Genomic DNA, 72,089 nt, shown 5'->3' on the forward strand with positions numbered 1-72,089 from the left:
AGACATTCTAAGGCAGGGGTTCTCAAACTACAGCCCACGGGCCAGATGCAGCTGCTGAGGACTTTTATGCGGCCCTCCGGGTTATGGCAAATGGGCTGAGGGGCAGAAACCAAGTGTGAATTTTTGTTTTTACTATAGTCCGGCCTTCCCACAGTCTGAAGAACAATGAACTGGCCCCAAATTTTAAAAAGTTTGAGGACCACTGTTAAGGGATCTGTAAATTGGGCAATCTCTATTTGTTGAGGAAGCCTGAGGTAAACCAAGCCTCCTTGGTTATGCTAATTTAATGAATTACTTACCTCTAAACAAATCTCTTTATGAGGGGATTATATGATTTCTTATAAAATCATTAACTAAAGTAGATTGAAATTTAATTTATCTGGGGAAGTAAAATAGGGTAAACAGTAATAAGCAGTTCCAAAACTGACCACCATAAAACTCAGGTCAAAATTTAACAAGTTCATGTTACTTCCAAGTATTATTCTTATGGTCATAACTACATAACTCATTTCAATCTCTGTGGAAATTAACCTCTGTAGACTGGTGTAGAATCTAGTCTAGAGATGTTTGCTTCTTGCAAGATTCTAAGAATAAATATTTCTATTCCTCATTTGAAATATCTCTGAGTATTTGTAAATTGGATTTGCCATATGACCAAGTAGAAGAAAGGAGAAAAATACTTTGCCTTAAGTTGTCCCTAATGTACTTACTGAAACATCTCATAGCTTACTTGAAACACCTCCCTGAAAAAAAAAGGACAAATACTGAATCAAATGGAGTTGGTTGTGTCAACTCTCAATAAATCACTTTTTATTCTTTAAAAAAAATCATTTTTTAAACAACAGAAGCAACAGCAATCTTGTGTTTAAACAATACAAATAGTACAATAAAAGACATGAATTTAAATCATGGAAACAGTAACCAATGACTTTTTTTGTATCAATGTGCAATTATTAATTATACATATAGTAGCATTCAGACTTTTAAGAAGTATACTGTACCAATAAATTTAGCAATTGCATAGCAGTAAGATAAAATCAAACCAGTTTAGATAAACTTGTTACACCTCAAAAAAAAAATAAATAAAACAGAAAATTACATTTTAAAATTTTTCTAGTATACCATATCAGGAAGAAACAAACTTATCTGTGACTTTAAAGAAAAAAAAATCTACTTCCTATAAAGAAAAAATACAAAGAAAAAATTTGCTTCTGAAACAGAAACTGGCCCAAAGAAAACTGCCAGAAACTTTCTAATTCAAAAAGTTCCCCAGACTCAGACTACTTGCCCAAGACAACACCCATTCAAATACAAAGTATTGAGTTTTTTTAAAAAAGGAACAAAAGAGAGAAACTCAGGATTCTCTGTCATCTGGAAGAAAAAACTGGAAGAAATACTACAAAGCTTCTCCCCACTTTTCCCCCCAAAAAAATTGTTGAGTCCAAACTACATATCAATTTATAGGAACAAATACAAATAATGAATCTAATTCAAAACTTGAGGATATTTGAGTTTTAAAAGTAGACTCAAGGACTTCCATTAAGAAATAATGAGCTACTGAAGAAGCTCGGGAAAACAAAAAGAAAATTGTACCACCTTTTAAGAAAAACTACAAACTCCACATTTTTTGGCAAAAAAAAAAATCAACCAAAAATTATATTCCTATGGACAGAAAACTCCTACATGTAACAAGAGTGCTCCTCACATATAGTATGTCCTCCCCACAAATGTATGTTTTTTCTCCCATAGTGGAATAGAGGTAAAGAAAATAAATGCTTGTTAATTGTGGAGGGGGAGGGGAGAAGATTTAATTTTTTTTTCAGAAGTTCTCTTTATATTCTTTTCTCTCTGTATTTCACTCAATCTCCCTTTAGTTATAAAAGAGGTTATTTTCCAGAATGACAATTTACCTCTCTATTCCTGCTAGACTCCTATAGAATGATGGTTAAAGGGGAGGTGACCACGATTCCATTGCCCCTAAAAGATATAGAATGATATACTAGATCAATGATCCTATGCTTTTATGAATATCTATGTTCTCCATGGAAGAGGCTATTGGAACTGGCTATAAGTAAACAAGGTAAATATATTGTAGTTAAAGAGGTAGGATACCAGTAGTTGAGAGATCAGGAAAGGCACAGGGTAGAAGGTAACATTAGAAATTCATCTTGAGAGAAATAAAGGATTTTGTAAACTGGAAGTGAGAAGTACATTCTAATTATGGGGACAACAACTGGAAAGGAACAAATTGGGCTGGATTGGTGGGGGCAAAGGGGAAAAATATTAATCATGAAGCTGAAAAGAGAGGTTGGGACTAATTTAATAAATGAAATATATATATATGTATATATACATATATATGACAAGTTACATGACAAACTAAGGGCTATATATGTTATCCTAGTGTGGAGATTCAGAAAGAGACCCCAAAAGATTGGGCTAAGCAGACAGATTGGTAGGGTATCTTATGTGAAGGCTTGAACCCATCTCTAAGTCAAGGGTCAAAGTTTATTGTAATTGTAATGCCAATTGAAGCAGGCTAAGTTCTAAAAGAATTTAGCAAAGAACCAGGAACAAGAAGATAAATTTAGAGGGAAAAGACAGAGAGATCAGCAATTTTCATTAATCAAAGTTTCAGATGAATCTAGCTCTCAAGGATCACAGTATGAGATTCATTCTCGAAAATTCACTGCTTATCTTTCATATCTAAATAGAAGGTTCTAAGTTCAACATTATACAGCTCATTTTGCTTTTAAAATAGTGAATACATAGAAAAATTCTAAATTGCACATTGCCCATAACAGAAACATTTTCAAAGGGACAAAGGAAAAAAAACTGATATTCTCAAAGTCCTTTTAAATAATGGTACAACTATAAGATGATTCAATACAACTAATTAAAACTCATATAGAATATCCTATTTCCACATAAAAGACTTTTAAGAATTAAGATTAATAATCTCTTCATTCTAAAAAAAAATAAACTTTTAGAAATAACCCTATCAAATTATCAGATCATGTTAAAATTCTGCTCTAGGTTTTTTAATCATCATATTCCTTAAACAAGGAGACTGTTATGCACTTAAAAACATTAAATAATTTGCTGAAGACGGATGGGATACCTTAGTAGAAATAAATCGCTTTCGGAAAACTTGCAGTTCCAATAAATCTCTAAGAGCAGCTATAAACTTGAAAAATAAAAATTAAACATTCAATTGTTAACACCATGTAAATGTAGCCTGCTCCTATAAGCAATTAATGTTTTAACTAGCAAGGGAGAAGGGAGCTCCAAAGAGCTGCAGTTTGTTAATGATAATAATAATAATAATAAAATTTTTAAAATGACTGTACCACACTTAATGGAGAGAGAGAGGGAAGGGGAATTGTCACCTGACAAGGTCCTTTCCATGTGGCCGCTCTTCCCCCCCACTCCACATGACATTTCTCCCAATTCCATCATGCTTCCAGACTCCCACTTCTCATAGCTAACCTTTTTAGGATGCCAAGTCCCCCAGGATCCAACCTGCCAGCCAAAGACATGCCTCACTAGGAGCTTGTTCCTTTTCTGTCCCCTATTTCCAGCAAGCCATTTTCTTTTCTCTTTCTTCCTACTTCTGTCACACCATCTCTTCCCCCCTGTCCCATCTTTATCTCTTCCTGATACCTACATGACCCATTCTTCTCTAACATATTTTAAGCACATTCCTAAACCAAAAACCCTTCTAACTAGATGCTCCATTTAAATTATTAATTGGTTTTGAATATCAATCTTTCTTGTCCCTTGTCTTTAAATATTCTTTTTTTTAACTTTAAACTTTAAGATTCACAATTAAATAACTTTGAAACAAATTTCATAAAATGTATACATATATCCAGCAGAGCTGACAAAATTTTTAAGGCACAACTCATAATTTACAAATTACCCAATACTTCTAGAAAGCAGCACCCCATCTAAGTAGGGAGATACAAATACAACCTCCCCTAAGGTAAGCTACCAGAACTTTGTTTTAACAACCTATATCTTAACTTAAAATCCAATCAAATACAGTTTTAAATTCCCAATAATATAAAACTGCTTTATCTCAAATAATGAATTTCACTTAAGTGATTAAACATAGTTTCTTTCTCTCCCTCTGGCCCCACATGGCTTGCTGCAGTCAGGGAATGAGGAACAAAAAGAAAAAAAAAACTATCTTCACTCTTCACTCTCTGCACAATCCTCCCCAATTCAATTAATTGAATTGCTTTGGAATTTTGAAATGACCAGTTGCCAAATTCTTCAACCATTATTCCCAATGGACTTTTCCTAAAGTTCCAATTTTGGCCAGAATTGGAGCCTACTAGAAAGTAAGACCTTTCTCTTTCTCTTTTTTCTCCCAACAAATAGCTTACAGAACAAACATAACAAAGACAGTCTGCACAAAGACAAACATAGACAAAAATTACATGGAAGATACCATCCCTTCCCCATTTTCCCACATCCAATAGAAATACCCAAGTGTACTTTTTTCTCCTTTTGCTCCAAAGATTTGAGTTGGACTGCCCCCTCTCAGAGCATCCAATCTCATCACAACCTGATCTCCAGCAAATGCACAGTCAACCCCCCCAAGGCTGATTTGGCAGACCAGGGTCAGAATGAGTTGCCTATCTTCCTAGCCAACCACAGAGCACCCCCATCCTGTGCTATTAGCAGAACCCCTTGATCTGGATCATCCAAGGCTTGATGATCCCAAGGCCCACAAGGATAGTTCAAGGGCACATTAACAGATAGTGCCTCTATGGATTAAGCTGTGTGAGTTATCTGACTCTCTCTTACCTGGGCTTCATCTTCAAAGATTTGTGTGCTTCTGTTTGTATCTGAGTGTCTTTCCTATGTCAATTCCTCACAGAGAGGAAAGGTAAGAGTCTGATTTCAAGAATCCAACCTTGAATCAGGATACCAGCCATCTCTCTGGGAAGTCATAGATCCCAGATGAGCCCCCCTAAACTATGTGAGATGGGTGCTGTACCCCCTTTCCCAAATTAACTAATCAGAAACATCTTCAGGTACAAAGAGAAAGCATTAATTTAATCCCTGCAGGAAGAGGCCCAGAGACACCTGGGAGCCATCCCAACTCCATCATATGTTCCTGGAATCTGGCCAGCTTCCAACTTGTCCAGAACTTAAAAATCCATGACTGAAAACAAAAACTGAACTGAATAACAGAATACAAAACCAAGACTGTAAGTACCTACATGAATAGAGATGAATTGAGATGATTGGAGTACTTCAAAAGAAATGAGTCCAAGAAGGCGAGGTACAAATTTTGAATGACTATAAGGAAACTTTAGAACTGCAGACACATAAGAGATTTGGCCCCTCATTATGCCCCTGTACTTCTAAGCTAATAACTCTAAAAAATGCTAAGACCTGACTTCCCTTTAGGGAGATTGCTCCTTTTCCTGATCTGAGCTGGAATATTAATTATCTCATTCCCAGCTTAAAAATCCATTTACTGTTATGTATTCTTTGATCTATTTAATATGTAAAACTTTCCCATCTGTTTACTGTTTGCTCAAATAAAATGTGCTTACCCACTATTCATAGCATTAAATGGATTCCCAAAATATTGTTTGTTTATATAATCTTTCCAGTTATTTGTAAAAACAATTTTTTACATTTGTTTTTAAAACTTTGAGTTCCAGATTCTTCCTTCCTTTCCACCCCACCCCAGCCCTATTGAGAAGGCATATGTGAAATTATGCTCAATAGCCAAAATATTGTTTGAATAGAAGCCATATCTCCCCACTGTCTTGTGTTTTGGAATCTCTGAAGCTGGAGAGACCAAACAAATTCACAATCACACATCTCTCAGTAAGAGAGAAGACAAAGGAAGTTTGTCATGCCGTAATAAACTAAACACTAAATAAACAAGTTATATGGATGCCAGGATACCAGCCATCTCTCTGGGAAGTCATAGATCCCAGATGAGCCCCCCTAAACTATGTGAGATGGGTGCTGTACCCCCTTTCCCAAATTAACTAATCAGAAACATCTTCAGGTACAAAGAGAAAACATTAATTTAATCCCTGCAGGAAGAGGCCCAGAGACACCTGGGAGCCATCCCAACTCACACACAAGTTTGCTATCAAGACCTTCAACAAGATGACAGAGTACAGCTGAGAAATCTTGATTTTTGTGGCATGTACAACTTAGTATGTTGATGGAAAGTAACTCCATATTTAATAGTGAAAAAAACTAGGCATTGTGCTTGTGAAGTAAATAGTCCCAGAGGCTAGTTGGCATTGGACTCTGCAAACTCTAAACTCCACAATTATTTATCAATAATACCTGAGTTAAATTCCCTAATGAGCAAACTGAATTTAAAGGACATTCTCCTTATTGGATTCTAAAACAAATCCACCAGTTACCAGTCATACAAAGTCAGTCTGACTTATACAACAGCTTAGAAATAGACATTTCAAAGGAAGAAGACTTTGCAGACTATAGCTTAAGAAATAATAATACTTCTGCTGACTTGAGCCCTCAATAAACTCAGGTTTAGAAAGGCAGGATTTTAGTTCCAAAGAGAAATATGGTGAGTCAAGGTCATTTTTAAAGATAGTTTAAAGAGCAGACAGATCTCAGAAGAAAAAGACTATTTGGCAGGTGTCCAGAATAATTTATGATGTCCCAAGTGAGACTAGAGAAGCAATTTATACATGTAGTCAGACAATAATATAGTGTGTACCCAGGCAATGTGTATCTTACAAGAAAATATAATTATTGACTGATACACATATTGATAATTGTTCCTGTTTAATTATTTTTCTCTTTTGTACATATATTTGTTTTGTATTAACATCATGCATGTGTTTTATAGTTTGATATCATGCTTAATTTGTTGTTGGTACATTGATCAGTATATTTTACATAACTTACAAATGTGATTATCACAAGAATATGGCAGTTCTGGTGAGTCTTGGACTGGATGCCTAAGAGACTTAGTAAACTGAAGATCCTGGTATTTGTATTTCTTCTTAGCTAAGAAAAGTTTTCTGAGGATTGGAGCTAGAAGATGGAGCTACCCTTCCTATCCCCTACTGGAGTTCAAATCTTCTGGAGAGGCAGAATGTTAATTTTTTGATTGGGTGGCAAACTGCCACAAAGAAACATCTTCAAATTAAATAATGCAAAACACTAAAGAATTATACCAGAAGTGAACTTCATCTAACAAATTCTAGTAGATTTGCTAAGAACAATAAATATTAAAATTGAAAGAAGAATGTACAAATCGAAATGAAATAATCCTAACTAGAATTGAATATGAGCAAGATCTATATACTTCCTCAATCAATCAAAGCTAAAGTGTGAAAGACTAGGTCAACACCCCCAAGCTATATGTATAAAAGAAAGAATCTATCTTAGAAGAAAGAGATTCTGAGTGTCTGGAGCAATTCCTGTCTTTCAGTCTTTTTCTTACCAGTGTTGAGGTTTAATGATCATCTCTGGAGGATCTGTGGAAGAATGCCATTTCTCTGTTATTGAGTTGCAAGCTTTGAGCTTATGACCTTCTATGCAAGCCTGCATCTGAGATGGATCTGCTTTTTGTTTGCATCTTCTCTCTATTGGAACAAGGCTTTGGGAAGCCAGCCACTTTCTCTTTTTCTAAATACCCAAATAACCAGGTATCTATCACCTGCCAGAGAGTTGAAGAGACAATAAAAGCAGGGGTAGACCAGTCAACAGAGAAAAAGTCACTTACAGAGAAAGAAATCATTTTGAAGAATTCATTTGGAGTTGAACAGACCACACTCAGTGGAGGTGTGTAAAATGGCTAACAGCTATTGCAAATGTCCTCATGAGACTTGCCTAAAAGTTTTTCAATAGATTGTAATTTTTCTATGACATTATCGATGATTATTTGGTCTTGGGTAAATTGTGTCCCCTTTAACCTTTGGGAGGACCCTGAAACTGTGTCCCCTTTAATCTGTGGGAGAAGGATGATTTGGGGTTTCAAGCTCTCCCCTAGGAAAAGCACACCTCTCCTAGATAACATCCTTAAGTTAAGTGGTCTCATTCAATTGGAGATCTTGGCCAGGGGCATAATAACCACTCCTTGTTGAATTGGAGATTAGTCCCTAGAACTGCTCCCAGCTCAGAAGCCTGAGAAAACCCTGAAAAAAGTCTCAGAAGGCTGAATAAAAGGCAACTCTGAACCCCAAATCTTTGCATAAGTCCTAACAGGATCTTACCCATTGCTGAAAATATTTTCTTCTCAGTGTTAACCCAACTTTGCTATATTCCCACAGGACCTTGCCCACTAAGAAGGCTGTCTTCCTAGCAAGCTGTCTTCTCAGTGTAAATAAATCCCATTCTTTGCCTGTAGTCATTAGAGTTTGTGAATTCTTTTGCAAAGCCTGCCACTGGCCAAGAAGATCCCATTGCTGTTAGAGGATCTCTTACCCTCCATTCATACCTCATCAGTCTAAGCCATATTTTCTTTCTTTTTTTATTCTTTGTTATAAAGGATAGCAACTGGTTTTGAGAAAGGGAAGGGATAAATCAGGAAATATCCCTAAATTGTCCTGCCTCAGTTTCCCTAAATTTTCCTGCCTCAGTTTCCTTAAATTGTTCTGCCTCAGTTCCTTGAATTGTTCTGCCTCTACCCCCCTGGTTGCAACTCCTCTTTCCTGTTCATTAGGACTGAGATAATTAGGGTTGTGGAGAGCTGGCCACTCTGGCATTCCAAAAGAGTCCATAAGAGTCATAAAACTCCAGATATCCTATCTCAGGTACCTAATTGGCATCTTCTACTTCTATATCTCCAGACTTCCTGTCTCTAATTTGACTACCCCATCACTCCCAATTTATCAGAATTTATGGTCCTACCCCAACCTGTCAGAACCGAATTGATAGTCCCTTCTAAAAAATTCCTGGCTCACCAGTGTTATATTCCACCCCTTGCCTTTGTTATCACAGGATCACTTGGAGCCTTATAAAAATCATTGGAATCTCACATTGGATGCTGAATTCTTTGAGACAAAAGTCCAATTCAGCCCTGAGGGGAATAATGGATTCTGATATGCCCCCCAGAAAATCTCTCCCTCTCAGAAACTCAAATAAAATATTAAAAACTCTCTAATCTCTGTCTTGCCTCAGTTTCTCTGTCACTACGGAAGGAAGGGACATCTGATAATTGGGACCCTCCTATATATGTCTATTAGTCCTAAAGGTGGCTTTAATTTAAATACAAGAATTTAATTTAATACACCTTCCTTCTCATGCTGTTTCTCTAGATTTCAAATGTAAAGAAACATAGGCATAATAATTTTGTCTTTGGGTATATCTAATTTTATATGGTCTCCATGTAGATATGACAAGTTTTAATGGCAGAGAAACTGATGCAAGACAGAGATTGGTTTTTAATCCTTAATGTGGAGAGTTTAGACTAGCCAACTGAATGGAACTCATATTCAAAATCATTCAGCCCAGAGGAACTTATATAGGTTTTTGCTAACTCGGTTTAACAAAGGCAGATGGGGAAGGGCGGGACGAGGACACTGGAAGGATGAATAAGTCATAATTCCAGGAAAGGATCAAAACTTAATTCTGACAGGATGGGGGTCAAGATAGGAAGGTTGAGGACAGGAGACAGAAAGGTGAGGGGCAATATCCAAAAGGAGAAGGGAATTATTCCAACAATGATTGAGATAAAGCTCCTGAAATTTATGACTCAATGGTATGTCAAGGTTTTTCCTAATTCAATTCTCCCAATCCTAATGGCAAGGAAGAAGGGTGGCCATAATAATTTTATTCAGGGCATAACAAGGTAATCGTATTACAAAGAATTTAGGTAAGTCAACATACAACCAATTTCACCATACTCTGTGTTTTCCCTATGACCTCTATAATATGTGCAGGCCCATATTTACTTGAGCTTTGGTCAGCTATAAATATATTTCCTTAACTTGAGCTGATGCCATTTATCAGTCTTTGACATTTATCAATATTTAGTATATTAGCTTGACCACTATGTGCTTGATTAAGGCTGAAGGCCTGATTTTCTATTTCCTAGAAATCAGGTGATTTTGGGAAACAGAAACCTTCCATTCCAATCTCTCCGAATAGTAACAACCAATTAAATGCCTCCCCTTTCCCTTCTCAATGCTCTCTTACTTGTGATGTAATCTCTTGTATAAAAGCTGTGTATCTTTACTACTTCTTTAGCCCTCCTACCATGAGCTTTCTCTTTCTTATCTCATGATGGAACAGTTTATCCTCCAGAGGTTTCAATAAACAACTTTTCTGTTTTCTATTTTGAGTGATCTCTGAATAGTCATTTTGGGTAAGGGTCTTCTACATCCCTCATGGAAGGAAGGAAGGAAGGAAGGAAGGAAGGAAGGAAGGAAGGAAGGAAGGAAGGAAGGAAGGAAGGAAGGAAGGAAGGAAGGAAGGAAGGAAGGAAGGAAAAGACAGAGAAAGAGAAAAGGAGGGAGGGAGGGAGAAGAGATCAGTCCTTTGGGATTGTCTTGGATCACTGTATTATTGAAAATAGCTAAGTCATTCACAGTTGTTTATTATGTAATATCGCTGTTACCATGAACAATGTTCTCCTGGTTCTGCTCATTTCACTCTGCATCAATTCATATAAGTCTTTCCAGATTATTCTGAAAGCATCTTGCTCATCATTTCTTAGAACAGGATAGTATTCCATCACAATTAAATATCACAATTTGTTCAACCATTCTCCAGTTGATGAGTATCCCCTCAATTTTCAAATAGTGCCACTATAAATATCTGTGCACAAATAGTTGTTTGTTTGTTTTGTTTTGTTTTGTTTTGCTTTTTAAAAAATCTCTATAGGATACAGAACTAGTAGGGACACATACTATTTTACAAAAACAAATTTTCTTAATATTAGTATGGGAAGGATAGTCAGCAAAAATGAAGCATTGATTCAATTGGACTTTCTCTCATGTCCAGTCAAATGTGTTGATTCAAATGACAATCAAGAGTCCCTACTATGCTTGAGAAAACCAATGGTTTCCAAATCTTTTGGATTGTGAAATCCATCAGTCAAAAAAAAGTTAAGTACGTACCCTCTAAAATATGTATTTTAATTATTTATAAATTATACATGTACTATTTTACTAATAATTCTATATAATATAAAACTTAAAGAAAAATGGAAATTAAAGAAAGATGAAATAATAATTGATCCTTTGATTAAAAAGAAGCAACCAAGTTTATTGAGGAGGGAAATGACATGGTCAGATATCTGCTTTGGGAAAATAATTTTAGCAACTATGTGGAGAATAGTAATGTGAGGAGAAACTTGAAACAGGGAGAACAATTGGCTATTGGAATAGCCAAATCAAGAGGTTTTAAAAGCCTGAAACAGAGTGAGTAAATAAGATTTATATAAGAGATATTGTGTAGACAGAAATTATAAGATTTGGCAACTGACTGGTTACATCAAGTGAGAAAGGCTGAGTAATCAAAGCCTTGGTAATTGAAAAGATGATGATATCCTCAGCAGAAATAGGGAAGTTTGGAAGATGGAAGTTTTTGGAGATAGATAATGTAATTAGATCAAGGAATGCATACTACAAAACATCCATGTTTGCTCATTCTGTACAATTCATTCTATTTTACTCAAAATGAAAAGGGAGGAGGTAGGACTCTTCCTGGGATAATAGTTAGGATGATCTACATCTGCCTTGTGAACCAATCAGCCAACAAACTTTTGCACCTATTATGCACAAACCTTAAGTATCTACTATGTGGCAGGCACAGTACCAGACTATGGGGTTACAAAGAAGCTGTTTCAGCCATAGACCCATCTGTAAGATAAGACAACATGTGCATAAATAAATATCTAAAAAATAAATACAATATCAAAATTTAGTGGGGTTGGGCAAGGGGAAATTAGCCACAGGATGAGAAGGAAAGACTTTACACAAAAGTGGTTAAGTAGAATTTTGAAAGAAATGGGGATTTCTAGGAGGAAGAAATAAGAAGGGAAAGCATTCCAGACACAGGAAACAAAGCCACAAAAGCAGGAGATTGTATGTTACAGGTGAGTCAAAAAAAGAAGATTGGTTGTATTGCAGAGGCCAAGAAAGGGAGTAACATAAAAATGGGAAATGAATGGTAAATTGAGAAAAAGTTGTAAAGGGCTTCAACAACCAAATTGGAGAGATATTTTATACTGAGACAACTAAGAATCTTTGGAATTTGTGGCGAGACTTGTCCTTTAGAAAAATCACTTTGACATTTATGTGGAGAACAAATTACAAAAGTGAGAGATTCCTCTGGATTGGACTGCTTGGTTTGTAGTAACTGAGAAGACAGAGCCCATTCAGGTAATTCTGGTAAGATATAATATAGTTTTGAACCAGAGGGATAGTTATCTAAGTAGGATGGAGATGGATGTAAGAGATGTCATATAGATAAAAGTAAAATGCATTTGGGCTTACCTATAACAAATTGGGAAATATATAAATATTCCATGTTGGCATCAACATCAGATAATTACCAAACTCAAACATCCCTAAAATGTAGACATGGAATTAGAGGTAAAAGATAGTACCTTCCTCCCCACTTGTCATTATCATGGAATCCCCCAAAACAGGATAAAGCATCTCTAACATATGGAAGGAATGAAACTTTTCCTTACTCTAAAAGGAAAAACTAGGTAGTCATTTGGATAGCAACATTTCCCTAATATGGATATAAACTTAGAAAATTATTGCATCCTACTCCCATCTTCAGTTGACTGTAAATATCTTTTGACAGAGAAATCTTGTTCATGGGCTTCTTGCGTTTTCCTTTTCCTCTTGTAGATTCTGAGTGATAAAATAATCATTTATTTGGAGATGCTTTTGCCCCTAATGTCAAAACTCACAAAGAAGGCTACAGTAGTAATTTAAAGAACTAGAATTTAAATCCAAGATTTCTTGATTCCAAGCCTTCATTTGAACCATCACAATACAGGCCATTTTGGCTGGGGAAGGTCAAAGAAATCTTCATTAAGAAGATGACAACTGATTTGGATCTTAAAGGAAAAGAAAGATTAAATGGAAATTTAAAGTAATTTTAATTCACTTTTTAAACTGTGTGTTTAAAATTTGAAGCAAGGAACAAAGAACAAAACTACAAAAGTTAGGAATCACTGCTGCTTCTATATGTCATATGTTTCAGAGGGACTCTTACCTCCATATCCTAACCTAATATTTACTAAGTGCTCACACCATGTCCCATCACTATATTAGATGTGTTGACAGGTTATAAAATTTTGATTAGACATAATCCCTGCTGTCAAAGAATATTACAATCTGGTCTCCTTCGGGCCATTCAATAAACAAACCATATGTTCAAAAGGGGCTTGATAATGATGATGCTACAACTAGCTTATAACAGCGACCACAACGCTTACCTTTTGCCAGATGGCCAACACTTTTCATAACCTAGCACTTCAGTCAGAGAAATGGGAGTGGGGGGTTGCTGTTTCTTTAAAAAGTGACTTTGGCCTCTCTAGCTGGTTTCCCAATGATTACATCTCTCTTGAGTTCCACACATTTTGCCTTGCCAGGAACACATCTATCTTCAGAATAGAACCAATATTCTTCTATTGAATTTGAAGTTTGCAAGAAGCAAGAAAATCCCTATGCAACAGGGGACAAAAGGTTTCTATGAAAGATCTAGCTTTTTTGTATTTGCTTATAAATTAAACCAAATTTAACAATCTGAGTCTCATCTGAAAGAAATTAATCTCCTTGATCTCTAAATCTTTCCTGAAAAATTTAGATTGCTCTTTTGACATAATCAGCCTCTTCCACTGCATACAGATCAACAGACCAGCCAACCAATCAAAGACAAGATCTTTATCTCTCCGTTTTGCCCCACTAACTTCCTGTTGACATTTTTTTCTGCCACCAAAGTTATTAACATGTTTACAGCCTCCCTTCTGACTCAGCCTTTTGGTATCATACTATTGTATACCCCTTCCCTCCTGATTCCTTCCAAGCCTCCTACAAACATGCCCAAGTCTCCTCTCCTTAATTTAAAACTGGACAACTCTTCGCCTAATCCTGCCATTCTCTCAAGCTATTATCTTATTGTTCTTCTCCCTTGCTTCTAATTCCTTACTCCATTACTTCCTTTGAGCCCACCTCCCTTCTTAATTCGTTGCAATCCAGCTTCAAAGTCCATATCTGGGCAAATTGTGTGGTACAGTAGGATCCATACCATGAAGTCAGAAGAGCAGGTTCAAATCCAGTCTCTGTTGCTTATTACCTGGGTGAATCTGGAAAAGTCATTTAACATCCCTTCTTGCTGTAAAGCAATCAGAATGATGGGGGTGCAACTTTTAGGAGAAATATAGCAGTAATCCAGAGACCCCCAGACTTCTAACAATCTGTTTGTCAATGATCCTAAAGTCTCCTGGCTTTAGGAATACTCTAGTATAGAACTACAAACATTGCTGACTGCCAGATAACAATCTGTTGATCAGTTATAACAGGGTTTCTGCGAAAAATGGCGAGGTGCATACCAGACTACTCCTCAACCACACCTCTAAACCATAAAATTCAGTATTGAGGTACATGCCAGCCTGCTCCTCAATTCTACCTCTAAGCCATAAAATTAGCATATCAGTGACATGAAGAACCAGATCTCTCTAGCTCTTCCAATAAATTTGTCTTCTTGCTCCTGGTTCTTTGCTAAATGCTTTTGGAACTTATCCCACTTCAATTGACATTACAATTACAATAAACTTTGCCCCTTGACTTGGGAGATGAGCTCAAGCCTGCAAATTCTTTTGAGATACCTTGTAATATCAGTCTGTGACCCCCAGCTTTTTGGGATCTTCTTTTGAACCTCAACAATAATAATTAGCATTTGTACATTTTAAGCCTTATAAAATGTTTTACATTTGTTATTTCAAATGGTCCTCATAAACACTTTTTGAGGTGAGTTCTACTATTAGTCAGATAGGATGAATATCTCTTCAAAGCGACAATCTCTTAACTGCCCAAACATAATTTTTACTCTGTTGACAATATTTCCTTCTGAATAATCTTTCCTTCAATTTCATGACACTGCTCTTGTTTTTCCTCCTAAATCTGCCTGCTCTTTCTCAGTTTCCTTTTCCCATCATCCTCCCACTAAGTATGGATATATGTCTTGGGTTCCCATCTTTCTCCCTTGGTGATCTTATTCCCTTCCATGGGTCTAATTACCTTCTCTATGCAAAAGACTCTTTGATCTAACTATCCAGTCCTCATTTCTCTCCTTAAGTCCCAAATTCCAATGGTGCCTGCATTGCCAACTGCCTGCTAGAATTTCCATTTGGATGTGCTGCAAACCTCTCAAACCAGACAGATCCAAAATAGAGCTCTTAACAATAAAATGAAAATGAATGTTATGTGATGTCAATGAAAGAGTATGGCTGAGGAAGAAAGGTACAAGAAAACACACCTCCCTCCTTTTATTAGAAAAAATATGTTCTCAGATGTGGTTGCTGGGTCAGCTGGTTTTTCTGAATTTTTTATTATATCTCTCTTACAAGGAAAAACTGATGAGGTGGGGAAGAGATATATTCAGGAAAAACATTATGTAAAAACCAAGGGCAACAATACAAACTTTTAATAGGCCCTTAATTTGCCTTAGATCTCTCTTTTCTCCAAATTTCCCCATGTTTATTGAGGCACTCCATCTTTCCAGTCACCCAGGTTTGCCTTCTTGAAATTATACTTCGTTCTTCCCATTCTCTCACATATCCATTTAAATCAATTGCCAAATTTTGTCAATTCCATCTCCAAAGCATCTCTATATCCCCCTTTTCTCTATTTAAGTATCTGCCCTCATTAAGGCCATCATTATCTGTCATCTATACTATAGAAATGGCCTCAAAACTGGTTACCCATCTTCTAATCTCTTCCTTTTCCAATCCATCCTTCACACACGTAGATCTAACCTTGTCATTTCCTTATCCCAAAATTCTTGAGTAGTTCTCTTTGAAAATTGGCTCTGATACACCCAGAGAAGAAACACTGTTAGGGGAATGTAAATTGTTAGCACTAATATCTGTCTGCCCAGGTTGCATGTACCTTCGGATTCTAATGTTTATTGTGCAACAAGAAAATGATATTCACACACATGTATTGTACTTAGACTATATTGTAACACATGTAAAATGTATGGTATTGCCTGTCGTCGGGGGGAGGGAATAAGGGAGGGGGGGTAATTTGGAAAAATGAATACAAGGGATAATATTATAAAATATATATATATATATATAAAATAAAAAAAATTAAAAAAAAAAAAAAAAAGAAAATTGGCTCTGAGACTTACATCAACTGATGCTGAGTGAAATGAGCAGAACCAGAAGATCACTGTACACTTCAACAACAATACTGTATGAGGATGTATTCTGATGGAAGTGGAAATCTTCAACATAAAGAAGATCCAACTCACTTCCAGTTGATCAATGATGGACAGAGGTAGCTACACCCAGAGAGGAAACACTGGGAAGTGAATGTAAATTGTTAGCACTAATATCTGTCTGCCCAGGTTACATGTAACTTCGGAATCTAATGCTTATTGTGCAACAAGAAAATGGTATTTACACACATGTATTGTATCTAGGTTATATTGTAACACATGTAAAATGTATGGGATTGCCTGTCATCGGGGAGAGGGAGTAGAGGGAGGGGGGGATAATTTGGAAAAATGAATACAAGGGATAATATTATAAAAAATATATATAATAAAAAAAAAAAACAATCACTTATACAAAGGGTTTTTTCCTACCCTTTCCTACCCCCAGATCAATATCCCCATATGCCACAAGATGTGTCTGAATTCCTGAACAAATTGATTTGAAGAGATGGTCTGGCAAAAGATTTAAGAAAAAAAATTTGAGCATTTTTTTCTCTTTAGTACTATCTTATTACCCATCTCCACCAATGGCTGGGCTGCTTAATTTCTCTTCTCTACAATACTAGAAACAATAAAGCAACAAATCTTGTTAACTGAAAAAAAAATTGGCTCTGAAATAAAATATAAACTTTCAGTCTGTCCTGTAAGCCTTCTACAATATGGCTCTCACCTACCTTTCCAATCTTATTTTGTATTAAATAATCTCTCTACATATTCTTATAAAATAAAATATCTCTCTACATATTCATTCCAGTCAAACTGACTTGCTACAATATATGTATCTCCCACTCCACTCCTTTGTTCAAATAGGTAAATAGCTTCAAGATAAATTGGTTAAATTCTGTTCAATAGGTTTTATCCCTGTAGAATTATATAAATACTTGAGGGAAGTGAATGGTTTTACTATTGTCTTTTTATTTTCAGCACTTAACACAGCACCTTCCACATGGTAAGAATTTGATAAATGTGATGAATTTTTAATTGAGTTTTAAAATATAGTATTCATTTCTTCCTCAGTCATCAATGAATTCTACAAGCATTTGTTGAACATTTTTCAATTCTCTTATTTCCCATGTAGAAGGCACTATGCCGGGTATTAGGAGTACACAGATGAATAAGATTCAGATCTTTTCTCCATGAATCACTAGGAGTGATATAGAAGCAAAACTCCAAATTCTTCCTCCCAAGCACAGTCACCCCATGAATCTCCAAAAGGGAGTCATAATAGCTTACATATCTTAAAGAACATTGGTCCATGAGTCACAAGACCTGAATTCAAATTTCGTCTCTGATACTTCACTTACTTCAGTTTAGGTGGGGTAATGAGCAAAGGGCTGGAGTTAGGAATACCCAAGTTAGATGCATAAGTATAAGGAAGTGCCCTAACTTTTCTAAGACTTGCTTTTCTCAGCTGCAAAATGGGGATGATAATAGCACTTACTTCACAGGATTGTTGTTGGACTGATTAAATTAAAAATATAAAATATATGGTACTCCTCATTCCTGCAATACTCTCTTTCCTTGCCTTTGCTTCTTGGCTTCCTTTAAGATTCAACCATAATCACTTTATGCAAGAAGTCAGTCCAGATATTCCTTAATTCTAGGACCTTCCCTCTTAATTATTTTCAATTTTTATTATAAATTTCATGACAATTTATAATACAATAGTATATAGCCTGATTTGACACAATTATTTGTAAATTGCCTTTCAATTTAAACTATGAACTCTTTTAGAGCAGAGTCTGTCTTTTATTTTTTATTTATGCTTAGCATACTGTCTAGCATATATCCTGTGCACGGTAAATATTTTCTGACTGAAAAATGCAATTTAATTGGTATAACGTATATGATCTTTAGGCAAGTATTAACTTCCTTGGGCCTCAGATTCCTCTTCTGAAAAATGAAGAGGTTGAACTAACTGGCCTCTGAAATCTCATCTAATTTTAAATCTATGATGTTTGAAGAAAAAGGATATTAATAGGTAGAAAGAGATGAAAAGAAGGTATTGGGGATGTGCTAAGAAAAGACCAGTAATGGGACAAGGCAGAAGAAGAATGAAAGAGACCAAAAACTAAATTCTGTGGGGGATATCAAAGAGGAAAAATGAGACTGAAACAACTAATGTGCATTTACTAATGTTTTAGCAAATATCAAGCATCATCTGTGAGCTGAGTGTTCTAGGAGATACTAAGATAAATAATGGAAAGTTCCTATCCCCCAAGGAACTTATATGTTTTTGTTGTTATTCAGTCACATATGACTCTTCATAACTCCACAGACCATAGCATGCCAGGTTCTTCTTGGAATCTGTACAAGTTCTTTTTCATTCTTTCTAGTTGCCTGGATTTTAGGTATTTTCTCTTTTTGTTGGCAATCTTCAAGCCAGCTTTTACACTTTACCCTCCTCAAGAAGCCTCTTAATTCCTTTTCACTTTTTGCCAGTATCAACTGTATATATGAGATTGCTGATATTTCTCCCAGAAATCTTGATTCCAGCTTTTGATTAATCCAGCCTGACATTTCACATCTTGTACCCTGCATATAAGTTAAATAAATTAATAAATTAAACTAGTCAAGTATTCCATGTTCAGTTTTCATAGTTGCTTCTTGGCCTTTCTATAAGTTCCTCAAGAGACAAGTAAGATAAGCTGGTACTCCTATCTCTGAAGATTTGTCACATTTTGTTGAGATTCACACAGTCAAAGATTTTAGTGTAGTCACTGAAGAAGGAAATGTTTTCTTGGAACTCCCTTGTTTCTCCATCATCCAGAGAATGTTGGCAATTTGGTCTCTCTGCCTGCACTCTGGTAACTCTCAGTTCACATGCTGCTGTAGCCTTTCTGGCAGAATCTTAAGTATAATCTTGCTAGACTGTGAAATGAGAACAATAAAAACAATTGTTTGATTATTTGAACTTTCTTGGATATTGTTCTCATTTAAGATTGACACTTAAAAATGACCAACAGGATGATTTCAGAAAGGCCTGGAGAGACTTACATGAACTTTTGCTGAGTGCAAGACCAGGAGATCATTATAAACTTCAACAACAATACTATATGATGATCAATTCTGATGGACGTGGCCATCTTCAACAATGAGATGAACCAAATCAGCTCCAATAGAGCAGTAATGAACTGAACCAGCTACACCCAGTGAAAGAACTCTGGGAGATGACTATAAACCACTACATAGAATTCCCAATCCCTCTACCTTTGTCCTCCTGCATTTTTTATTTCCTTCAAAGGCTAATTGTACACTATTTCAAAGTCCGATTCTTTTTGTACAGCAAAACAACTGTTTGGACATGTATACATATATTGTATTTAATTTATACTTTAACATATTGAACATATATTGGTCAACCTGCCATCTGGGGGAGGGGGTGGGGTGAAGGAGGGGAAAAAGTGGGACAAAAGGTTTGGCAATTGTCAATGCTGTAAAATTACCCATGCATATAACTTGTAAATAAAAAGCTATAATAAATTTTTAAAAATTAAATTAAAAAATAAAAAAGATTGGCACTTAGATTGTTCTCTTCCAGTCCAAGTGGCCACTGTTGAGTTTTCCAAATTTGCTGACACATTGAGTGCAACATTTTAAATAGCATCATAATCTCATCATTCATAATTTTAGGACTTTAAATAGCTCATCTGAAATGCCATCATCTTCACTAGCTTTACTGTTAACAATACATCCTAAAGCCCACTTAATTTCATTGTTCAGGATATCTAATGCTAGATCAATAACTATTTTCGTGGCCATTACTGATGGTAAGATCTTTCTTGTATAGTTCTTCTGTGTGTTCTTGCCATTTATTCTTTTTTTTATTAATTTTATAATTATAAAAAAATTTTGACAGTATATATGCATGAGTAATTTTTTATATAACATTATCCCTTGTATTCATTTTTCCAAATTTTCCCCTCCCTCCCTCTACTTCCTCCCCTAGATGACAGGCAATCCCATACATTTTACATATGTATATAATATAACTTAGATACAATATATGTGTGTAAATACCATTTTCTTGTTGCACATTAAGTATTAGATTCCGAAGGTATAAGTAACCTGAGTAGATAGACAGTAGTGCTAACAATTTATATTCGCTTCCCAGTATTCCTTCTCTGGGTGTAGTTATTTCTGTCCATCATTGATCAACTGGAAGTGAGTTGGATCTTCTTTATGTTGAAAATATCCACTTCCATCAGAATACATCCTCATACAGTATTGTTGTTGAAGTGTATAGTGATCTTCTGGTTCTGCTCATTTCACTCAGCATCAGTTGATGTCAGTCTCTCCAAATCTCTCTGAATTCATCCGGTCATTTCTTACAGAGCAATAATATTCTATAACCTTCATATACCATAATTTACCCAACTATTCTCCAATTGATGGACATCCATTCATTTTCCAGTTTCTATTCACTATGAATAGAGCTGCCACAAACATTTTTCTTGCCATTTATTCTTAATCTCTTCTGCTTCTATTAAATCCCTGCCATTTTTGTCTTTTAACATGCCTATTTTTGCATTCATCAAGCTGACCAATACCTTTGATACTATCAGTTGTGAGGGCTTGTGAAAGACCTTGGAGAAATTTGGTTGTCCAGAGAAGTTCAGCAACATTGTATATTGTTTTATGATGGCATGCTTTCTGAGTCACTAATGGAGTGAAGCAGAGAGGTGTGCTTGCTCCCACGCTTTTTAACATGATATTTTCAGTAATGTTGTCAGATGGCTTCAACGAGAATGAAAACAGCATGAAGGTCAATTGCCAAATTATAAATTAACTTGAAAAAGCTGCCAGCCAAGACTAAGGTGGAGGGAGAATTGGTGCATGGTTTTTGTTAGGACATAATTGTGCATTCAGTGCACCCTCTGAGGCTGAAATACAACTGATTATGGATCAATTTTCTGCTGCTTTTGCTAATTTTGATCTGACAATCAACACCAAGAAAACAAAGGTTCTCCACCAGCCAGAACCACACCATCCATGTGTGGAGCCATGAGATTTAGGAAATTTTGAATGCTGAGGATAAATTCACTTACCTTGGCAGCATACTTTCCAGGAATGCAGATAGATGATCAGATTGACACACATTGCCAGAGCTATCTCACCATTTGGAAGGCTCTGAAAGAAAGTGTGGGACAGAAAAGGTATTGGGTTGCATATACTACAACCCAATTTTTTTGTAGACTGAAGGTCTACAAAGACATTGTGTTGACTCATTGTTGAATACTTATGAAATCTGGGCAAACTACCAGTGTCATGCTACAAAATCGAAGATAATTTGAATTGTCTTAGGAAGATTCTGAAAATCACTTGGCAAGATAAGGTATCAGATACTGAGATCCTCTCTTAAGCTGAGCTATCATGCATTCAAATTCTATTGCAGAGATACAATTCAAATGGGCTGGCCACTTGGCCAAATGCCAAACACAAGTTTACCTAAAGGACTACATTGTGGAGAAGCCAAACAAGTCAAGTGCTTACATGGAGGTCAGAAGAAGAGGTAGAGAGACACTCCCAAGATCTCTCTGAAGAACTTTAGTATTTATTGTGGGACATGGAAGACACTGGCACAGAGCTGTCCAGCATAGCGTGCCCACATCAAAGAAGGCCCTATGCTCTTATGAGCAAATCAGAATTGCAGTGGTTCAAAAAAAACATAAGATGTACAAATCAAGACACATCTTCATCCCAAATGTTCATACGGATGATTTGTGCCTGACTTATGGTAAAGCGTTCCCAGCTTGTATTGGTCTGATCAACTACAGCTGAACAAACTGTAACTTGACTGCAACATGATGATGTCATTGGTCCTCTTCAAGTACAAAGGATAAACAAAAACATTTCTGTCACTGTGCATTTTTTCTGGTTATTTCCCATGGTTATAATGTTCTTCCTCCTCATCTCATTGCCTATTTGCTAAGCTATTTTTAAGTGCTTTCACTTTCTCCTTAATTGTTCCTGAGTACTCTTTTTTCAACCTCCTCTTTCAAATGGAATCTAAACCAGTATCTGTGGTCAGAGATCTCCAAAATTTCTTCAATTTCTCCCAGATTTGCTTTTTCCAAGTCCAATTTCATGTTCCTTGAGAAATCCAAACTCCTCCAAGGAATCTATACTATTTCATTTTCTTTCTTATTCAGCTTAAATCCTTTCCTGCTTCTCCCCTTTCCCCTGCACCTCCCACAACCAAAGAGCAAAAGTAGAATTGCCTGTCTGCTAAACTGGGTGATCACTTCTTTCAAAGTTTAAAGAAGAGAGAGTTCGGTTTGAGATAGAATAGTCAGATGAGGCTTCACAGTAGAAGTGAGACAACTTGGACCTTAAAGGATGACTTCAATTTGGAAAAATGAAAAGAAGAAGAGAAGCTACAGGAACAAAGGAACAGCATGAACTAAGCTATAAAAGTAAGAAAGTACACTAGACAATGAAACCAGACTGGAAGAGTAAGTACAAGTTAACCAGTACTAGCAAAGTTAGCTGGATAGACAAGGTCTAATCAGATCACGGAAAGTCTTGAAAATGAGGCTAAGGTCTAAGTAGAAGCCACTAAATATGCGTTTTTTGAGCAGGGGATTAACATGATAAAAATAGTGAGTTAGGAAGATTAATCTGGCATCAGCATGCAGGATAGACTAAGGACGAGAATCTACTTAGGAAACTATTGCAATAATTCAGAGATGTAATGAAATACTGGATCATGATGATGGCAGTAGATATGAGAAGGAACTGATGGATATAAGACCGAGATTCTTAGCCTGTGATCTAGAATCACTGATAGATTTCAGGTGATGGGTAAACTTGAATAGAAGAGAAATTGCGTCTTCATTTTACAGTAATTTCACAAACTGAAATTGGCATTTCTTTCAATAATTTTAAAATGTTGTTCTGAAAAGAGGTCCATGAAAGTAATTACTCACTGCAAATGGGTCAATAGAGAGATGAGAGTAGAGAGAGATGAGAGAGAGAGAGAGAGAGAGAGAGAGAGAGAGAGAGAGAGAGAGAGACAGAGAGAGAGACAGAGAGAGAGAGAGAAAGAGAGAGACAGAGACAGAGAGAGACAGAGAGAGAGATAGACAGAGACAGAGAGAGAGAGAGAGAGAGAGAGAGAGAGAGAGAGAGAGAGAGAGAGAGAGAAGTTTAAAGAAGAGGATAAGAATGACTAATTATATGTGGGTGATAAAGGAAAGGAATTTTCATTTCCTTTCTCTAGTTCCCTAGTTAATCAATCAATAAATGTTTATTGAACACCTACTATGTGCCAGGCACTGTGCTAAGCATTCTGGGTATAAATAGAGGGAAAAATAGTTTCTGCCCTCAAATAACTCACAATCTAAATAAAGAAATGATGAACAAATACAACATAGGATAAATATAAGATAATTCAAAGAAGAAGGCACTAGAATTAATAGGGGTTGGGAAAGACTTCCTGTAGAAAATAGGATTTTAGTTGGAACTGAAGAAGTCAGATCAGTAGTTGGAGTAGAGGAGGGAAACCATTCCAGCCACAACAGGGCAGTCAGAGAAAATGCCCAATGTTTTGTGTGTGGAAGAAAAAGACTAATGTCACTGGAGCACAGGAGGGGTTAAGTTATGGACTGCTTTGAATGTCTAACAGAGCACTTTGTAATTGAACCTAGAGGAGATAGGGGGCCGGAGTGACATAATCAATCTGATTTAGGAAAATTACCTTGGTGGTTGAAGAGAAGATGGATTACAGTGAGAAGAGACTTGGGGGAAGCAGACCCACCAACAGGCTATTGCAACAGTGAAATGATAAAATTCTTGCCAAATGGCAAACAAGAAAATATTGGTAGCAGATGGAATGATAAGGTCAGAAGACAGACTGTAAGGGGTAAAGAAAAGAAAGAAAGCACCTATCATTCACCATCTTTCAAGAAGTTTAGCTAGGAAGGGTAGACAAGATAAAGGATGAGAAATAGCAGGGATAGAAGGATCAAAGGAACATGGTTTTGTTTGTGTTTTTCCAGAAGGGGGAGACACAGAGCATGTTTGTAGAAGGTATGGTCATAGATAAGGAAGTAGTGATAAGAAAGGACCATCAGATTGGGTAGACAGATGACAGATGGTGGGGAGGGGGGAGGGAAGGGTGTTAAACAGTCAAAGCCCTGAGACAACCAACAGTTAGAATCAGCACTTCTGGGGAGTGAAAGAGCTTTCAAGCCCAACCCAATTCTTCCCCTCTTGGTGAGAAAGAATTTTCTCTTTTCTTCACAAACCTATAGACCATAGCATCTAACAACAGTTTTTGTTAAAGAGTATGGCTATGAAAAAAAGACACGTTAATGAAGCAGCTAGGTGGTTCAGTGGGTAGTGCCCGACCTGAAATCAGAGTTGAGTTCAAATGCAAGCTTAGAGAAGTCATTTAATCCTGTTTGCCTCAGTTTCCTCATCTGTAAAATGAACTGGCTGGAGAAGGAACTATCAGACCACTGCAGTATATTTGCTGAGAAAACCTCCAAAAACTGGGGACACCACTGAACAGCAACTACAGAAGTGAGTCTGGAGTAAGATCTCCTTTCACTCTCCCCATACTTGTTGGGTGACCTTGAGTAGATCTTCTTTTCTGCGCCTTATTCTCATATAAAATGAGGGGCTTTGGGCTAGATGATTTCTACGGCCCCTCAATCCTAAAAGTGCTAGAGGAACAGGGGGAAAAGAGAAAGGAGGTTTTGTTTTCAAACTGTCCAGGATCTGACTGGTTTCTTTGACTCCTAAAGGAGGAAAGTGACCCCAGTGACCATCTTTTCAACACCTTGAAGCTTTGAAAGTGCCTTGGGCCACGCGGTCAGGATGGCAGAGGCGGGACTTGAGTTTAGGATTTCCTGACTTCGGTGCCAGGATAGACACACAATATGCGTCATTTAAAAAAAAAAAAAAAAAGCCACTACTGTATGGGCAGAACTTCTACGTGACTTTGTTGTCATGCGCTGGGCTCTTCCTTAAAAGTAACACCCGACCTGAGTACGAGGGGAGGGCTGGCAGGTAAGGGGAGGGCAGAAAGGGAGGGAGCCGCAGCAAACCCCGCCCGCCCGCCGGGGCCGAAAGCAGGAAGCGGCCGGCGGTGCAGCGGGCGGCTGCCTGGCATCCTTGCGGGGAAAGCCCCTCCCCGCCTTGGTCCGGGTCCCCGGGCCCCCGGCCGCCGCCGCCTCGCGCCCCGGGACTATGGGGACTCCACTCCCGGAGCCCGCCGGACTCCCGCGGCGGCTCGGGCTCCTGCTGCAGCTCCTGGCCGTTGTGTCTCCCGCCTGCTCGGCCCTGTGGCTCCTCGACAACCCGGAGCCGAGCTGCTCGGAGCGGGTAAGTGGGACGGCGACCCCGGCGCCGGGGAGCGCAAGGATGGGCAGCCGGGGCGAGGGCAGCCGAGGGAGAGAGAGTCCCCCTGGGACCGGGAGGGTGGAGAGGAGCGGCGCCGGGGCCGGGGACGGGACGGTCCCGAGATGCGAGAGTTTTGTGACGGAGGCAGAAGCACGGAGAGGAAAGAACTCCCCAGCGAGCCAGCTGCCCCGACTGGAGGGAGTGTGGAAAGCGATCCCCGCCGCGGGCTTGCACAATCCCGGGATCTCGAACCGAAAGAAAGCTTCAGATCCTGGGATCCGGAGGCCGAGCACTTCCGAGGGGCCTGAGCGAGGATGGATGTAGAGAGGTCCCGAAATCGGATGGGGAAAAACAAAATGACATCTTTTAAAAACATATAAGTAGTTTATTTTGTAAGCGCGAGTATTTTATTCTAAAAGCGTTTAAAAGCAAGTAGGTGGGAGAGTGGGAAAGAAAAGCTCGACTTGGAGTTGGAGATCTGATTCCAAGGAAAAGTTTTCTGACTTAGTGGACTTTTTCGGTGGATCCTGAATCTTGACCGAACAAATTGTGGAACCTTTGGGCAAGCCGTTTTAACCTCTCTCGGTCTCAGTTTCCTCATCTGTAAAATGGGGATAACAATAACACCTAGTTCACAGGGTTGTTGTAAAGACCAAATGAGACAAGTATTTTGCTATATTTAAGTATTATTTATAAAATAATAAATAATTTATAAGTTATATAATATGTGAATATTGTTGTTATTGTAGTTATTATAATTATATTAGGTCCATCAGACTTCCAAAGGAATCTATGAGCCAAAAAATATTAAGAACTCCTCAATTCCTAAATTTTACAGATGAAGCAACGGAGACCCCGGAGAGAGACAGAGAGACAGACACGCAGAGAGACACATACACAGACTTGCCTGCCTTAAAGGAAATTAAGTTTAGTTGCTAAGATTGTAGAAGTGCCCAAATGGCCTTTCTAACAGATGTGCAGTTACAGTTTCAGTGTGATGGATAAATGGAGTTCATTAATTCAACAGACATTTATTAAGCTCCTAATACTTACCAAGTTCTTTGGGGGGCAAAGGGGTTGCAATGGAGTACAGAGCCATGTGACAAGGTAAGTGTAAAAAATTGAGGTTTGGGGCAAACAAATCTCTTAAATTTTAGAAACTTCCAAGATTCACATGGAAAGTGGAATTCTAATTCCTTACACATCAAGCCCAGAAGTAGATGGTCATTCTCTTGTCTTTGACTTCTTATGACTTTGGGTTTTTAAAGGAAATGGGGAAGGGGGAGAAATCACCAAAGGTAAGCTCAAAATATTACTGAGTCACCTTGAACCCACTGAGGTGAGACTAAGAAGTGATCGTCCAGCTGTAGTTTTTAAAACCGTTTTTGAGAGCTCTCCTGGCCATTGGATTTCTCCAGCCCACAGGTGGTTCCTTCCTGCCCCTGTCCAACACCCTGTGTTATTAACATGCGGTGTTTGTTAATAGCTACTCTTCTGAACCTGCAGGAAGTGGGACACACCTAAGTGTCAGTTAGTGGTCTGTACTTTAGAGAACATCCTTTTTTTAAAAAATAACATTCTTCCAGTCTATTGCCTATATACATAATGAGGAATATCTGAGTTAGAGATGGGAGAGACTTTAGATATGATTTAGTTCAATCTTCTTGTTTTACAAATAATATCGCAGTAAATGATTGAACTGGAACAGAAACTCAAGTCTTCTGATGCCAAATCCAATGCGCTTTTCACTATATTGCTTGATGTCTGAGTCAGAAGCTAGGAATTAGAATAGTAGAAATTATTGGTATCCCGAGTTGGTGGATGATTTATCAGCTAAGAAACTAAAGGCATTGCTTTGGAGCAGGGGGAGAGGGGGAGTGACGTTTGGGTGCTTCCAAAGTAAAAATGTGAAGGATTTTAAAAGATGCTTTTATAGGACCCTCTGTGATTAGCCAAGGCAAGGAAACATTTTCTAACTTAGTGTACCTTCTTGGTGGACCCTGACTTCCCTATGAAATCTATAAATTCAACATTCATTAAATAACCACTATATATAATGTAAGCTGTACAAGTTGTGTACCAAACTGCTGTTAATCTAATAAGGCAAAGCCTCTTAAACTGGATCAAAACTTCATATAGAATCTCTTTACTGAATGTGGGAACACAACATTATGATTTGTTATCAGTAAATGTTTGATTTGTACATCTAGTTTATATACTTATATAGTATCACAAATATTTCTTAGACAAAAAGAGATCCTGTGTGGAAAAAGCTTCAGAAATCCTGTAATAAGAGAGAAAGGATACACATACATGGATGATTTTTAGAGGAATAGTGGGAGAGGAAAATAGGTGAAGATCAGATCAAAGAGAACCTTAAATGGAAGACTAATAGAGAGTGGACTTTATTGAGTAGGAAATAAGGAATAATAAAAAAAAAATTGAACAGGGAGTAATAATGGTAAGAATGATCAGAGAGATGTACGCAGTAGTCAAACTTTTGATCTCTCCTGGACCCATTTCACTGAGATATTTATCAGGGGAAAAAAGCCTTCACCTATCTCAAAATTCTCATAACTAGATAACACAAATGTAATTACCCCCCCTTTCAAATCAAAGTGGTTAGATTCAGCTTGGTTAAGTGATATACCCACACGTCACATAACTTAATAGTCCTTAAGTCAAGATACAAACTCAGCACTCCTAGTTCCATATCCAGTGCTTCCTAAACTTATACTATCTGGTTTACAAATACTTTCTAGTAGTAGTGATGGTTTTGTATGGAAGCATCCATATTCTCAAACCCACTCCCAATTGCAAATTACTGTATCTAAGACAAATTTGTAATCATGGAAGAAAATAGAGATAGAAGTATCATTCTCTGTATTTTATAGATAAATCTCATTTGGTGATCAACCCACATCCTTCTTGCTAACACTCTGGTTAGGCTAAACATTAACCATTCATTAATATAAACTATACAATATAAAACAACAACTAAGAGATATAAGCAAATAAAATGAGATTCCCCTCCTCTTTAAATCCCTTCTTCCACAAATATTTTTTAAAATCCTTGCCAGTTGTTACGATTTCTTTTAATTCTTTTAATGTTTACCTTCTCTGAGGTAGACTGATTTGTGGGGTTCTTTTTTCTGATTTTTATGTAATTAGTCTTCTGATGTTGCCATTCTTAAAAGAATAGTCAATTTGAGGCAGAGGCTAACTCTTTCATCACTATTTGCTTATTCAGTGAACATTGTGTCCACTTTGTATTGAGTATTATATTAAATGCTGATGAAGAGTAATAAATAATACCATATTTGTCATACAGCATTTATTAAGCCTGGAGGTGGGGAAACAAGGATTGAAATCAAGGGACAGCAAATAGTTCTTTCTTTTTGGCAGGAGTAATATAAGACAAGACAAGGAAAGGCAGATTGGAGACAGATTATAGAGGGACAGTTTAGTTAAAGGTAAGAATGTGTATGGAACCAGAGAGAGAGAAGGCTAGAAAATAGGTAAGCAGTCTTGATCCTAGAGAACAGATAATGAATCATACCTCCCTCTTCTCTGTGGAGAGATGAAAGAGTACAGATGTAGAATAGTTCCTACATTGTCAGACGATTGTGTGTCCATTGATTTTATTTATCTGTCTTCTTTGTTGAAGAGTAGAGAGAGGGTAAGTTGGAAAATGATTGTTGATAAATGCAGAACAAATTTACAAAACAAGATGGGGGGAAGAGAAGAAGAGGGTATAGTCAAGATTGTGAAAGTCCTGGAATGCCAGGGTAAAGAGTTTGGAATTTCTCCCTGGCCTGAGAGACTCATTTTTACTGGAACTGTTAGACATTCTCCTACTTACTCTTTCCTCTGTGGGTTTCTGAGTTTTGATGTCTCCTGATTCTCTGGTTTACTGATTCATCATCTGAATCATATTCACTATGTGTGTAGTATTCCTCAAGTTTCTTCCTTGGACCCTCTTCTCTTTCACTCAGTGACTTCAACAACTTCCTTGTGTGCAGTTCCTACCTTTACGCAGATGGACTTGATCTCCAGTCTATCATCAACTGCTATTTGGCATATCCATCTGGGTATTCTGAAAGCATCTCAAATTCAACATATCCTAAACAAAATTCCGTATCTTCTTTCCCAATCCCAAACCCATTCATTTTACAAGCTTCTTTATTGCTACTATCCTTCAAGACACTCAGATTCACAATCATGTTGTCAACCTTAGCTCCTCACTCTCATTCCATTAGCCTAGTAATTACTGTCTCCATAGCATCTCTCAAATCCTCCTCCTGCTTTCCATTCAGGCTGTTCCACTTCAGTTCAAACCCTGTTGGGCAGCTATATAGTCTCCTTATTGTCTTCCCTGTCTCAGGCATCTCCCCTTTTCAACATTTTCCACACAATGGTCAAAATAATTTCCCTTAAGATCAGGGATTGTGTCACAACCCACTCCACTGTGCTCAGCAAACTCCCATGGTTCCCCAGTGCATTTAAAGCTTCTCGGAACCTGGTTGCTTTCTCCCTTTCTAGTCTTTGAACTCTACAATCTATAGATACCAACTGTTCCATATGAAGTTCACCCCCTCTCCAAAGGATTTTGTGAGCTTAGATGAGGTAATTGGATATAAAGCACTTTGAAAACCTTAAAAAGAAACTTATCAGTTATCATGATTATTCTGTCACTAGACTTCTAGTCTGGTGATGACCATTCCCTGAGCCTTCTACTACACTCCTGTTGATTTGAAGCAGTATTTATAGAGAAATATAGAAGTAAAGTAATAAATATTTAACAATCAGCTTTGGGGGCGAAGGATAGAAAATCTGTGCTCTCACACTTGTTTAATCTGCCTTATTAACACTTTCTTAAATATAGACAATCAATTAAAAAAATCAATTCTTGTACTGATTTTTTAAAAGTGCTAATTTTAAGTTATAAATATTCATACTGAAAATGTAAGTTTGTGCTTAGAGCTGGTTCTAACACATCCCTATGCCATTTCCCATCTCAATGCCTTTACTTGCTGTGCCTGGAATATACTTCCTTTTCATCTGGTTTCCTTCAAAATGTAGATAAAGCAATGACTTATTTGAAGCTTTTAAAAATTTTATTTCATTTCCCTGGATTTTTGTCCCTGCCCTCCCATAATCAGCTAATATTTTGAATACAATATGTTATATATTTTACCAATGCATGTTATCTCCCCCCATAGAATGTAAGTTATTAGAGGGTAGGAACTGTTTAACTTTTTTTTTTTTTTTGTATTTCTGGCACTTAACAAAGCATCTTAATATTTGTTGATTGATTCGTAACCAGAATGCCCTGAAATAGTGGCCTGTCTCTAGCCATTTGTTTTGTTTCATTTGCTATATCTGTCCCCTTCACTGTTTTAGACAATATGGAAAGAAAGTTTGGGGGGGGGGGGTAATGGACAGTAAATGGACATGAGAAATTTCATTCAGGGAATCAAGGGAGGAAGAAGTCTTGAGAGTATTACAATTTGTAAGCTGTAATTAATTTCTTGTTTCTCCCACAGGAGCTTTTAAACTGTACTGTCCAGAAGAGTAAGTCATCCTTTTTTTAATTCCCTTTTGTTTTATTAATAAAATGATAATCATTTTTATGAGTTCTTGCAGTAGCACATTACCCTAGTTACCAACTTCAGTTTCAGGCTTACATCATGGATTACTACTAATGCTAGAGAATATCCTTAAATTGGTACAAGATTGCCTTACTTTAAGAATGCCTTTATATGTCAGTATGAACTTCAAAAACAGATTATAATTACTATTAGCTTTTTTAAAAAATTCACCGTCTCTTTTAAAAAGACTCTGCCTAAGTGAATTTTAAAAGATTCAATTTAAATTCATTTACTAAAGTCAATTAGGTAAAGTGAAGTATACCTATGCCTTTTCTTTATTTTACTTGGAACAAGGGAGAAGGAACTTTTCTGAGAAGAGTTCAAGGCTTTTGTGCCATCAATTATCTTAAAGGAATTGTCTCTCCTTGCTGTAATCTAGTAGCCACAGCTTCCCAATTAGTTTGCCCAAAGCACAAGCCTAACTGTCATTCTCCTTCTAAAGAAGCTCTAGTAGCTCTAGGATCAAATAATAACTTTCTCTGTTTGGTATTTAAAGATCTTCCCAATCTGACTCCAGCCAACCTTTTTAACCTTATTAAGTATTACATGTTAATCCCCAGGCTTTTCTCTTCTAGTCTGCTCAAACTAGTTCTTCCCATACAACATTTTAATTCTCATCTTTCCCAATTCCATGCTTTTGCACAGGAAACTCCCACTCCTCCACCAATGCACACCGCTGCCTAAAATGCACTCCTTCTTAATCTCAGACTCCTAGGATCATAGATTTAGAACTAAAAGAAAGCTTAGAGGTCAGCTAGCACAACTCCTAAAGTTTACAGTTGAGGAAATTGAGATTTAGATGACTTCAAAGAAATTAAAATCACATAGATAGCAAATGGCAAAGCCAGGATCTGGACCCTAAGCTCTGATTCCCATTTTAGCAAGTCAACTCTTCTTATCATCTTTCCAGGAAATAAACAAGTTCTACTCTCATTGCAGGTAACTGCCTGGATGACAGTTGGATCTACCCTTGCAACATGACACCTTCTGACCCCAGAGATGTCAACATCCAGCTGGGCTTTGAACACAGCAGAAAAGGAGACCTGTTTCCTGTGGTGCTCATTGACTGGAAAGTGGGGACAGATGGTGAGGAGGTGATGGTCAGAAATGTTACAAAGCCAAACATTTTCATTACTGAAGTTAGAATTTTGGCTCCTGGTTCTGGATTCTGGCAACTGGGTCATAGGATCAGAGCATTAGAGGCAAAGGAGATCTCAAAGGCTATCTGGTCTGACTCTATTGTTTTATAAATGAAGAGGTCCAGAAGCATGAGGGGACCTGACCAAGATCATATAGTTCATTAATTGTCAAGCTGGGAGTGAGACTCAAGTTCCCTGATTCTCATTCCAGCATTATTTTCATTAAGCATTTGTGCTCATTATAAGGAAGTTCTTCAGAGCATTACTATATGAGAGGCATCATGACTAAATGGATTCAAACCTGGTCTCAGACACAGGAAAACTTGGGTTCAAAACCCATCTCTGTGTCCTGGACAACTCTTTTAACCTCTCAGTGTCCCCAATCAGTTCTCCAAGACACTGGAAGAAGTTTTCTCACCAGAGTTCTCTATACTAATGAAATCACAGGTCTTATGCCCAAAAGGCTATCAAACTGTGCATACTCTTTGATCCAGCAGTGTCTCTATCGGGTCCATATCCCAAAGAGATCATTAAAAAGGGAAAAGGACCCACATGTGCAAAAATGTTCGTGGTGGCCCTTTTTGTAGAGGGCCAAGAAACTGGAAACTGAATGGATGCCCATCAATTGGAGAATGGCTGGATATGTTATGGGATATGAGCACTATCAGCAGAATGATTTCAGAAAGACCTGGAGAGATTTATATGAGCTGATGCTAAATGAAGTGAGTAGAACTAAGAGAACACTGTATATAGGAACAATAAGATTATGTGATGATCAACTGATGGAAGTAGCTCTTTTTAACAATGAGTGACTCAGGCTAATTCCAATATATTTGTGATAGAGAGAGCCATCTGTATCCAGAAATAGTACTATAGGAACTGAATGTGGATCACAACATAATTTTTTCACTTTTTTGTTATTATTTGCTTGATTTTGGGGTTTTTCCCTCATTTTTTTTCTTTTTCATCTGATTTTTCTTGTGCAGCAAGAAATATGTATAGAATAATTGTACATGTTTGACATATATTAGATATTTGCTGTCTAGGGAATAAGGTGGGGGACAGGAGAGAAAAAAATTTGGAACACAAGGTTTTTCAAGGGTGAATGTTGAAAACTATCTTTGCATGTATTTTGAAAATAAAAAACTGTTATAGAAAGAAAGAAAGAAAGAAAGAAAGAAAGAAAGAAAGAAAGAAAGAAAGAAAGAAAGAAAGAAAGAAAGAAAGAAAGAAAGAAAGAAAGAAAGAAAGAAAGAAAGAAAGAAAGAAAGAAAGAAAGAAAGAAAGAAAGAGGGAGGGAGGGAGGGAGGGAGGGAGGGAGGGAGGGAGGAAGGAAGGAAGGAAGGAAGGAAGGAAGGAAGGAAGGAAGGAAGGAAGGAAGGAAGGAAGGAAGGAAGGAAGGAAGGAAGGAAGGAAGGAAAAGAGAGAAAGAGAAAAGGAGGGAGGGAGGGAGAAGAGATCAGTCCTTTGGGATTGTCTTGGATCACTGTATTATTGAAAATAGCTAAGTCATTCACAGTTGTTTATTATATAATATCGCTGTTACCATGAACAATGTTCTCCTGGTTCTGCTCATTTCACTCTGCATCAATTCATATAGGTCCTGGCAAGTGGCTATTTCCCAGTAAATTCCTGGAAAATAAGTACTAAATATTTATCAACTATATGTAGCTCCTATTTTTATTTTATTTTATCTGGCAAGGATAATTGAGTGGGGGAGATACATCTCCTTACCCATAAGAGAGGGTTAGGTCACTTTTAAGGATGTACACCATGGTCCAGTCTTCCAGTTTAGAAAATGTAGTGCTTCTTATCTTTAGCCACTGACTTAAAAGAAAAAAACATTCACATTCTGTCAGAGGAAGCCTAAATTTTGTTGCTCATGTCCCAGAAGGTCCAAAGAACTTCAGTTAAATATAATTTGCTTCTTTTGTTACTGTCCTGGAAATGAGGATTTAGAAAGCAGGAGAGATTGAAGCCCAGGTGTAAGATGAAATGCTATTTAAACCGGAAATTAAAAGTTAAGTAAGACAGGCAGGATTTTCATAACATTGACCAGATATTGTGAAGAAACAGTGGAAGTAGGGGGAGGGGAGATGTTATGAGACAGAAGAAAAAGTGGTTTGTTAATCTTCTTCCTTTTCTCTGACAGGCAGCATCCTGTTTCTTAAGGGCGCTGAGCTTTCGGTGCTACAAAGGAGCACCAATGAACACTTGTGCGTTAAGTTTCTTTTTCTAAACCAACTTCAGCAGCAATTTCGACCAGATGGGAATAGGGTGAGAATTTAAGGTGGCATTTTCTGTTTGTAATCTGTGACCAAAAGATTCATCTTTGTTTATTTTCATAGTAGTGTTTACATTTTATTTTTTAAGGTGATGGGGAAAACTAATTTTAAGGGTAGTTCCTTCATCCCAATAGACACATTGAACTTAGAGAAGAGCACTGGCTAATTAATTTATGTAGGAAGCCTGATTTTTTATTGGCTAAAGAGTAAGCCTGGTTAAAAATTGGATGTATGACTTTAGGCCAGAACTCCTAGGTGGCCCAAGTCCAAATTAATCTAGGACAGTTTGGGAGAAGGAAGATGATATTCTCTTTAGAAGGAATCATAGCAGAGTTGGCAGGTTGTTGGGCTTGTAGACCTAAATTCTAATCCTGACAAATTACTTAAATTATCTGTTTCAAGTTTCTTCATCTGTAATGAAGATCACAGGAAGTACCCCACAGTTCTGTTGTGAGAACCAAATGAGATAATACATAAATATTTTTTTCCACCAATGAGGAAAGTATTGTGTAAATGCTCCAGGTTTGAATTCAGGGTTACATATATAAAGTACTTTGCAAATCTTAAAGCATTTTATAAATATCAGTAGTTGTTGTTATGTGGGGGTGGGGATAGCTAAACTGAGTATCTTAGAAAGTTTAAGTACTTCCCAACTTGAGAATGGTTAATTTTCTTTACCACACACATAAAATTACCTTTCTCTTATGAATTATTTCTGAATGTATGCATTTCCTTTTTTCTTATAAAATAAGCTCTCGAAAAAATACTCTTACAGTTTGATATGTATGGCAAGTGAATTAGGAAGGAAAGGGAAAGAGAAGGATGCTGGCATTAAGCATTTAACTGAAAATTAGAAATTGGGAAAAAAAAATTAGAAATGGCAGCTCTCTCAATCTAGGGAGCCAAGCAGGATCAGGAACCTAGAAGAAAGAAACAAGCACATGTTAAGCACCTCCTATGTGCCAGGTATTATATTAAGCACTTTTAAAAATATATCATTTGATCTCATAACAACATTGGGAGGTTGGTGCTATTATTATCCCTATTTTAAGTTGAGGAAACTGAGGCAAACAGGGATTAAGTGACTTGCCCAGAGTCACACAATTAGTAAATGTCTGAGGCAGTATTTGAATTCAAGTCTTTACTTTAAAGGTTTCAGGATTTAAAATGACCTGTTAAAGAACTTAGGAAGGAACTTTTTCATTTAAATCCAGAAGTTGCCTGATTCCTAAAAGGAGTTTTGTGAGACCTCCTGTATTCCCAGTCTTACCAAGCTAAAAAAAAAACAAATAAACAAACAAAAACCAGGTCTGGCCCCCTCTTTAAGAAGTCAGTAACTTCTCCCAGTAACATCCAATTCATTATTCCTATGGGCCCATGAAGCTATCTATTCCAATAGCTGCATAATAGTTCAAGAGTTAAAGGTGATAGGATAAGTTATTTCATCTCTTGCCTCAAATTCTTTCCCACTTTGTGGCTCTTAGAACTCCCTTCCCATAAACAACCTCTGCTTCCAGTGAAAGGCTGAAACATTGGAAAAAATAGAGTGGTAGTTTTATAGCACTTGAAGGCAGAAGGGGTTGGGGAGTACAGGGGGAGGGATGGAAAAGATAATTTGGCCATAATGTCCACCACTTTAGCTCTCTGAACTCTCTCTTTCAGTGGCATTTCACCTTCAACAACTTTGTGGTGGAGCCTGGCCAAGAATATGAGATAACGGTGCATCATTTACCCAAATCAGTACCCAGAGGAGATCCAAACCATAAATCTGTGTTTTTCCAGGCACCTGGTAAGAGACCCTCCTGTTCAGGTGAACCTTTCCTTACTCTAATTTCAGGCTCTTTAGAAGAACTTGCAGGTTGTTAAGACTTTAAAAGCTCTTCTACTCAGCAAGACCCAAACAATTACTGCTCTTGTCAAGCTGCATTTCCCTGAAGAAGAAAACAAATGCCAATGACAATGATGTTGGATTGCTCTGTCTGGCTTGAAGCCTCATCCTCCTTAGCACAAGCTGAACCTCTTTCTTACTGAATAACCAACTTTGGGCCAGAGGGATTCCAGCAGAGTACATATGCAGAAAATCCTCTCTCCTTTTAAGAAGTAAAACTAACTCCTGAAAAACTAAAAAAAAATAATCACCTCATGTCTATATATCTTGAATAAACTGTCACTTCTTAATCATAATGAGAGATATCATAGCTCTTTAAGGTTTGAAGAAAGGATCAAATTATGTGACTTTAAAGGTACCTTCCAGCTTGAGATCCTATGTATAATCACAGCTCTATCAGATAGATAGAGCTTTTTTTCCTCTTAATATGTATCTTTATTTTGTTAAAATATTTACCAATTGAAAGTAAAATGAATATTCAATTTTCAAAATTTGGAGTTCCACATTCTTTCCCTACTTCCTATCTCTCCCATTTCTCTTGAGAAAGCAAGCAATAGCATATCAATTATGAATGTAAAGTCATGCAAAAGACATTTCCATTTTAGCCATGTGGCAAAAGAAAACATGCAAAAAAAAAAAAAAAACAAGAAAAAAAAGTATGCTTCAGCCTGCACTCAGCATTTATCAGTTCTCTGGAGATGAATAACATTGTTCATCATGGGTCCTTTTGAATTGTCTTGATTAGAGGAGCTTTCACAGATGATCATCATTACAATATTACTATTATTATGTACAATGTTCCTCTGGATCCTCCTGTGAAATAGGTTCTACAGGTAGCATTCTCACCACTTTTTAGATGAGGAAACTAAGTCTCAGAAAGGTATGAACTCATCATACAACTAGGAAGTGGCAGTGGCAGGATTTGAACTTAAAGCTCTCCCGATTTCATCATTCTTGTCTCTGAGTTCCACTGCCTTCTACCTAAGTCTATATATACAACAAGACCATAGGATCACCTAAATAATAAATAGGTAAGGACAAATTTCATACTTACATCTTCTGGTTTCAATAATTTAAAATTGCAATCACTTCATAACTGGTTTCCAATTAACATATTTTTATTAAGTACTTCAGGAAAATCACTGCCCCCCTCTCCAGTTCATTCTAAACAGTTATTTCCTAGAATCATAGAATTTGAGAATTTGATAACTAGAGGAACCTAAGACAGCATCTATTGAATTCATCTGCCTCATAGCACAGATATTGGAAACTCAAATCAAAAGAAGGGGAATGATGGCTCTAAGTTACATAATTGAGAAATACGTTTTGCACACATCATTCATACCTTCTCAAAAAACTTTGGTTCCCATTGCTGATGCTACCAGGGACCAAGACTTAATATGTGAACACACACACACACATACACACACACACACATGAAATCATTCTATAGGCATACTTCTATTTATTAGTTCTTTCCCTGGATACAGATAGCTTCTTCCTTCATATGTCCTTTATCATTAATTTAGGTATTTATAAGTCAAAAGTGACTTTATTTATTCAAAATTGTTCTTAACACAATATTGCTGTCATTGTATACAACATTCTCTTGCTTCTGCTCATTTTACCTTTCATTATTTCATGCAAGTCCTCCATGTTTTTGAAGGTCATTGAGTTCATCATTGAGTAGTATTCCATCAATCATATAGCACAACTTATTCAGCCATTCCCAAATTGTCGGGAATCTCCACAATTTCCAGTTCTTTATAGTAAATTCTTGTTTCAAGCCAATTATAATATTTTTCAAGCAAAGAGATAGCATTAAGATTGTATGGAGGCTTAGGAAGAGAAAGAAATGAGGAATAGAAAAGTAAGAAAATGATTAAGGCTTTCCTATTTTACAAACAGTAAGTGAAGGCAATCTAGAAGGTAGAAGCTCTTAGAAGTAGACTAAGAGTCAAATCTGAAATGATTTCAAGAAAAAATGGCCTTGTCTCATTTCTAAAATATATAGAGAATTGACTCATTTATAAGAATTCAAACATTCTCCAATTGAAAAATGGTCAAAGGATATGAAGACAATTTTCAGATGAAAAAATTAAAATCATTTCTAGTCATATGAAAAGATGCTCTAAATCATTATTGATCAGAGAAATGCAAATTAAGACAACTCTGAGACCATACTACACACCTCTCAGATTGGCTAAGATGACAAGAAAAGGTAATGACAAATATTGGAGGGAATGTGGGGAAACTGGGACACTAATGTATTGATGGTGGCGTTGTAAACTGATTCAACCATTCTGGAGAGCAATTTGGAACTATGCCCAAAGGGCTAGAAAACTGTGCATACCCTTTGACCCAGCAGTGTTTCTACTGGACTTATATCCCAAAGACATCTTAAAGGAAGGAAAGGGACCCACATGTACAAAAATGTTTGTGACAACTTTTTTGTAGTCCAAGAAACTGGAAACTGAGTGGATGCCCATCAGTTGGAGAATGGCTGAATAAATTGTGGTATATGAATGTTATGGAATATTATTGTTCTGTAAGAAATGATCAGGAGGATGATTACAGAGAGGCCTGGAGAGACTTACCTGAACTAGTACTGAGTGAAATGAGCAGAACCAGGAGATCATAATACATGGCAACAGTAAGATTATATGACGTTCAATTCTGATGGACGTGGCTCTCTTCAATAATGGATGATTTAAGCCAGTTTCAATGGTCTTGTGATGAAGAGAGCCATCTACACCCAGAGTGAGAATTGTGGGAACTGAATGTGAATCACAACATAATAATCTCATTCTTTTTGTTCTTTGCTTGCATTTTTGTTTTCTTATTTTTTTTCTTTCTGATATGATTTTTCTTGTGCAGCATGCTATTTGTGGAAATATACATAGAAAAATTGCACATGTCTATGGAAGAGGATGGGGATAAGGAAGGGAAAAAATTTGGAACACAAGGTTTTGAAAGTGTGAATGTTGAAAATTGTCCATGCATATTAAAAATAAAAAATTTTAATTTAAAAAAAACTTTATAGAATCTGAATGCAGATTAAAGCATACTTTTTTGCCATTTAAAAAATGGCCTTGAATCCAGAGTCTAATGACTGTGAATAGACTAGTTGAGTCCAAGACCTTCTGAATTTACCTTGTAAGGAATTTTCTGTGGCCACCAGCTGGAGTTGAGAACATAATGTTTTTAATTCTAAGAGGAACTTTTTTTTTTTTTTTTTTTCTTTTTTTTTTTTTTTTTTTTTATACATTTTTTTTTTCAGTTGTTCTTTTTTTTTTTTTTTTTTTTTTTTAATTTTTTATTTTATTTTATAATTATAACATTTTTTGACAGTACATATGCATGGGTAATTTTTTACAACATTATCCCTTGCACTTACTTCTATTCAGATTTTTTCCCTTCCTCCCCCAACCCCCTCCCCCTGATGGCAAGCAGTCTTATATATGTTAAATATATTACAGTATAATTTAGATACAATATATGTGTGTAGAACCGAATTTTTTGTTGCACAGGAAGAATTGGATTCAGAAGGTAAAAATAACAGTTTACATTCATTTCCCAGTCCTTTTCTGGATGTAGCTGGTTCTGTCCATCATTAATCAATTGGAATTGGATTAGCTCTTCTCTATGTTGAAGAAATCCACTTCCATCAGCATACATCCTCGTACAGTATCATTGTTGAAGTGTATAATGATCTTCTGGTTCTGCTCGTTTCACTCAGCATCAGTTGATGTAAGTCTCTCCAAGCCTCTCTGTATTTCTCCTGTTGGTCATTTCTTATAGAACAGTAATATTCCATAACATTCATATACCATAGTTTACCCAACCATTCTCCAATTGATGGACATCCATTCATCTTCCAGCTTCTAGCCACTATGAAAAGGGCTGCCACAAACATTTTGGCACATACAGGACCCTTTCCCTTCTCTAGTAGTTCCTTGGGGTATAAGCCCAGTAGTAGTATGGCTGGGTCAAAGGGTATGCACATTTTGATAACTTTTTGGGCATAATTCCAGATTGCTCTCCAGAATGGTTGGATTCTTTCACAACTCCACCAACAATGCATCAGTGTCCCAGTTTTCCCACAGCCCCTCCAACATTCATCGTTATTTGTTCCTGTCATTTTAGCCAATCTGACAGGTGTGTAATGATACCTCAGAGTTGTCTTAATTTGCATTTCTCTGATCAATAGTGATTTGGAACACTCTTTCATATGAGTGGAAATAGTTTTAATTTCATCATCTGAAAATTGTCTGTTCATATCCTTTGACCATTTATCAATTGGAGAATGGCTTGATTTCTTATAAATTAAAGTCAATTCTCTGTATATTTTGGAGATGAGGCCTTTATCAGAACCTTTAACTGTAAAAATTTTTTCCCAATTTGTTACTTCCCTTCTAATCTTGTTTGCATTAGTTTTGTTTGTGCAGAAACTTTTTAATTTGGTGTAATCAAAATGTTCTATTTTGTGATCAATAATGGTCTCTAGTTCTCCCTTGGTCACAAACTCCTTCCTCCTCCACAAGTCTGAGAGGTAAACCATCCCATGTTCCTAAGAGGAACTTTTTTAATCCTAAAGGATTGTGAGGGGTCCATTACTAAGTAGACCTCTCTAACATGGAATTTCTAAGCAAACAGATTTTCCTATTAGTCTGCTGTTCCCAAGGTTTGGAGCCTGAAAAGGTCTGCCTCATAGCCTGATACCTAATAGATTTTCTTTTCTTCTTCCCTTGCAGACTGCAGGCACTCCAGAATGAGAGAGACTACCCCCTGTGTGAGCTCAGGTAATTGCTGTTGTTTTCCCCTGTCTGGGTTGTTTAGGTTTAAGTTTGAAGTGGATGTGAGAGATGGAGGGAGTTAAGTGTCCTAACCCTTAAAAGGTTCCTAATGATCACCCTCACTGCCTCCTCCCTGATCTGTTTAATTTTTTTCTAAGTTTTATTGGTGTCTTTTGTTTTTTATACCATTTCCTAAAGCAGCCCATTACCTCTTTCAAAACTTTCCCTTGTGACAAAGAAAAACAGTTAAACAAAACCTAGAAATGCAACAATTACATCTGATAGAGTGTAACATTCTATACTCATAATCTACTTCTCCACGGAGAGGATGAAGTTCCTTTCATCTACTGTCTTTCTGGTCTATTTCTACACTCCCTCCAGGAAGCCTGTGGGAGCCTGACATCACAGGAGAAAGACTAAAGAACAACTCCCTGCTGGTGAGTTTTAACCAGGGGAATGAATCAACCACTTATAATGTCCTCGTGAATGGTTTTCCAGACACAGAGACCAGCCGCTGTTATGAAGACTTTCGGTTAATTAACCAGGTAACTTCCCCTTCCAGACCAGCCCCATACCAACTACACTCTGATGCCTCTCTTAAGTAGTCCCAGTGCAAAGCATGCTGGATGGGACTGAGAAGACTCAATTCTGAGTCCTAGCTCTGCCACTTGCTATTAATGTTTAAAATACCCCTTCAAGGTTTTCAAAATGCTTTAATACATTATTTCATTCAATCTTCACAACAACCCTATGAAGCTAGTATCATTATCCCCATTTTATAGATAAGGAAAAAAACAAAAAGATTAATCAGATTTCTCCAGAGTCAAATAGCTAATAAATGCCCAAATAAAAGAATTTGAACCCAGGTTTCCTGATTTCCAAGTCTAGTTCTCATTTCACTGCCTCTCTTATTAACTCTATGACTTTGGAGAAATCATTCCATCTTCCTGAAGTTTAATTTCCTCAATTCTAAAATAAACAATTCTATTTTCCCTATTTATCATTACATTCCCAACCATTAAATTCCCACCGATGTCTTTCTTTCCCTTTTTTCCCCTTGCCCTTCCCTACCCTACCCTAACTTTTCTCTCCATTAAGCCTTCTCTTCTTCCCTTCTCTTCCCAGTCCACACAAGATCGAGTAAATGTCACATTCACCTTGCAAAATATGAATGCCTGCTGCCAATACAGTGTGCAGGTAAGACCTGAGTCTAGGGAATGGCTCTGATGAAACAGCAAAGAATATCAGAGGGAGTTCCACTAGCACAAAGGAACTCCAAGTAGAGAAGATAGATTCTTTGCAAATAAGGCACTCTAAAATTTTCTCCAGGTTCCTTCTGTCCCCTATTTGCTCCCATCCTATGTCATGGGGCTTTGGGCTTTGGTCAATTTGGGATAGAAAATCAGGTATGTTAAATCCTTTAAGTTTGAGAAGAGTCTATGAACCTCTTCTGCTTGCTGGAAGATCCTGATATAAGAGCTACTTGGAAACCCTTTAGTACATATAATAGCAACAAAACTCCTCATGCTAAATTCAACAGATGACATCGATTCAATTTGTCCAGATCAAACTCTGTGGTTATTATTTCCCTAAGTAGAAGAGTATACTTACATGTGCAATCATCTACATTTTTTTTGTGTTGTTTTTACTTTCCAATTTAGGGACTATTGTTTTTGGAAGAAAGTTGCTTGTTTGTTTTAGTTGGGCATTAAAATTTATGGGCATGCATTTTTTTCTAAACTAAAAGAAACTCTCTTGTGGGCAACATTTTGTATAGAGTAGAGTCTCTTGGTTGGGAAGGGCAGTCAACTAACATTTACTGCTGTCTAGGAAACAGCTCCTCTGCCAGACTGACTTCTCCCTTGTTTCTCTGTTACTCCCAGATCCAGCCATTCTTCAAGAGTTGTCAGAATGACTGCCTTAGACACACACTATCCATCCCTTGCCCAGCACTACCATCACCAACACCCAGTAAGACCTTCCATTGCCAGGGAGTAGAAGGGAGATCGGGAGGGCACTGGAAAGGGACAAGAGCTTGGGCAGATTCCCTGTTTGTGTTCTTGATGGTTTATAATGTACTTTTCCCTCTTGTCCTTTCTTTGTTCATTTTGCAGGCTGCCTTCCAGGTAAGCAAGCTCCAAACTGTGTCCTAGAGCATTTCACAAATGTGACACAAATGTGCCATGTGAGTAGCAGCTACCTTCCGATACTGAGACAGTGAGAGGAGCAAGGTGACTCCAAAAGTTATTTGAAAGAAACTGTCACCTTTCCTTGCTGTGTGGCCCCGGGATGTCCATTTCCCTTTTTGTGTCAGCTTTCTCACTTGCAAAACTCAATCCAATAAGCATTTATTAAGGGCCTTCTGTATATTGAGAGCATCATGAAAGTTTAGATATGGCACTATTATCCCTGCCCTTACAGAGCATACAAGTACTAGCATCTGTGCACAGTGGTATGAATCCCAAACATTGATTGATTGATGCAGGGAGGATAAAGTCCTTCCTTCTGTCTCTTCTATCTCTTACTGTTTTCCTTTTGCCATAGATAATGCATCACTATGGGTTTATTGGTTTATCACTGGCATCTGTATCCTGCTGGTGGGCTCTGTCATACTCCTGGTCATTTGCATGACTCACAGGAAACCTGGTAAGAAGCAGAGTAGCTAAGGCATTGAAATGTCCTTAGCTTTTATGTTTCATTTCATCTATTACTGTCCCCCTTTTCCTTCTTCCCTCTGTCCCAGGACTAAGCCTCCATTTGAGGCTGAGGCCAGGTCACTCTTACCCAAAGCCTTCCACTCCCTGATCATATAGATCTTCTCCTGCTCTGTTTCCTCCTCATGTGCATTGACCACAGATGTATTCCCCACAAGTCCTTACTGGGATGCAGTGCTCCTAGAGCCCAGCTTCTTAAACTGTGCTTTGCAACCCCATATAGGTTCTCATAACTACATGTGGGAGTCACAAAATTATGATTTATTATCAGATAATGTTTGATTTATAAGCTTGTTTTATGTACCTATATTCTTGGGGTCACATAAAAATTTCTCAGGCAAAAACGGGTCACTTTGGGAAAGTTTAAGAAGCTTTGCTCTAAAGTAAAAAGTTAGCCATAAATGATTGGATTGTTTAAGACTATATCCCTTCCTCTTCTCAAAAAATATAAGGAAATATCAATAAAGAACTCGGTAAGGACTGCTTGTAAACGCTTATCTATGCAAAATTTAAGCTTTTAGCACTGATGCTTTTGGGGAAGATATACTCCCTGAAGTGCACATTCTAATAATGTGGAATAAGAAGAGTGTGTTTACAAGGAAATTAGGTCAAACCTGGACTTGATCCCAGATTACAGCTCAACATTCATTTATTTCATTGTTCTAGACCAAAGTCAACACTTCCTACATAGCTCCTATCACACCCTATCTCTTCCCCCCAGAATTCTGCAAGGCTTCCCTCTTATAGCCAATGATATTTTCCCCTGTTTTGACACCACGTGGGACTAGGAAGGAGTGAATGCAGGAACTCTCCCATCCCAGTTTTTACCATACTGTGTTCCCACTCCCCTTCTAAGAGAGCACTTCTAGCACAAGATGACGTGGGCCTTTGTTACTCTAACTTATCATTTCTTTTTTAGAGTTCTCTGATAAATCTGAAAATGACACCAAAAACCTTGGCAAGTACCTCTTTTTTGTTGTTTCATTAATTTTTGATCTTTCTTTTGGGTTAAGGATTGTTGTTTGGGGGGTGGTATTCTTTTTTTAAAAGAAAGTAGGAATACTAATGCTAATTCTACTTACCCTTTGGGTTTAACTGTTGATCCCCTGTCATAGATACTATTGCAAAATTCTTTCAAGAAAAATCTCACAAAAGACACATTCCTCACAAAATCCCTCAAGGTACTTCTTTGAATTAAAAATGGGATTTCAGGAACAGTGACTAAGAGTGCCTCAAACATCAAGGTAGAGAAAGAATCAGTATAGAAGGAAAAACAAGGTAAAAGAATTGCATTTTCTCAGTATCCAAGTTGCAAGAATTTAATTCTATTCAAATCAACAATTATCAAATTCTTATTACATGGAAGGCACTGTGCTATATATTGAAGATACAAAGACATAAAACAATCCTTTTCTGCCCTTAAGGAGTTATTTTATTGACAGAATATCACATGTATACAAATAAACATCATGCAAGGTAATTTGAGAGAAGAGAAAACAGAAATGATACCAGCAATGAAAGAAGGCTTCAGAAAGGAAATGCTTCCTAAACTAAGCCTTGAGGCAAGGCAAGGATTCTGAGATGTGGCGTATAATCAGAGCATGTAGAATCACTTATATGAACCCTGAAAGGCAAAAAATAGAATATTTGGTTCAGGGAACAACTACTGATCTCATTTGGTCACAACACAGATTGTATAAAAAGAAATAATATGAAATAAGACTTAAAAGGTAAATTGAAGCCAGATTATAGAGAGCTTAAATTGCCATATTGAGGAGCTTTTTTTTTTAATCCCAAATAATAACCTAGGCCCACCCAAGGTTTTTGAGTAAAGGAAACTATGGCTAGACTTATGTCTTGGGAACATTATTTTGGCAGCTATATAAAAGATGGACTGAAATCAGGACAGAGAGATGAAAGGCAGTGAGAACAAATAAGAGGCTATAATATTTGCTAGAAGAAATTTACAAGTCATTTGGTTCAATCCTTACATAAATAGGAATTCCCTCTATAAAATGCCCAAAAGCTAATTGTTTTCTCTTCTATATAATATCAAAAATCTACATCTCTCAAGAGAAGTATCTCTGTATCTTGAACCTGATCTCTGATTCTTTTTAAAATTATGATAGAAATGAAATATAAGATTAAGGGAGTATGATGAATACAGAAACTAAAAAAGAGAGGAGGGAATTTCCTGGAAAAGACAAACATGTTTGATGCTGTTTTAAAAAAAAAGTTTTAATGTATTTATTTTATGCTAAAATGTCATTATTCTGACTGCAAAAAGAAGCAGAGGCTTCTATACTTAGGCCAAGGATCCTTCTAGTATAAAGGAGCCACCTTGGTGTAGCATACAAAGCTTTGACAATCTCAGCTAATAGACTGACTCATGACTTTAGACTTTATATTTCAGCCAATGTTACCAGCATTGGAAAGGATACCAATTTAAATTCTTGGGAACTTGGGGGGGGTTATTCTTGTCTCTTTCAGACATTCCACCCCAGAATGATCAGACTCCTCCCCCCTTAAAGCCCAGGAAAGTCTGGATCATTTACTCAGCTGATCACCCCCTCTATGTGGATGTGGTAGTCAAGTTTGCTCAGTTCCTCATCACTGTCTGTGGCACTGAAGTGGCTCTGGATCTGCTAGAGGAGAAGCTGATCTCAGAAGTGGGAGTCATGGCTTGGGTGAGCCGACAAAAGCAAGAAATGGAGGAGAGCAATTCCAAGATCCTCATCCTGTGTTCTCGTGGCACCAGAGCCAAGTGGCAGGCAATCCTTGGTTGGGAAGAGCCTGCCATTCAGCTCCGGTATGACCGGTGGAAACCTACTGGAGACCTGTTTACAGCCGCCATGAATGTGATCCTTCCAGACTTCAAGAAGCCAGCCTGCTTTGGCATGTATGTGGTCTGCTACTTTGATGGCATCAGTGATGAGTCGGATATCCCTGACCTATTCAACATCACATCTAAATACCCACTGATGGAGAAGTTTGAGGAAGTTTATTTCCGGATCCAGGAACTAGAGATGTTTGAGCCAGGTAGGGTGCACCGGGTCAGAGAGATCACTGCTGAAAACTACCTCCAAAGCCCCAGCGGCTGGCAGCTTAAAGAAGCAATACAGAGGTTCCGGGAATTACAGATTAAATGCCCTAACTGGTTCGAACAGGAGAACACCTGTTTGGATGATGAAGACAACTTGTCATTGCTGAGTGGAGAAATGATTGAGGACTCTCTATTACCACCAGTAGGGAGAATAATAAAACAGGTGCCTCTAATACAGGAGCCTTCTCCTGGGGACCATTTGGTGGTAGACCTCTTCTTAAATGAGGAAGAAGGGAGCTCTAGACTGAACCCTCAGGTTCTGCCCCAAATGGCTGCTATCAATCACCAAACAGTAGTCCCCATAGAAGAGGCTCAACTGACTTCCATAATAGAACCTTTACATAAGAATGGTGATATCAAAGCCAGCCGACAGGCAGTGATAGGTGAAGATGACATGGAATGTGTCCCACTGATGGATGTCCCCCATCAGAATGGTGTATTCCTCCTTCCCATGGACTCTGAAGCTTCCCTTCTCTCAAGTACTCCAGTGCCTTCCCCCAACTATCTTCCAGCTCCAGTGAGAGAACAGCTAGAGGGTTTAATGTATTCCCTCTTCCAGCAGAGTCTAAGGGTCCCAGGTGAGGAAGAATGGAAAAGACAGCAACTGGTCTTCAATGACCCTTATACACCCTATGAGGAAGAGCAAAGGCAGTCAGTGGAGTCTGATCAGGGATACATTTCGAGGAGCTCCCCACAGCCTCTCGATGGGCTTGTGGAAGAAGAGGAGGAGGAAGAAGAAGAAAAGGAAGAGCAGGATGCAGAGTTTCTCTCACCCAGTGTTCTGGAGAATCTGAAAAGCCTTCAACAGCAACTGTTATTCCAGGAGATACAACAGAACTCTAATTGGGACTGTCTAGATGGAAGAAGATTATCTACAGAATTGTAGCCATCCTATTAAGTGTGTTAGATGTTTGAATCTTCAGAGAGAGAAAGAAAGAAAATGCATACATATAATTCTATCTTGATTCTAATGATGAGAATCTCAGGAATAAATTTTTCTCTCTTTTAAATGGGTCTTCCTCCTAAAACAACTCCATTTGTAAACATGTATAACTCTTTCCCAGTGACTTAGCACTGAAGTATCAATTCCCAGTAATGAGCTATTACCTCTCCTTATTGGGCAAAGGAAAGAATATTGATAGGGAACAGAAAAAAGGAAAGGTTTAAAATGCCAAAAGAAAAGGGATCTTAACTAAAATCCTCAGTTCTTGTCTGAACATAAAACAATTAGGTGGTGGAAGAGGGATCCCTTATTTTCTGAGTTGCAGTAAGAAGTTTTTCAGATGGTGACTGGGATGGATCTTTAAAGTTGCAGCTTCCTAAGATAATTTGATATCTGGGCTCTCCCAGGGTCCCACTTAAAGACTTTAAAGTCCCTTAGCCACATAAAGTCTGGCTAAGTTGTGTTTAATAGCTCAAAACTACAGACTGACATGTTAACTTAATGAGGAACACCTTGTGGAGAAAAATCATCATACAGACTTATCACCTTCCCTTCAAACCCGAATAGCACTTTGAAGCTCTAGTCATATACTGATTCTCTGGGATGGACTAGAATCCCAAACTCAGAGGACATTAAAGCTGCAAGGTACCATAAAGATCATTTATTGTAACCTCCTTTTTTAAGAACTATGGAAATTAAGACCCAAATTGCCAAACTGCTACTACTATGACTACTGTCCACTTTTGCTCCCAGAGGATTGGATCACCAGAGGATGACTGTATTTTTGGTTATATGGTCTATGTTCCTAAGACTATAACTCAAGAGCCTTCACCAATGTGCTTCCCATTAACAGTCATCCAGTATATCTGTTCAATTAGCTTTTTGCAATGGTATAATAAAATAGTACATAAAAACATTTCTCTCATAAACTGAAATATAATCTTCCACAAGTACACAGGGAGAGTGGGATCAAACTTAAAGAGTAAATTAATAGTGAAACACATGAATGAGATATACATTTGGCAAAGGTAATACACACTTTCCTGGTATGAAGTTCCTCCCTCATCTCAATTTTGTTTCACTTAATTACTCAGCAACAAGAAGAGTAAAGTAAAATCTAGATGCAATTCCCCAAGCTTTATAACTTCACTTTATCCACATCATGCTTCCCTTGGAGCTATGGACACTGGCTTCTTGCCAAAAAATCTCTCAGCTCATCAAAATTTTCGTGAAATTTCCCCTAGCCTCTTCAAGAAGCATGTATTGTTAAATGTTTCCATATTGATGTCATTTGGCAGGCTCCTCCACCACCTCAGTCATAGTGATGGAGAAGCTATTGTGCTGTTTGCATAATTGTATCCTGTTTATTTTTTGTTCTCCCTTATTTTGTGCCATTTCGTGATTTAATACCACTACCACCCACAATGTCAAGCAGTCTTGAAAATTCTTCCTCAATTCACAGCACTAGCTAAGAGTGAAGGGTGCTACTGATTTTTGTCTTAGAATTCTTTCACCCAGGACATCCCATAGCCTCTACTCTAGATCAAAGTCATTAATATTTTATGAATCTTTTTGCATACTTGTACATTAATTTGTGTATTATTTTGACTGATGGCAAATAAACACCTTAATACTTAAACTGACTCTATGATTTATTCCCAGAATGATGTCTGCTTTTCCTAGTACACATTCCTTCCTAGTCTTTCAATTTCACTTTTCCAGTTAATTCCTCTTGTCCGGGAGCCTTGGGCCTAGGTCTGGACAAGAAGATTTTTTAAATGTTTTATTTTATTCTCAGTTACATGTAATGACAATTTAAACATTCTTTTAAAAAAACTTTTGAGTTCTATATTTTCTTTCTTTCTTTCTCCCCACCCCCAGGCAATAAGCAGTTTGACATAGGTTATACATAAGATAAGAATATTTCTTAAAAATGAGCATGATCTAGCCATATCAGATCTCAAACTGTATATTAAAGCATTCTGGTGCCAGCTAAGAAATAGTGGTTGCTCAGTGAAATAGATTAGTTACACAAGGTAATAGCAGTAAATGACAATGGTTGTCTAGTGTTTGATAAAACCATAGACCCAAGATTTTGAAACAAATATTGATTATGTGACAAAAACTGAAAAACAATGTGCAGAAACTACGTATATTCCAACATCATACACCACATACTAAGATAAGATCAAAATGAGTATACTATGAAAATATGTATAGAAGAATGGTACATGTTTAACATATAGTGGATTATTTGTCTGGCAGGGGAAGGCGGGAGAAAAATTTGGACACAAGGTTTTTCAAGGGTGAATGTTAAAAACTATCTTTGCATGTATTTTAAAAATAAGCTGTTATTTTAAAAATGAGTATATGATTTAGACATAAAAGAGAGAAAGGAATAGTTTGCCTGTCAGATCTGTGAAGGGAAAAATTAAGAATCAAGTATGCGACAGAGCATTATGAAATGGAAAATTTTATTATATTAGATTAGCAAGTTTTTACACAACAAAATCAGTGTAACCAAGATTACAAGGAAAGCAGAAAGCCAGGAAACAATTTGTATAGCAAGTATCTCTCATAAAGGCTTCATTTCTCAAATATTTAGAGAACTGAATCAAATTTATTTATAAGAATAAGTCATTCCCCAATTGATAAATAGCCAAAGTATTTAAACATTTTCAGATGAAGAAATTAAAACTATCTGTGGTCATATTTTAAAAATGCTCTAAATCACTATTAATTAGAGAAATGCAAATTAAAACAACTGAAGTATTACCTTGCATCTATCTAATATGACAGAAAAGAAAAATAAATGTTGAAGGAGATGTGGGAAAATTGGGACACTAATGAATTGTTGGGGGAGTTATGAACTGATCCAAATATCTCTCTAGAGCAATTTGGAAATATGCCCAGAGGGCAATAAAACTGTATAATCTTTGATCCAGCAATACCACCATTAGGTCTGTATCCCAAAGACATTTTTATTTAACAGAGTGGGATGAAGAGAAGATTTATTTGTACAAAAACAAAATTATAGCAGATCTTCTTAAGGTGGCAAAGAATTAGAAATCGAGGGGATGTCTATCAATTAAAGAATAGCTGAAAAGTTGTGGTATATGATTATAATGAAATACTATTGTACTATAAGAAATGATGAGCAGGATAATTTCAGAATAACCTGGAAAGACTTACAGAAACTGATACAAAGTGAAGTGAATGGAATTAGGAGAATATTGAACACAATAACAACAACTGAACAACTGTGAATGATTTAGCTATTCTCAGCAATAAGATGATATAAACATTCCAAAGGGTTCATGCTGAAAAATGCTATCCACATCCAGATGGAGACTGAATGCAGATCAAAGCATATTATTTTGAACTTTATTTTTATGGGATTTTTTTTGGTCTATGTATTCTTTTACAACATGACTAAGAAGAAAATATACCTTGCATTACCCCATATGTATAACATATCAAATTGCTTGCTGTCTCAGGGAAGAGGGAAAAGAAAGTAGGAAGAAAGAACTTGGAATTCCAAAAATTTTTAAATGAATGCAAAAAATTGTTTTTACATGTAATTGAGGGGAAATGATTTTTTAAGTGAGTATGGTATTATTGTCACTAAAGAACATTCATTGAGTATGCTCGGGGATTCCAGGTGGAAGCAAATTCTCCTGGTCCCATTTTTTATCATGTACTCACAAGGCCTTCCTAGACACGTTTTTCCCTTTAAAAAATGAGATTGGGATATTTGCATCCCATAATACAGGTTTGCTCCCAAACACAAATTTTCAGTCCTATTCAGGATCCTATCCAAAACTGTTTTGAGTTCTTTGTTGAAGGAAGAGGATTAAATAAAATTAAAAAAAAAAAAAAACAACAACAACAACCAAACAAAAAAAACGTCCAGCCTATCTAAATGGAGGCAGATGGTTCTACTCATAAACACTCACCAAAAAAAAAAATAATTTGTGTCTCCTCAAATAACAATCAAGAAATCCAGTGAGAAACTGGCAAATTCTTCCCATGGCTATTCAAATATGAGCTGGAGCTTGAATTTGAGCAACCAAAAAGTAATGTCAATGGCGTTAGAACCAATCACTGTTCAAGGTAAGTTTCAGCACGTTTCAAAGGAAAGAACTAGTTCAGCCCTCAGTTGAGGAAGCTGGTAGATATCTCCTTCCATGTCCAAGGTGGGGTGGGAGGAAGACCTTTATATTGGATATATCTTCCTATTCTAACATTTTTTTCTTATTAACTAAGTGCAACGTTCAGTTATTTTAACTGTTGTCAAACATCTAAATTTTAGGGAGTTCATCATAATTCTTGGTGCTTCACCCTATGAAATTCCATCATCATCAAATCATTTCTTTGATTCAAGAATTGCACTCCAACAAGGCTGTGTTAAGCTACTATGCATCCATAAGACCAAAATATAAATTTATTTTTCATAACTTCTGGCTAAAAGAAAACAATGTGAAAGCAAAGGTTGCTTGAGGATGAAGATAAAAGGAGCAGGTGAATATTGGAAATTATATTGAACAAGGAGGTGGTAAACTCCATACAATTCACAGTTTTGCCCATAGAACAAGCTGTCTTATCCTGGATCTCTTTATTTTCATCATTAGAACTTCCCCCAAAGGACTGGCTTAAAAGGGAGAAAAAAATAAAATTAAAACCAACCCCTACTTTTGGTTGAGTAGGAAAGAACATTAAGATCGACAGCCTATCAGACTGATTGTAGCTTTCCTCTTCTGGTCCTTCATGAGTAATACTAGCTGACAACCATCTAACAACTAAAGGAAGTGTTATGGGTGTCTCAGTTCTAAAAGTGCTGGAATCTGGTTTTGTTGAAACCTAAAAATACTGCCTGCTAGTCATTGTACCCAGAAACTTAGGGAGATTTTACATTTTCTATACCAGATAAAAACTTCAGATTAGAGAAAAGTAGAAAAAGGTGAAGCACACAAGTACTTTTTCTCTAGTCTCAGGCTCTCTTGTTAATTGAGCTTAGAAAGAAAAGGCACTCAAACTCTGTTGCGATGGTAAAGAAAGGTCTTTTGTGTTTGTCTCTTCTTGTTGTTAGTCCTGTTCTCAAAGAAGAACATTTCCTCGGGCCAAGACATGCAAGTCAGTTGGGTTTAAGTGAGGGTGAGCTTTGCAGAGTCACCAGGCTCAGTTTCTCCTCCAGAACCATCTGGGTTCAGTGGCCAGATACATGTCAGGCTGACAGAAGATGGCCTCTGATGTGATGAGAGACTTGACCTGTTTAAGCTAAGGACTTTATCAGGTCTCAGTTTGAAAGAGGCAGTGCCCATTCAGTGATTAAAGCTGGAGAAGAATCGAGGCCATTCAAGAGCAAGATTATACAATGATCAATTCTGATGGACATTGCTCTTTTCAACAATGAATTATTGAGAGCAGTTCGATGATCCTGTGGAAAGAGCCATATATACCCAGAGAGAAGATTGTGGGAACTGAGTGTGTTTCATAACATAGCATTTTCATTCTTTTTGTTGTTTGTTTGCATTTTGTTTTCTTTCTCATTTTTTTTCCTCTTTGGTCTCATTTTTCTCATGATAAATATATATGTATACTTTTAAATGAAAAGAATTGAGACCATTCAGTCTCCTAGCTATTTGTTAAATAATCAGAAGTCTGTCTGTTCAAATCTCAAGATCAAAACCTAGGCCATCCTAATGAAGGCAAAATATCTCAAATTTCTTAGTTTGCAAGGATTAACCTTGAAAATTCAAATGAATAAGGCAATGATCACTATACCAGTGACATTTAAGAATTTCATGTGAGAATAAGAACAGGAAAGATCTTAAAAACAAGCCATCCTAAGCATGTCACAAGTTTCAAGATTTTATTTTCAGAACACAATCTAATTTTATTTTTAAAAGAAAAAAAATTTGAGATAGATGCTAGTGAGATTGCCACTTCCCTATATCTCACTGACTCTAGCTGCTATCACCCTTTCATGATCATACTTGGTATCAGAGGAACATTAGAGCTGGAAGGCAGCTTAGAGCTCATGTAGTCTAACCCCCTCGTTTTACAAATGAGGAAACAAGCCCAGAGAAGAAGTGACTGCCTGCACTGTTAGCTAGGTGATAGAGCTGAGCTTTTTTCCACTCCACCATGCTGCTTGATAATAGAGGAGGGAGAACTTGGGAGAGAATATACCCCAGATTCCCTGGAGTTTTCAGGACTCTGATTTGCTCTCCTGTTTTCAGTTGTGACTTCGTGACCTCATTTGGGGTTTTCTTGGCAAATTCACCTGAGTGGTTTGTCTTTCTTTCTTTAGCTCATTTTACAGATGAGAAAACTGAAGTAAAAAAGGTTAAATGACTTACCTAGGGACACATGGCTAGCAAGTCTCTGAGGCTGGATTTGAACTCAGGAAAATGAGTCTTTCTGACTTTGTGCCTGAAGGTCTATCCACGGAGCCACCTCACTGCCTTGATCAGTCCTCATCTTTCTCTTCAGGCTATCTTAATGGAGATTCTATCCATTCATAGCTAAATGTTTAAAAATGCTGCCTTCACTTGTTGCCTATACTTTCTCACCTCCCACTCACATCTCATCCCCTTGCAATCTGGTTTCTAACTCCCCACTAGTCACATGAAACTGCTCTTTCCAAAGCCACTAATGAGCTAAATCGAGAAGTCTTTTTCTTCATCTTCAAACTTCCTAACTTCTCTGTAGCATTTGGCATTGCTGAAAATCTTATGTATTTTTTTTCCTTCCTGGGTTTTTCAGTCAGTGTTATCATGGTTCTTTTACTAACCTGTTCCTTCTTTGTTTCCACCATAGACTACCCCCTATTCCTGCATATACTCCAGAGCTCTATTATGAGTCTTCTCCTCTTCTATCTTTTTTCTCTCTGTGATCTCATCGGTTCCCAAGATCTTAATGACCATTATAAAGCAAATGATTCCCAAATCTTAATGGCTAACCCTCATTTCTTTCCTGAGCTAATTTCCCATATTTCCAACTGTCTATTGGACCTTTCTATCTGTATGTCCCATAGATATCTCAAATACAAACTAGATCTCATTATCTTTTATCCAAACCCACTTTTCTTCCTAATTTCTTTATTATTATTGAAGGTACACTCATTCTTTCAGTCACTCAAGCTTATAACCTAGGAATCATCCTTGAATCTTAAAGCTTACAATGACATCTCTACCCAATCAGTTGCCAAGTTTTCTCAATTCTACCTCCTCAAACTGTCTTGCATCTATCCTCTTCCCTCTATACCACCCTAGTACAGGCCCTTATTCCCTCTGCCTAGTCTATAACAATAACAATAGTCTCCTTGCATAAAGTCTCTCTTCTCTAATCCATTCTCCATATAACTGATAATTTGATAGTCCTAAAGCACAGATATGAATGTGACACTCTTGCTCAAAGACTTTCATTACTTTCACGTCCTTAATATAAAACACATTCTTCATAACCTGACTCCAGCTTATCTTCCTAATCCACATTATTCTCCCTCATATATTCTATATTGAGTCAAACTGGTCTAAATGCTATTCCTGTACACAATACAGTTTCCTATTTCTGTGCCATGGCAAAGGCTGACCCATCTTACCTCCATTTCTTTGAATGTCTAGATCACTTCAGGACTGAATTCAAGTGCCATATTCTTATAAAGGTCTTTCCTGGCTCACATAGTTTTTCGTGTGAAATATAGATCTATTGTTTACCCCTAGTTAGGATGTCAATTCCTTAAGGACAGAGGTAGTCTTATTTTTGTATTTTTATTTCCAGTAATAGATCCTCGCTGATTAATTGAATGATTCTGACCTTTTCCTAATGTGGATTTCAACAGACTGAGTTTTAAACTTGAAAGCATTCATTGCTAGTTTGTTTTTGTTTATAATTTATGCCTATGCCCAAGTTCAAGCTGTCATTCTGTATACCATGAGTTTATAGTTTATGTATTTTAGAATGAAATGATTTAGGAATTTCTGTCAAAGTTCTGGCCCTTTTAAACTAAGTCTTTTTTAGTAGGTGGCTTGTGTTTTAGCAACATTTTTAATTATTCTGCCCTCCTCCTCTACCCTTAACTATCTTTATAGCAATGAAAGAAGCAAGAAAATCTCTTCCTTAATTTCCATCACTCTTTTTCACATTATAAGTTTGGTCCTTGAGACCAAACTTGACTCTCTTTCTCACCTCCTCTCCACATATCACATCCTTTCATCTAGTGTGTCATCCACTCCCATTCCAAGGATTACTTGTGCAATTTCTTTAAAGACCATCTTAAAAATGCCATGTTCTCTCCCTTAAAGAACTCCCTGATCCTTCTAGCTCAAAGTTCTCTCTTCTCAAAATTCTATAACATTTTCTACCTCTTAGTATCCTTTAATGATATTATTGTGTAAGTATTCACATAAGCTCCATGATGTTAAAACCTGTACCTTTTTTTTTTTTTTTTTGACTGAGGCAATTGGTGGAAAGTGAGTTGTCCAGAGTCACACACAGCCAAGAAGTGTTGTGTCTGAGGTCAGATTTTAACTCAGGTCAGTCTGACTTCAGGACTAGTGCTCTATCCCCTACACCAAACCCCACCACCACCACCTTAGTCATTTTTTTCTAATCTCCACTTCTACATCCATACTTCCTCCTGCCCTCAGGACCTAGCAGAGGGCATTACATAGGTAATTTATTTAACAAATGTAGGTTCAGGAATTCTTCATCCTTTTTTTCTGTTCTGTGATTTTGTATAAGGTTAGGAGAATAGAAAGAAAAAACAAGACTTGAACTTTGAGGAGGAATATTTTGAATTTCAAAGGTGGAAAAGCAGAAACTTAAGAGCTGCTAATGCCTCGGGAAGATTCTCCAGTAGCATTTTGAAAGGTTTTTCATCATAACACTTTGCTTCTTTTCCTACTTCTTTTCCTCCTACTTTTCTGTCACGTCTCCATGAAGATGCTGCCCACATCTTGTTCTCTGGTCAGATGATATAATGTATGTGAAGTGCTTTGCAAACTTTAAAGTGCTATAGAAATGTCAGTGATTAGTAGCTGGTATGTCTGTACTATGTTAATGTTTGTAAAATCTTTACAAATGTTTTCTCATTTGACCTTCACAACATCCCTGGGAAATAGGTGCTATTATTACCTTCTTTTTAAAGTTAAGAAAAATGAGGCAGGACAAGGGTTAAGGCAATTGCCTAGTGTTACACAGCTAGGAAGAATCTTAGGCTGGATTTGAACTCAAACCTTCTTGTCTCCATTACCAAAGCTCTATTATTCCCTGTATCACTTAGAATTATAATAGATAGCATTATGTAGGTATGCAAAGTGCTCACGTTATGCAGTAGCTCATGTTTTCTGCACAACACTGAGAGATAGGTGTTATTAATTAGTATTAGTTGTTATAGTTCCAATCTCTGTTCTGAACTTCAGAACAACATTTCTAACTGTATCCACTATATTTCCACTTGGCATCTCAAATCCAACATGTCCAAAATTAAATTCGCACTAGCTAATCCTGAAAAATTGGACCTTCTCCTAACTCTCCTATTTTATCAATGGCATTACTATATTCCTAATCATCCCGACTGGAAACCATCTTTTATTACTCACCCCTCCATCCAATTTTGGGGGGGAAGCCCTAATTGGTGCAGATTCCCCTTATATCTCATAATCCTTTCTTCATTCTCTCTCTCTTTGAATTACCTTTTCACTTTCCTATCCACAATACCTGACAGGTAAGAGACACTTAACAAATGTTTATTGATTGATTAATTGATCATTTAAATGGGAGCAGGTTTGCCTGGGGGCAGAATAAAGTGTTATCTATAAAATGCAACCAGAAGAATGAAAGGAAAGACTTCTGACTGTACCCTGCTGGAAATAAGTAGTTTATTTTTTTTTTGGGGGGGGGGGTTAAACCTGAAGCAGTACAAATGATATTCAGGTTGGAGCAACAGGAACATGGAGCATGTAGGAATTCCATTCCTGGGAAGAATCTCTCTATCTATTAGCTTCTTATTTTAACATTTTTTTTTTCCTTGCTAACTAGATGTGAAGTTCAGTGGTTTCAAGTATTGTCAAGTACCCTAGTGAAAAATCCCAAGGATTCCACCAGAGATACAGGAGATGTTTTTCTGATGTCTCATTGCATAAATACAAGTATCTCTAGGATATAAACGAACCATGTATTGAGTGATAGTCCCTTACTAACATCTGTCATAGCATCTCTCTTGCCATAAGTGATTCCATTCTAAATTTAGAATGAGTACACACACTCCAAGTCCCCAAGTACATACACAATTTGAATATGTAAGTCTAATAATCATCTGGTTAACTTGATTTGCTTGCACAAAATGCACAAGTCTATTTATCTGGAAGGAGAAAAGTGAAAGAAAACACTTTACTGTGTAAGAGTAGGGTGATTGACTTATTCAACCTCATCCTCACTTAATAATAAAATCACTGCCCAATTATGGACATTGGATTGTGAGGAAATGAATATGATACTAGACAAGAGGTCTCTTCCAATGTCCACTTTAGTCTTCTATTATATCCCCTGGGTCCTATATAGAAGCATCAAATTACCTGGGGTAAGACATTTTCTAGAAATTTGAGCAAGTAATAACTTTTAAAGAAATTAGTTGGTTGGGAATGGACTGGGGAGAAGAGGATTCCTTGTTCTCCTTCCATCAATAAACCTTTTGACCCAAGAAAGACTTAGTAAATTTCCAAGGGTTTGGAAGATTTTAGACTTCCCATCTCCCCATTGGCATCCTGGAGAAATCGCTGAATCACCTGTTAACAGTTATATCAAGGACAGATAAATTCAAATTTGTCATACTTAAAAGGAATTTTTTGAGCATCTCACAAATTGGAGAAAAGGAATCCAGCAATCATGTGAATTATCCTTTTGTCATATGTGTTATCTAAGCCTGAGCCCACTTTCCTCTGACTTTGAGGGTATCTCTTTCATACCAACTGTTCTACTACCTTAGTAAATTTATACTGCTTCCTAAAACTATCTAAGACTGACTTATTAAAATGGTTCTCAATTATGATCAATTGTGAAAGACTTGGTTCTTCTCAGTGATTCGGTGATTCAAAGCAATCCCAATAGATTTTGGGCAGAAAATGCCATCTGTATCCAGAAAAAAGAACTAAGGAGATTGAATGTAAATCAACACGTGCTATAATCACTTCTTTTTTTCTGTTTGTTTTTTTTTACCTCTCCCATGGTTTTTCCCTTTTGCATTGATTTTTCTCTCCTAACATGACACATAAAGCAATGTGTGTTAAAAATAAATAAATTAGTTATCAAGTTATAATTGACATGGAGAGAGGGAGCAGAGCACATCAGTGAGTGCTTGAGACAATAACCTTAAGGAATCCCCTCATGACTCCCAGGGGCATCCCTAATATCACAAAGAGGAGATGGGAGATGTAGTGAGATAAATTCTGGGGACCCAACTCATCAATAGAATGGGAATTAAGATAATGGTAACTCAGAGCTTACATAAGCAATTATAATGAAGGTGTGACTGCCAAAAAGAATTCAAAGCATTTTTGCAACTGAGAAAAGCTGTCTTTTTGCTTGGGCTGGTCTGTCTTTGGCTGAAGTTTTCTTGAGTATAATTATCCTTTACTCATGACCAGAAAGGTGGCAGCTCCTTCATGTTCACTCTAGCATCACATCAGAAAAGCTAATAGCATTCCAAGGTTTTATAGTCACAATCACTCACAGCACCAAAATTGTCCAAATGATAGAAAAGGGATAAGAATAGATACCAGATAGGAAGCTGATCATGGCTCCAATGCAGTCATCTTTTCACATTTATTTTATATATCAGAATTGTTTTCTCTCAAAAAAACAGAAGATGGAAAGATGTGGAAAAAATGAAGGAGAATTGGAGAATGCATCTTGTGCTTTCTTAGATAAATCTGGGACCAAAGCCCCCAGCCCTTTAGCAAATGGGATTACAAGAAGGAGTTAGAAATGCAAAAGAAGAAAATAATACGTGGTTCCAAAGTTCAATAGTCTTATACAATCAGTGACAGGAAGAGTAGGGAAAGCAAGTAGGAAGAAAATGACAGGATTGTCACTCTTTCAAATTCCCTCTGTCATATCCTTCTCATCTACTCTTTATGAAATCCCAAAGGGATTAGATTGTTCTGGGAATGTTTTAGTAGAGGCTTCCTTCAAAATCAGGCTCACTGGTTCCATTTCTTTGAGCCAGTGATAGATTACTTAGCTCTTGTTTTCCCCTCCTCCTGCATGGGGGAGGGGAAAAAAGGGAAGGATCTAGGCAAAACCTGATAACAGAAGTCATTATAAGCCCCTCACAGCACTATGTCTTGTGCTCCTACCCTTAGCTACTTACCCACAACCTCAGAAGTACCGTTGTGAATTCATGTCAGGTTTTCTATGCTTATCATAACCCATGACTACCTATCCTAAGGACTTTCTTATGCTAGGTCATCTTTTCAAAGAATGTTAGAACCAGGGCTTTAATGAGTCTATCCTTTACAAGTCAAGAAGGGGAAGGAAAAGGAGAGTTCCTACAATGTTCTCTCTCCTCTTTTCTGTTCTATTTCATTGACAGCTAGCAACTGAAGGAAAGGGAGTTTTGCCTTACCCTGCTCCCTACAATTTCCTACCCCACCCACCAAAATAACACAAGCAGCAAAAATCCTCAGAATATCAGCTATGACAAGTTCCTAAAACTCACCAATCAAGGTAAGCCCTGGTTGTAACAAGCTCCCTTCTTCATCACCACAGGTAGAAAATCAATAAAAGTGGCACAGAGAAATATTGACAGTATTGTTACCCACCCTTACCCACTTTCATCCCTTAATTCTATCCTCTTGAACTCACTCCATTCTTGACCTAAGCAACCTAATTCTTTCTGTGCTACTAAAAGCTCCTGGAAGGGGCATTGACAAGAGGGTAGTCTCCCCTACTCCCCCCCTTACAAAAAGCAAATCTACCCCAAATATCCACCCATCAAGAACCCAAGACAACCCATTTTAAGCCATATCCTTGGCACAAGGAAAATAAGAGTTCTGGCAGCAAAGAGGGGAATAGTGGGACTGGTGGCTAACAGATCCTGTTATCACTGGCATCAAATCAGCAGGATCTAAAGACAAAATTTAATTCAATTTTCTCCTTTTTATGTGTGTGTTTGTAAGCAATATCAGTGCACAATACAACAAAGGTTCAAAACACAGAGGTAGTAATTCTTACTCACCCAAGAAAGGGTGGTTTGGTCCTTGAAATATTAAAAAAAAAAAAAAAACACACATCCAGAGGAGAGCTGGACTGGGAAGGGATAGGGGGAAACATTTACCCTGCCTGAAAACATCTGGATAAATCCCAGGTGCTCAGCTCACTCAGGGATGCATAGCCATGAGTTCATAGAATTCTAGGATTTAGAACTGGAAGGGAATTTAGGAATCATAGAATCATATGTTTAGAGTTGGAAGATACCTTAAAGGCCATCTTGTCCAACCCCCTCATTTTACAGATGAGGAAACTGAGGCTTAGAGAGTTTAAGTGACTTGCCCAAGATCACACAGGTAGTAAGTATTGGAGCTGTCCTTTGCCTCCAAAGCTAACATTCCTCCCACTGCATGACTGATCCCTTCATATATAGATCAGAAAACTGAGGCCCAGAGACACAAAGTGATTTGCCTAAAGTCACAAAGGTAGTAATTAATAAAGCCAGGATTTTAACCCAGCTCATCTGACTCCAGATCCAGTATTTTCTACTCAGTCATGTTCAAGTAAGAGTGGAAAGTTGAGGGGAAGGAAGTGAGCAAAGCTCATTGCTGCTTGTCTCTTACCAACTGGAAAGGATCACCTGGTAAGTGGCAAATAGCACACACACATTACACATACACACATTCACTCACTAACACATCCTATGGCCATCACTTATAAAAATTAAGAGCTAGAGAGGATGTTTGAGATCATCTAGCCCAACTTCTCATTTTACAAGTGAGAAAACTGGCCTGAAAGGTTAAGTAGTTTGCCTAAGCTATTACACATGGTAAATGGCAGTGCCAGAATTCAGTCATGTTATCTGACTCTTGGTCAGTGCTCTTTCTACCACATACCTCCATCTCTGCTTGCAAAAAGTTCATCAGGGAAAGAGAAGAGAACAACGTGGTTCGGTCCATTACCACTTGTTGGACATAGGTTATCACTGACCCTAGCACGGAAGAGCCTCATACAGGGAGAACTGGTACTTACTGAGATCAAGACCAGGGACTGAGTTAGCTAAACCTCAGGTCCCTCTCCCATTGTTTCCCCCTCTGTTTCACCTTCCTGTACATGTACATGATTTGTGTGGGAAATGATGAGGAGCAAGAGTGGGGGAAAGCTATTCAGCTTGTTAGTTGTTCTTTTGGAGGCTTGAGTCTGGGGAGGGGGAGGAGGATGAATGTGCAATAGATTAAAAGGACCCACTTTCCTCCCCGTCTATTACTCCTCACCCCAGAAAGCAGCTCTCTTACAGGAAAACAGTAACATGGCAGTGGGAAGTCAACCTCCATAGCTTTTCTTCTGTATAGTTTTCCCTTCCTAAGGATAACCTGATCCAGATGTAGATGAAGGAAAAGTAGAAAGAACAAGTGGGAACATGGGTGGGAAGTAGAAAGTACGAGAAGGCAAGGGATGACTTCTTCCTTAATTCTGGGAGGAGACCACCAGGGTATTGACGTAGCCATGGGGTCCCGTGTCATTCTCTGGGATGCAGTGACCCAACTGAGAACCTCCCTGAGGGGTGGTCGGCGGGGGCGATGGGGGCGGAGCTGGGGGCGGGACTCCGTAGCCTCCTCGGCTTCTGTTAGGGGAACCCAGACTCCCCGGGCCCCAGCAGCCTTCCAGGGCCTCCAATCCCCGGCAACCAAGGAAAAAGAGGTTCTTGAGCATGAACACGGAGAGCGGCTGCTGGTAGCTCACCACCAGAAGGCAGCGCAAGGCCAACAAAGGCACATCCACCAAGCAGCCGGCCAGCAATCTCAGGAGCCTGCTACAGCCCCCGGCCCCAGGTCCCCAGGGAGGGGCGCCCGCGGGGGTGGGGGCGTTGAGTTCATAGAGCCAGAGCACCGGAGAAGTGAGGGTCAGGAAGTAGACAGCGATGAGCAGGTAGCGCAGGTGGGAAGGCAAAGGGACCCGGCCCTCTAACATCAATTCCACCAGGGTGAAGCTGTCCAGTAAGTCCAGGCAAGTGCCCAGGAAGCAGCCGGCGGCGCGGTGCTGCTGGGGCTGCAGGAGCAGGGGTCCCGCGGATCCCAGGGGGGCGCCAGCCTCACTGATGGCCCGTACCAAGCCGTAGAGCAGGGGCGCCGAGAGCGCCATGGTGAGACGAAAGCCCGTGGTCCCGAACGGCGCTCGGAGTTCGATTAGGTCCAGGATGGACGTGCCAAGTATCAGAATCACCTTGGGCGTGAAGGCGATGGAGTAGATCAGCCAGGCCAAGTAGGCAAACGCGAATTCTCCCCCGGGGCCGGCGGAGTCCAGACCTTCTCCCGGGCCGCCCCCACCCCCGCGACCCCGCACTTTGCCCCCGGCCCCGGCTCCCACGGCGGCGCCCGACGGAGCCGGCAGATGGAGGGGTGGGGGTGCCGAGTGGTGGTGGTGCTGGTAATGATTGTGCAAGCCGGCCGCGCTGCCCCCTCTTCGGCCCCGGCTGTTCTTAGCGAAAAAGATGGCCCAGCCGACCACGACCACCAGATCTGTGGCGATCCAGGAGCACCAGTACAGGTCGGTGACGGTGATGAGGTACAAGTCCAGCAGCCCGCCCTGGGCCAGCAGCAGCACCACGGACAGCGCCTGGTAACCCCACTTGCACTCGGAAGAAGGGGCACAGCAGCCCCGCCGCCCCCTGGACGGGGGCCTGGACGAGTGGCCGCAGCAGCAGCAGCAGCAGGCGCAGCAGAAGGAGCCGCCGCCGCCGCCGGGCCCACCGGCGCCCCCGGACGAACGGCCCCCCGGCCCTCCGATGGGTCCCGCTCCACCCCCGCCGGCAAAATCCACTGCGGTCATGCTACAAGAGGAGCTGGACGTGGACTTGGAGGAAGAGCAGGAGAAAGAGGCGGTGTGAGCGATCAGCTGAGCGCCGGCCTGAGCGGGGGGCTGCGGGGGGCCAGAAGCTGTGGCGGGCACCAGGGGCTTGCTAATACTGACGCTCTCTTCGTCTTCGTCTTCCCGCTCCACTCCTGTGCTGCTGCTCGGGGAGCCGCCGCCTCCCCTGCCTCGTCGCCTTCCTCCTCCCCTGCTGGGGCTGGTGCTGGTGCTGGTGCTGCTGTCCTTAGAGCCCCTCCGGCAGCTGCGGTAGGAACCCCCCCGAAAAAAGAACGGCTGCAGCTGGGAAGCGGCCGGGGGCGGTGGAAAGGAGCCCGAGGAAGAGGAGACTGGACTGTGATTGCGAAGCGCCGAGTGCATTGTCTTCTGAACAAGTGCTTCTGGGGGTTCCCCAGCTGCTCCTTCCCCGCCAACCCCTGGGGGCGGCGAGGTGGCCGTGGGAAGCCTTGGCGAGCTCCTCCGCTTCCTCCTCCTCAGCCGCTAGCCCTCGTCACTGGACCAGGTGGCTAGGAGATCCGAAGTAGAGCTGCCGGACTGGCAAGCCGAGCCGGAGAGTGGGAGAGAGTGGGGACTGAGGAGACAGACGGAGATGGGCGGGGGTGATGGTGAGGGGGTGTTTGCTAAGAGAGAGCCCGGGAAGGGAGGGAGAAGAGGAGGAAGGGAAGAAGAAAGATAGGCGGAAAGGAAACCAGGACTGGATTCAGTGAGGAAGGAAAATAAAATGGGAAAGAAAGAGGAACATAAACCTGGTTTGCTGGATTTATCTTGGGGAAGGAAAAGGTTGAAATACAACAATGAAGGCAGGAGCTGGGAAGCTGCCAGGGAGACCCGAAGTTCTTAGCAAATCTGCTGAATCTCTGCTGGGAAGGACGAAGGGAAGGGAACAAGCATTTTAAAAGCACCTACTATGTGCCGTGTGTTTTTCCAACTCTTTCCTCCCAACTCTGAGGTAGAAGCTAGGATCCAATTTACAATTGAGGAAACTGAGGCCATCAGAAGTTAAGTGACTCACCTAGAGTCATAATGCTCTAAATGCTGAAGATCTTCCCCACTCCCCAGTCAGCTCTCTATCCATTTCACTATCTAGTTGCCTCTAAGAGGAGAAAGTAGGCCAGAAAGGGAGCTCTTTTCTCTTTGTCAAAATGAAGTTCAAGGGGCTACAAGTGAATTATAGCCTCTCTATAATCCTTACTGTCTACCCTGCATCCCCTATCAGGTGAACAAAGCACTATGACCTCAGGTCAGGTTTCTGGGTATGTGGTAAGAACATGGCTATAAAGAAAGGAGAGGAATAAATCCATTTCAAGAGAGGACTTTCTTTCTAGGCACAGTGCTAAGCGGTGGAGTTCGACAAATATGCAAAAATCCCCACCCTAAAGTTTCTTACTTATTCTCAGTCGTAGATGCCATGATTTGAAAAGAGTGAGAAAGCAACAAGATCATGTGATGATCAACTGTGATGCACTTGGCTCTATTCAACAATGAGATGATTCAGGGCAATTCCAATAAACTTGTGAAGGACAGAGCCACCTGCATCCAGGGAGAGAACTATGGGAACTGAATGTGAATTACATATTATCAAAGACAATGAAATGTTACTTTAAAAAAAAATTAAAAAAAAAAAAAAAAAGCTTTTTAGTGAGGGAAAAATCTGAAGGGAAATGACCCTTCTTGATGGGCTCCAGGAAAAAGACCATGTCTCTGACAGTAACTCAGTATCTGACTGAGGCCCAGTGAGAAGCAAACTGACCCTCTCGAGTTATCTTATACAGACAGAACTATCCTGTATTGACTCCCACTGGTACTGTAAGCAATCTGGAAGGCAAACTATAGAATCAACTCCCAAGACTATTTTGTATAAATAGGATGAGCAGTACCACCAGTTGATTTACTAATGCACAGAATAAGCATAATTAGCACATCTTGCTCTAGGTTCTTTCCCTGATTGTTAAGCTGTGCAATAAAGGTTTGCCCCTTGACTTAGAGACAGTTTGAGCCTGTGAATTCATTCCTGGTTGACTCCCCATTTTCATGACTTGTACCTCTTCACATCACTAAGTTGGAGAATAGAAGAAAATCACGGGAGGAGAAAGGGAAGGAAAAATATAAGAATACTCTAGAAGCTATAAACACATTTGAAGAGGCTGTGAATTCATTCCTGGATGACTCTCCACTTTCGTGACTTGTACCTCATCACATCACTAAGTTGGAGATTGGAAGAAAATCACTGGAGGAGAAAGCAAAGGAAAAAAATAATACTCCAGAAACTAAACAAATTTGAAGCTCTTTGAGAAGAGAGGGGAATTTGATGTCTGAGGAGGAAGCACTTATTTTTGTCCTTCAATTGGCTTCCAATTAATGTTAAAGGAAAAAATCACAACAAAGAAAAGAAAAAGGTGTTCATTTCTTCTCCCAAGGAGACTGACCATAGTATTGGAACATAACAGGGTAAAAAAATGTTCTGTGGAAAGCTGATGTCCAAGACAAATTAGGAGATTTTAAGAAAGCACCTATTTGCCTTTGATGAATTCAGGTGTCCTTACCCAGATAACTTCATGGATCGAATTAAAAATGGAAATGACATGAAAGATCATGGGGAATGAAAGACGTACTACAGGTTGGGAAAAAAAGCAGATATCTGAATTCTCCTTCCCAAAACTGAAGAGAATTGAATCTGCAAACTATTGGCCAGTGGGTAGTGGGTTTGACTTCAATTCCTGGAAAAACAGAGAGAGAGAGAGAGAGAGAACAATTAAATAAAAAATAATTTGAGAGGAGAGCATCAGTAGAATAATGAGAGGCTTCCTGCAGAGGGTGGTGCATTGAAAAAACTTCATCCAGAGTACTGTGTTAAGTTCTGGGCGTCAGTTTATAGACAAGCTGGAGACAAGTTGCTGAATTCAGGGAACAAAAGCAGGTCAATTTAAATGGAATACTGAGTGTAAAAGCCAGCTATCAAAAATTAATATTGCAAGATAGACTAGAATCAGATTTGTAAAAATCTGGTCTTAAATATCAAACTGAAGAATGTATTTTTTATCCTACAGAGTATAGGGATCCCCATAATAATAGATTAGCATTTTAAGGAGATTTATGTGGCAGCTGTATAGAGAATGCATTAGAAACCAATTAGGACATTATTATATAATAATAAATAACAAAAGGTGATGAGGGCCTTGGTTAGGATGATAGTATCTTATGAATGGAAATAAGGGGGCAGATAGTAGAGATGCTATGGAGGTGGAAAAGATAAGAGAAAATGATGAGATTTGGGAGATGAGGGGGAATAAAAAATGGAGGATGACTCCAATGTTGCAACCCAGGTTGACTGGAAAAATGATAGTACTCTCAACAAAAAAAGGGAAGTTTGGAGGAAGGACAAGATTTGTGGGGAAGATGATGAGAGGAGGGTGAAACATAAATAATGAATCCTATTCTGAACATAATGAGTTTATGATATCAGGATACCCTCTGGGATTGAGATTGGGACTCAGTAGAGAGAGTCATTCACATAAAGGAATTAGAGGAATCTATGAGATAATTTGGTAAGAGGGTATAAAGAGAAGACAATTCTTTGAAATCTGTTTTCTCAAAATCCAGACTACATTTGGACTCTATCCAACTTTCTTCTCCAAGACAGATCACCTGGCTGCACCCATACTTAGGGGGCAGGACTTGTACAATGGACTAGAAAATAAGATTGAGGAGCTATCAGATTGGGAAAAGAGCCAAGAAAGAGCAGTGTCACAAAAGCTTAGGGAGGAAGCAGTACCCAGGAGAGGGAAGTGGTTAACAATATCAAAAACAATAGAGAGGACAAAATGACACTTCATACATGAAGTATATACTGTATTTGGTTCCCAATCTTTAATGATTCTCCATTGGTGCAGGCCTTCATATACAAGCTACCAAAGGTCTTGAATCCCATGGTGGTCCTGAGACCCATTAGTAAAGGCCCTCACATGAAGCATTCCAATGATTGGGAGTCAGAGAAAACTTAGACCAGGAGTTAGTGAATTAGAGCAATCACCCCAGCCTCAGAACTTAGAAGAAAAAACAGGTGACTAGGTAGTGACTCAGGAAGACATGAAAGTACTGAAAAAAAAACCTGAAGTTTGAGTACCAGCTAGGTGGTGCAGTGGATGGAGCACCAGCCCTGAAGTCAGGAGGACCTGAGTTCCTAGCTGTGTGACCTTGGGCAAGTCACGTAACCCCAATTGCTTCAGAAAAAAACAACTAGAAAAAACCTGAGGCTCCCATGTGCAATTAATCTTATTTTTTCCCATTACTAGACAAGTAGAGAGAGGAATAAGAGACACATAGTATTATTTCAAGGACCTCTCCCAGAATGGTTATTATCTATACATCTCTCATCTTGAGCTATACTTATTTCCAGCCCTGTTGAAATCAGAAAAGAATGTGTGATATTGGGTAACATTTTATGAGATGATAAAGTTCACAGTTTATTAGGTCATTTTCTGCTGCTCCTTATCTTTCCACTCTAATCTCCCAGCTCCATTCCCTTATTATGTTCACAACTTTTCTGGTACTTCCATCAAGCTTTGAATGGTTATGACATGTAACGAGCAAATAGCAAACAAATACAGACCTACATAAAATGTACCACTTTCTAGATCACACTTATACAGGAGGATCTGAGTTCAAATGTGATCTCAGACACTTAACACTTCCTAGCTGTGTGACTCTGGGCAAGTCACTTAACCCCAATTGCCTCAGCAAAAAAATAAAAGTCAACCAGAATCAACCTAGTGGTAAACAATCAAGTAGTGGTTAAAAAGTGAGAGCTATCATGTTAATGAGAATGCTAATAGCCCAACATCATCAGCAATACCACCACCATCACTATCACCACTTCCCTTCTAGAAGCACAACACCAAGCATTTAGCATGTCATTAGGTTGGTCAACAGCTTGCTACTGTCCAAGTTATGAAGCAGTATTTCTCAAAAGGAGCAAATCAAAATCAATGCACTAAGGTTAAAAGGAAAATTTGATTAGGAAAACAATATTTGCATCAATTATCTCTGATTAGTATCCAATATCCATACCATATAGAGAATTAACACAAAGATGAGAGCAAGAGAGATATCATGGCACAATGAATAGAGGGCTATCAGGAAACCCAGAGTTCAAATCCTGCTTCTGATGCAATCTGCTTTGTAACCTTGAGAAAATCAAATGTTTAAAAAATGATAATCGTTAACATTTATGTTAATGGTTAAGATTTGCAAGCCACTTTACATATATGCACATTACATATACTGCTTATGTACATGTTGTCATGGAGTTTGTGAGTACAGGAATGGGTCTGTAGGGGCCATTTTGAGAAGCATGTTCCAGAGCTCCCCTGGGAACTTCCAGAGACTTCAGGGACATGTGAGACTCAACAAAGAAGAACTCTAAACTTTGTAATGACAAGGCTATCTCCCATTTTTCCTTTAGCAGCATAGACATCAGTAGGGGAAGAGCTGGATCAGTTTTAGAAGCAAAGATATTCACTTCCTTCAACTCTTCCATGTTTCAAATAGATCTTCTTCAATAGATTTTCCATAAGAGGAATCGTCCTTTCTCCTACCCTTTCAACATGACAACTGCTGCTGTGTCATGAGACATGAGCAAAAAAAAAAAGCTAGATCTGTATCTTGAGACCCCTGACTATATTTTATATTTTGTGTTTGCTTGCCTGAGCATAGGTGGCAAAAACTGCAATTCTGAAATGACCACATCCAAAGTTGGAGGCAACCTTGTGAATCTGAGGAGTCTGGAGATCCTGGGTTCTTCCATAAGAGTTTACTGTCCACTGAGGGAGATTCTAGATCATACAAGATAGCAGTGGCAGAAGAGTCTGTTGTCACTTCTGTTATAACATAATCTGTGTTCCTAAAAATCATTTCTGTGTATAAAATTATAAAAACAATAAGGCTTATAAGAAAAATGGGGTTAAGAACTTCATAAGTGGCATAAAAACATAATAACCTAATAAAAATGGTTTCACTCTTTAAAAATGTATGCTAAATTGTTTAAAAAAAAAAATAATACACAAATACTACAATAAATAATGGTGTTGTCCATGCCTTGGGCATGGATCAGCCTGTATCCTGATTGCCATAGGTGAGTTGGCATAGTCCACTATGACTGAGTAGAAGGACTTTGGGGAACTGCAATTTCAATTCCCAGGTTCAACAGCCATGGCAGAAAGGGAGATGATTGAGTTCCTGGGTTCAGCCCAGTCCTCTTTTGTGAAGAGTCCCTACTATACTAGAAGCTATACCTTAAAAACAGCACTTACCTTGAAAACAAAAACTAGTTTTCTCATAGAAGTCAATGTCAGAGAAGGGTTGCAACTTGTGAGTTTTTATGAAATAGTGTAGTTTTCTGTTTAAATATCACATTAGCATACTTGTGGTATGCTCAAATTACTTCCTAACATATCAACAAATGTGGAACAAATTGGCATTTTCTTTTTTCTCCTTTTTTTCAGCTTTAAAAAATTAGCTTTTTATTTTCAAAATACATGCAAACATAGTTTTCAACATTCACCCTTGCAAAACTATGTGTTCCATATTTTTCTCCCTTCCTTCCCACTCCTCAAGACAGCAAATAATACAATATAGGTTAAACAGGTACAATTGTCCTAAACATATTTCCATATTTATCATGCTGCTCAAGAAAAATCAGATCAAAAAGGGAAAAAAAAAACAAGCAAACAAACAACAGCAACAACAACAAAAATTAAAATACTACATTGTGATCTACATTGTTTCCTTAATCCTCTTTCTGGTTGCAGATATTTCTCTCCATCACAGATCCACTGGAATTGGCCTGAATCATCTCATTTTTGGAAAGAGCCACGTCCAATAGAATTGATCATCATATAATCTTGTTGTTGCTGTGTACAAGTGTTTTCTTGGCTCTACTCCCTTCACTCAGATCACTTCTTGTAAGACCACCTTTCTGCAATTGTCCTGCTGATCATTTCTTACAGAACAATAATATTCCATAACATTCAAATTCCATAACTTATTCAGCAATTCCCCAACTGGTGGGCAGCCACTCAGTTTCCAGTTCCTTGTTACCACAAAAAGAGCTGCCACAGAATATATCTACCAAAGGAGAGTCAGGAATTATATGATCAAAATTACAAAACACTTGCCATAAAAATAAAGTCAGATTTAAATAATTGGAAAGACATTCAGTGCTCTTGGATAGGCCGAGCAAATATAATTAAGATGACAATACTCTCTAAACTAATCTATTTATGTAGTGCTATACCAGTCAGACTCCCAAGAAACTATTTTAATGACCTAGAAAAAATAACAACAGAATTCATATGGAACAACAAAAGGTCGAGAATTTCAAGGGAAGTAATGAAAAAAAAATTAAATGAAGGTGGTCTAACTGTACCTGATCTAGAACTATATTATAAAGCAACAGTCACCAAAACCATTTGGTATTGGCTAAGAAATAGAATAGTTGATCAGTGGCATAGGTTAGGTTCACAGGGCAAGATAGTGAATAAAAATAGCAATCTAGTGTTTGACAAACCCAAAGATCCCAAATTTTGGGATAAGAATTCATTATTTGACAAAAACTGCTGGGAAAACTAGAAATTAGTATGGCAGAAACTAGGCATGGACCCACATTTAACACCACATACTAAGATAAGATCAAAATGGGTCCAAGATTTAGGCATAA

The 72,089-nt window shown here is 38.2% G+C and overlaps 2 protein-coding genes across 3 annotated transcripts; one reads left to right on the forward strand and one right to left on the reverse strand.

The window, feature by feature from the left end:
- Positions 1 to 25,496: 25,496 nt before the first annotated feature.
- Positions 25,497 to 49,931, forward strand: IL17RA (interleukin 17 receptor A). Of its 2 annotated transcripts, none has more exons than XM_074269402.1 (12): positions 25,497 to 25,755; positions 31,320 to 31,347; positions 32,364 to 32,510; positions 34,716 to 34,840; positions 36,511 to 36,637; positions 41,491 to 41,538; positions 41,914 to 42,077; positions 42,658 to 42,729; positions 43,416 to 43,518; positions 44,077 to 44,178; positions 45,166 to 45,204; positions 46,737 to 49,931. In XM_074269402.1, the coding sequence occupies exons 1-12, from the start codon at positions 25,621 to 25,623 to the stop codon at positions 48,233 to 48,235; spliced, it is 2,589 nt and encodes an 862-aa protein (XP_074125503.1). In that variant the 5' UTR covers positions 25,497 to 25,620; the 3' UTR covers positions 48,236 to 49,931. The 2 variants fall into 2 exon arrangements, with proteins under 2 accessions (XP_074125503.1, XP_074125504.1); XM_074269403.1 differs by having other exon boundaries at positions 43,416 to 43,503.
- Positions 49,932 to 62,620: 12,689 nt separating this feature from the next.
- Positions 62,621 to 66,000, reverse strand: TMEM121B (transmembrane protein 121B). Its single transcript, XM_074269404.1, has one exon. The coding sequence runs from the start codon at positions 64,733 to 64,735 to the stop codon at positions 62,975 to 62,977; it is 1,761 nt and encodes a 586-aa protein (XP_074125505.1). The 5' UTR covers positions 64,736 to 66,000; the 3' UTR covers positions 62,621 to 62,974.
- Between the last annotated feature and the right edge of the window lie 6,089 nt (positions 66,001 to 72,089).

The sequence above is a fragment of the Sminthopsis crassicaudata genome, chromosome 5 (assembly GCF_048593235.1).
Source record: "Sminthopsis crassicaudata isolate SCR6 chromosome 5, ASM4859323v1, whole genome shotgun sequence".
In the NCBI taxonomy this organism is placed as follows: domain Eukaryota; kingdom Metazoa; phylum Chordata; class Mammalia; order Dasyuromorphia; family Dasyuridae; genus Sminthopsis; species Sminthopsis crassicaudata.

Bases quoted from the DNA above. Each gene is read 5' to 3' on its own strand.
- IL17RA (XM_074269402.1), top strand. From the start codon at position 25,621: ATGGGGACTCCACTCCCGGAGCCCGCCGGACTCCCGCGGCGGCTCGGG. The intron at 42,078-42,657 runs GTAACTTCCCCT...TTCTCTTCCCAG, and splicing joins ACTTTCGGTTAATTAACCAG to TCCACACAAGATCGAGTAAA. The intron at 44,179-45,165 runs GTAAGAAGCAGA...TTTCTTTTTTAG, and splicing joins CATGACTCACAGGAAACCTG to AGTTCTCTGATAAATCTGAA.
- TMEM121B (XM_074269404.1), bottom strand. From the start codon at position 64,735: ATGCACTCGGCGCTTCGCAATCACAGTCCAGTCTCCTCTTCCTCGGGC.